Here is a 72,089-nt window from a genome sequence, read left to right as displayed (position 1 = left end):
AGCGAAAAATTTAATTTTTTTTTTATTTTTGCATATTCGGATCTCTATAATAAGAAAAGGTCGAATCGTAGTAGCCATGCGTGCGGGACGCAAAAAAAGTGGCTGCCGTCAAATTTTTGTGATTAAGTTTTTCGTCGAATTCCGTCTTGGAACGTGACATTGTATCAATAAAGTATGGAAAATGAAGTGTAGTGCATCAAGCCCAGCTACTCTGGCACACTTTCGGAGACGTGGCGAAAATCGGGCAATAAGAATTGGCGAGCAAGGAGTTCCCGGTGGCTCGGAAAGGCTTACACAGAATTTCTTTCAAAGCATTTCGGATACCAACATCAAGATGGATACATAAATTGGTTCAAATTCCACTGTCCTCGAGTGCAGTGCAAAATGAGTTGCTTTTTCGGTCTACGACAGTCAACGGTACCAGTGGAATACCCTTTGGTGAGATTAACCCAATTTATCTTGTTCTTATATGTACTTATTTTGTTTTGAAAGCAACATGCCACGAAAGATACTCACAGGTGGGTCCATAGTGGCCCACACTCTCCATCATAGACGGCTCCCGAGGTCCCGGTTATCATTTTCTTGTAGCTTTCTTTCTTTATTTCAGAGAGCGAATAAAGGCGCTATAACCTAGGCTCATAAGCCAGGACAGGTTTAAATACCGCTGTCCTATCCCAGGAACCAAAGGAGTGACATTAACCCTCTTAGCAAAGTCACCCCCAACGATTTATCAAACCCCCACCAAATTGAAACGGTTGTGCACGTTTCTTCCTTATTCAAGGTTCAAAATAATCCGTTGATTAAATTATTCATTAAATGAATAATTTGATTGCCGTATAATTTTGAATCATCTTTATTTTGTACGCTGCACAGTTGGCCTGGCCGCTTTAATGCTTGTGTCATATTCAATATGTGCCACAAACATTAATAACGACAAGAAAAATTGTAGGCGAACGTCTGCAATTTTCCAGGATCCCTACATGTATTGGCTGTGTATGTGTAGACTAGACTAGACTAGACTAGATTCTGATCTCTTTAATAAGAAGAATATGCCCAAGAAAGAATTTACTCGAATTCAACTTGGTTTGTCTGCTAGAGCCCATCAAACTATCAACTATCAATTTTCATATGAGGCAAACAAAATCGGGTCTAAAAGCTGATAAAATCGGGGGTAGACAAAATCGGGGGCTGGTAAAATCGGGTCTTCACTGTAGGGTAAGGTGGGGCTAATCCGACCTAGTAAATGGTTTTTGCTGAAAAATGCTCATTTTACATCCGATCAAGTCGTTTTATATACCAAATTAAAGGTTAGGCTTCTATTTTCAAATATTGTCTTATCTTTCATTTAATGAGTTAATCTAATTTGATTTGTATATTTTATTAATTTGGTTTATATTAATCATTCTACTCGTGTTATGAATTTGAAAACATTTTGTTTTTCATTTTTTGCTTTTTATTTAGTTTGTTTGTTTAATTGATTTTCTATAATTTATTCAGTTTATTTGAGGTTTTATTCGTGTAGAACTAGACATTGCAATCTAATGAAAGAGTTCTGCAAACTTATGAATGTTCCAACAGTGATATGTGTTACAAATATCTCATCTCACTGCTGGGTGAATAAAGTTTGTTTTTGTATTTAGTTTCTATCTATTTCAAATATAAGGTTCTTAGAATGTCGCGTTGTTTTGTCTCTTCTATTCCGGATGAGTAAGGGATTGTCGTTGTAAACCGTCAGGTAACAATTTAGCACTGGGTTGAAATATATCTATTTTTGGCTATAAACTCCATAGAGTGTATTTGTTTAAGTAAATTATGCTCACCGCTGTTTTGTACTGTTTGATTATAAATTTTTGTTCATTTTCGCGTTTGTGAACGGTTTATTTTGTGCAGATAAGTGTAGTAATTTTTGTTGAACATTTGTATATAAGTGAATGTTCAACGACTGTGGGTATATACTTATTATGCGAGTTTCGGTATAGCAGTCAATAAAACAGCAAAAACGATTTGTTGTTTCAATGTCGGTCAGTTTCGGTGAATGTATTTCACCTTTTTCAAGGATTCTGTAATTATTAATATTTCCGTTACAAATATGTCTGTTTGTCCGTGAATGAATACGTACAGAAACTATACGTTTTGTTGTTGTGTATGTTTGTTTGTCTAGCATTGGTTGTCTATAGTGTGTAATTTGTAATGGCGTCCGATAGTGGCTATTTTTAGGATTAACTATTTTTTAAAAATATTGGCTATACATCTGTTTGCTTACTTACATCATGTGTAACAATATTTATGCGACTCACTGTTAACAGAATGAAAAGGCTTGCTCGCTATAATTTTTCGAAGCTTGATTTTCTGTGCACTAGTTAGAGCAAATATGCTTTGGTTTGTGACTCTCCTTTTCCGCCTACTATTTTTGACATGTTCATTTATGTATGTGTGTGTGGTGTCATAGTCATATTTTGACAGTTATTTTTTTATATATGGTACGTTTGTTTTGGTTTTTGAGAGAATGTATAATTCTAGCATAGATTGTGTTTAAGCCTTCAGTGTCTGTACGTCTGTTGATACTATTTTCATTGGTGATGATGTGGCAAACTTCGATGAACGGTAGTGCATGTTGTTTGTTGTGTTTGTCTATAATTTTTCTGTTTTTGAGGTCGAATCTATGATCCTGAGCGATGCTGTGTTCTCACAAGGCAGTTTTTTCCTTAAGTGCTACGATTTCTGGGTCGGTGGCGGTGAGTCCTAGTTGTTTGTATTTATCCAGTGAATTGTAGTGTGTTTGATGTCCGTAGATCCTGGTTTTTAATTTGTTAGTCGTCATACCTATGTAACATGCTTGACAGGATTGGCATGGAATGCTGTATATTATGTTGTTTTGTTGATCGTCAGGTACTGGATCCTTTAGCTTTATGAATGAGTGTCTAACTGTTCTCGTGTTGTGATGTGCTAGTCGTATGTTTTTGTAATCCTTTTTCAGGTGCTTGTCGCTTTTGTTCGACAGGTGAGGTATGTATGCTATAGATCGGTAAGTATATTGCCGGGTTTCTTCCTTTGCTGGTGGGATGAGTATGTTGTTGCTGTTCCGGTCGTGCATTAGGCTGATAAGTCGGTTTCGTAGGTTTCTTGGATGAGCCGGAAAAGGAGAGACACAAACAAAATTTGTATATAATAAACGTAGGGTTTAGATAGGTAACCGATCTCCTTTCGCTGCAAAAGTGATTGCTGGCTATGGTGAACCATAGCAATGACAGCCTTGCGGCGGTGCGTTTTTCGTGGTTGTTTTGGTCGAGCGAAAAAGGCGACCATCGTGAAAAAGACAGAAAGTGACGGACCACAGCCACGAACAGACGTTCGAAAGCTATTTCTTCTTTTCGGGACAGTTTGCCGCCACCGTAACAATAGGTCAGTGCGCGCGTGTGACGGCAAGTGAAATCCGTCAGTGTATCGGTGTGTGGTCCGGGCATACGAAAAAGACCTGGTGTAAGGTCGCCGAAACGGTAAGCTAACCGCCAAGGAGCCACTCACTTTCCCGGCCAAATAATGGGTCCTTTACCCAAGTGACACCAGTGCCGGTCTCACTGTGGAGGATCAGTCAAACGAATCTAGCTCTCCTCCACAGTTAATCGCAAAGGAGAACGAAGCAGGGTGGACAAAGGTTCCCCCTGGGAAGTGCACGATCCAGCGATAATTTGCCAACGTCGCTAGGAGCCAAGCTCACCTCCCTAACAAAACGACAAGGACCACTGCTGGAGCAGCCAACGTAAATCGCGAGAACGCAGACGTTGTTGTCCCGGCCGGTCAAAAGGTTCTTCCCTTTTTGTTTTGTTTACATACGAAAATCCGAAATTCCAGTAGAAGCACCTAGGCCGCCCTGACAAAAAGGGTCCGCCGGGCAACCAAGAACCCGAGTAGTGGCAAAACCTCTGCTTACAAATTGGAAAATCGTCAGAGCTAACCTCCTACGTCCCGAAATCAAGTTGTTTGCATGGGGAAGCCAGACGACACACAGACAACTTTTTTTTCATAATACCACTGCCGGCCAGTGGAATTTGGAAGGTCTGAAGTGCACTGCAATTCGCAAAACTTCTGTCGAGTTTGAAGAATTCTCCTGATAATTTGAGAACGTTCCTAAATTCCGTTTAACTTCTTTGAACTAACTATTGTTTACAAAATTTCGGAAAAAAGTCTCTGAAGTTGTTTGAAGTTTGTAGATCCCCTCTAATCTGTACAAAACTTTCTTTAGCAAAATATGTTTGATAATGTCAAAACTCTACCAAATTTCGTCGATTTTTTCTGTTATTTCTAAGATCTCACATTTTCCTGCATACTCTTTTTATGTTTAGAAACTTCATTGTTATATATTTGACAGAATTATTGGTTTTGTCTTTGTATAATTTTTTTATTCATTAAATTATTGATTTGTCTTTTCTTATCCGAACACGTATTTCACCCATAACTAGGCTATCAGGACAATCAGCATTCGAACTAATATTAAAATTCCTTTTTTTTTTATAGAACTTTGGTGTGCTTTGTGAGGCTTCTCGAATAAACGTTAACAATAGTATTTATCCTATATTCTATAGTTTTTCCAGTACATTTGCATTAACGGTTCATGAAACTTTTAGTTTTCTTGTCCATCAAAAATTAAAACGGTAAATATACAGGAAATGTTATTGGTTCTGAGTAAAGTATGGATATCAATTATCGATTTTTGTTATCTTGTGGTACAAAAATTTGAGTTGAAATTTGGCATAGAAACGGAAAACTTTGATTTTTAAAATTTACCTTAACAAAAGGAAAACTTTTTACTACGACCCAAATACCTATTCGATTACCAGAGCTCCAGAGTAGTTTTGTTGCACTAGATTTTATTTAATCCCAAGAAATCTCTGTAGAATCTTTATTTCTGTCTATCTATAGGTGTATGCTAACAGAAGTTCACAAATGGTCGAGTCATAGAAAGCTTGGAATTGAAACAGTTATAAAAGTTGTTTCAGAGAGTCTTGTTAATCCATGCTTTTTTAACTTATACAGTACGTCCCCAAAAACTTCTCTAAATACAATTTTTATCGGACATTATCTATGCAGCGATCATTTTCTTTAGTTTAGGAGCTTTAGGAGACATTTAGAAATTCATCTTAAAATGCTAATGTAAACTTAATAGTCTGATTAAAAAAGAAATCTCGATAAACCATTCCTTGCACTAAAATAGAGCTTTCCGATGGCACAAAACGAATTTATTTACCTTTTATTGAGTATTCAATACTTTTGTTGGTGCTAAAGCGGCAATAAATATAGGTTGATTTTCAATGTTAACCATTTATATTATTCCATCTCGAAAACTTCTCTTCTTACTTCTTTCTGCCGAATTTCAACTTTTTTAGTACCTTTTGCCGAAATCTCAACAGCTGAGATCTTAGTAAACCATTTTTTGGCTGAGATCTCAGTGACGTTTCATAGCTGATACTCGGACAATATTTCACCGAAAATCAGAAAACAAATCTCACTTTACTGAGATATCAGTTTCTAAATTTGCTGACTACACGGTTGTTGGGAAATTTTCCAAGCCGAATTGAGTGTGTAGAAATTGAAGTTCGGCTAATTTTATATTTATTTGTTTACTAGTAGAATCAAGTTACTTCTTGTTTTGCCGCTACGTAGCGTCGCTTTTTTTTAGTACAATGCCGCTTTTGCCGCAAATGCACTCAAAGTGGGTTGCCTAACGTAATCCCATATATCAGTGATTTGCGCTTGCCGCTGTCATTGTGTTCGGACCAAAATGTTGATTTGATAGGTTGCACTATATTTTAGCACAAATGGCTTAAAGTTTGTATGTGATTTAACATGAATAAACGATCCACATTATTTAATATTTCATAGACACGCTCCTATGTACTCTAAAAATATTTGCTATGCTAATTTCGGTAGATACGAGTACCGTGTACAACTTCCCCCAAGAGTGTAACAGGCTGCGATTTCTGGTTAAAAAGTTATTCTTTATACAATACGTAAGTGTCTACATCGTTGGTGAAAATTGAATTTATCTGGATACTCTGGCTGATACCTCAATCGAGTTAACCGTGATATGTTAGTCATAAACCGAATTAGGCAGCTATCAACATAGGCGGTTTTATAGTTCAGATGCGAGCGTCATAGACAATCTGAAGGACATCAGTTCGGTTCTAATTTTTTTTATTTATTTTTTTTGCTGCATGTAAAGCGGGAACGTTATTATGTAGAATTGTTAGTTTCAAATGAAGTAATAAGGGAGATCAAAACCGTTACTTCTGACGTGTTATTTTATTTCAGCAAAGTTATGTCTAGCGTTATATTTACGATGCTACTCCAAACTTAATCCGTGGATGATTCGATCAAAAGTTTTGGTTACAATCAAATCGTGCTTCATGGTCGGAGACACTCTTGCTGGCGTATAGTGACAGATATTGCCCGGCTTACTCAATTAACCTACCTTCAGTTTACGGGGCACTCTATAGCAGTTCCAGTTCCAGCTCCACATGTGGTGAACATCAGTTGAGCTTCAAAACAACGGGAATCTTTCCCGCTTCAGTTCGTTTCAATTTTAATTTGCTTAACGTATATTATTGCACACAAAAAAATACATAAAAATAATTCTGTTACAATTCGATCCCATGTCCTTTAGATCACATGTTTCAGATGATACCATCTGGACTATATTTCCGCTTTGCACCAACGGCATAACTGGTGATCACAACAAATACGTCAAGGTTCACTTGATTGATGGTTCAACTCGCCGTGTAGCCAGAGACAGCACTATTTTCATAACTATCAGAGCAACGAAAGTTTAATTTTGCAATAACTCATGAACCAGTTGTCATAGCTATGAACCGTATTTAGAAGAAGTTGTTCTACGTGACTGAATCTATAGAATGTAGCATACAATATATTTTTCAGGGGCACCAGGCGGCATATTTATGAATTTAATGAAAATGTATTATTTTCTCATAGTAAACTCCATACATACTTAGAAACATTCGTGCTAAAACATGCTCCAACAGATTTGATTCAGATTTAGCATAGGAGTTCGTTGAAGGATTACGAATTTTTCTAACTTGGTTCTGCGGTATTCAATTTTTTCATACATCCTCGTGCCACCCTAATATGGCACCCCTATACCGTTTGTATTGAACTGACGTAAGTCAACATCTCTGCGGGCACACAAATTATGGGCCCCACTGACAACGCACTATGTAGAAACGATACGGCGTGACGCGATCATTAGATGTTTGTAATCGAGCTAAAATATTGGACAATAAATTGAAGAAAAGTGTTGTTTTCGACATGTTGATGACTGATTTCGAACATCGCAAAGTCATGTCGTATGGAATTGATTTTGTCGATTGTGGATCGACCTTAAAACGACGTTTTAGATCTTGGTTTAAAAAACATGGCGGCGTAGCAGATACCTGGTTCGGACCTTACCCCTTACACACAATAAAAGTGCCATTACTAAGTAATGTCATTACTGGAATCGTATGGGAGTTCCGTCATTACTCGCCTTACACGATCATTAAAATTGATATTACTACTCAGTAATGACATTACTAGCGCCTCGTGTTGTTGAATTTTAACAAATCACCGTATACTTTTTCCTATTTGTGTCTTGATGCCATGAAATCAAACGTAATGGCCAATCTAAGGTAAGCAGGCCTTGGTTGTTGTGACAAACAATCAAGCTTCATTTTTTAGAAGAAAATAGATGCGAGCAGACACAACAGCTCTGTTCACGACAGATATATCATAACACATTTATTTTTGGCACATGTCAAACATTTGATTGATGTTGAGCATAGCAATACTTGCCCCACCTACCCCAGGAAAGCATCATCGAGCAATCAAAACCAGATTGAAAATCATAGTTCTTTTGCCACAGCACGTCACGATGGAGCCTCCTGGTGATTTACTGCGCCATTCAATTTACCCACACACACCAGCAACAGTCGCCGAAAGGCAATAGAACCAAGCTACACTTCAGTCGTAACGAAAACCGAACAGTGGAGCAAAACAAACAACTAGTGATGATGAAGAGTTTCCCTCTCCTCATCTCGTTGGACGAGACTCCTGGAGGGGGAATGGCAAACTAAACAAAAAAAATCAATGACCTCATGCAATGGTAATTATATGATGGGAGTGCTCGGTCGGCCGGAAAGGACAACTTGGGGGCACGATCCCTGTTCACAGCACGAGGAGTCAAACAGCATTCATTGCATGCCCGCAGTCACGCACTTGTGCTTCATTTCCAGTGCTTCAGTTAACTAGTTCGTTATACAGTTCCAACAGTTGCTATGTACTTACCACACTTCATGCTCGGTTAATTGAAAAATTCACTATCCGTGCACGGATTCTTTTTTTTCTTGCTTCGCAAGTAAAAGTGTGCAAAACGCCAATGTTATGGTATGGAAATTTCCCAAATGATTTTACTGGTCGGTCGGCGCGCCTCAGTCGCCTGAATAATTGCCACCAGGCGCCACCGGGATTCAGTAAACCATATAGTCCCCGACCAGTGGAAGGCGGTGGTAGAACAGGCCGGGCGGGCCGGGTCAAAAATTGTACACACTCCAGTTGAGATGATGATGTTGATGTTGTTATTGGTGGCGGTGCCCCATTGTTAGTCGGATGATTTCACCTCTCGTTTTATGTTGCGACACAACATCGAAAATATTGATCTGTTTTGTTTCCGACCACAGTTAATGTCGTTACTCACTGAAAATGTCTTCATTTCACTCACTCGATTCAACTTTCATTGTTATCCAAACACTTTTCACTTTGGTGAATTATATCGAATATCTAAATTTCAATTGATTTTTGACACTGTTACGGCATTCAAACTGAATACGTTCTTTTCCGATCGAACATCTTTCCACTATCACCGGAGCGAAAATTTTGACATTTCGGGGAAGCACCACAGTAGCCAATTTCTTTTCTCCTTCTCACAGAAACACCACCACCATCGACTGCAACTAGTGACAGTAATTTTTGCCTTCATTTATTTATACCTGTCCGCCGTCGTATCGTAACACTGCTGGTTTCTGCTGGGAAAACTGATGCTTTTCGCACCTTCAAAAGTTTCTTCACTGCTCAAATTAACACAATCACCGATCAGCTGCCCGACACGCGTCGCTGCGCTACATCGTACTCCACTCGTAGCCAACCCAGACTAGAGTTTTATTGTAGCGCACGAGAAGCCCTTTTTTCGCAGCACCACGATTCGACGGAAGTGAAAAACTTTCCAAGTCGCGACACACCACCTAGAAAGGACACTTACTGCCGCCGCTCGATGGGTAAACGAAAGGATTTTCACACGTTTGGACAACGAGAACGGGGCCAGTAATGCAATATGCATACAAATGAAAGAATATGTTTTGGAGTACAAACTGATTCATAAGCGCGCACACACACATACGCACCCATAGACACTCGCGTTTGATAGTGGTTGGAGTGTTAGAGGGGGGACTTCTCGTGGAGCACGAAAGAAGCAGAAGATCTCTTGTCCGGCGTGGCTCCCCGAACTCGACTAGCAGCGCTCGAATGTGAAGATGGGCTTCTGGGGTGTTCGAATGCAAAGTGCTGCTAAATGGTTCTCACCCGCTCGCGTAGGGCGAGCAGAGTGGGTTGTGCAAATTTGCTCACTTTTTTTCTCTCTCTTGATTTCTCTTCAAACAGACACCTCGGAAGTTATAGAATTATTAAAGCTCTCCTGTTGTACATGTAGAAGCTCTCGCCGGATTAAGCGCGGGAGAATAACAATTGGTGAGTTTAAGAATGCTGGTAAAGCTTTTGTACTTTAGGGGAAGATAGGGTAAAATGCATCCCTTGTTTTTCTCAAAAGAGGCTGGGTATAAATTATACCAAGCGCAAGTTCTCCATAGTGAACTTTACGCTAAAAGATTGACAACCCGATGCCAGTGGTAGTCCAAAATATACCATGCTTCTAATTTTGGCAACAAACTACAAAATTTAGGAGAGTAATAATCGGCCTGAGTTTTTGTATGCTTGCATTTATATGAATTGTATATAAGCGTAGTTCTTTTGAGTTTTGATCATTCCTCATTACGTAGTTTGGGTATTTCGATTAGTTATGTCCTGTTGCTATTATCACTCAATCCATTCGAAGCTGTTGATTAGAGAAGCGTTGGTCATCCTTGTTCAACGCGTTTTCTCAAATGGTAGTAGTTCAATAATTGGTGGTATTCGATTGTTATGCCTACACTAGACTGGTTCAATTTTTGACTTTTAGCTCCACCAGGCTTTACTGATTCCTTTTATGGCACTTAGTAATTGTGCAAATTTTGGTACCGATCGGTTGTGTCTACGGACCTTCCAAAAATTTCAAAGTTTATATGGAAGTTTGTATGGAAAATCGGTTAACATTGAAAATAAATTCTTAAAAAATCACCTCATCAATCAATTAATCAGAATACTATATATTTCTAAAGGTATTCTTCTACTGAACACATTCGGGGAACATTGCAAGTTTATGATAATTCGCTTAGAAAAGTTATTAACTAAAGAAGCAGCATGACTTCAAAACAAGTGGATTTTATTATTAATCATAGCAACCCTGTTTGAATAGCTGTATCTGCCATACGCGAGAGCTGGGTGGCAAGTCTAGTTTACACTTGTATAACGATGTAGGTATTCAAACAGGGTTGCTATGGTTACTAATAAAATCCACTTGTTTTGAAGTCATACTGCTTCTTTAGTTAATAACTTTTCTTAAGGCTCAAGTTACCTCAAGGCTTGGTAGTATGCGTAAGAAAAATTGTGTTCAGCTTTGCCACCAGATTGTCCATTTAAACCTTTTCAAAACTCTAAAAGAAGAATATCAGTCGATTTATTAGATCATCACGATTCAATTTATGCAAAATACCTGCTGGAAAAACCATCGGCTTAGCTAAATGGTGCTTTTGAAAAAGTGGCTGTGATTTTTTATCACACTACCACACCGAGCTGGGGTACGCAACACAACTGCGCAATGAAAAAACCACAGCCACTTTTTCAAAAGCACCATTTAGCTAAGCCGATGGTTTTTCCAGCAGGTATTTTGCATGAATTGAATCGTGATGATCTAATAAATCGACTGAAATTCTTCTTTTAGAGTTTTAAAAAGGTTTAAATGGATAATCCGGTGGCAAAGCTGAGCACAAATTTTCCTACGCACACTACCAAGCGTTCAATTCTAACACATGCTTAAAAAAGGTAACTTGAACCTTAACGAATTTTCATAAACTTGCAATGTTCCCTGAATGTGTTCAGTAGAAGAATACCTTTAGAAATATATAGTATTCTGATTAATTAATTGATGAGGTGATTTTTTAAGAATTCATTTTCCATGGTTATCGATTTTTCATACAATTTTCCATATAAACTTTGATATTTTTGGAGGGTCCGTAGACACAACCAATCGGTACCAAAATTTGCACAATTACTAAGGACCATAAAAGGAATCAGTAGAGCCTGGTGGAGCTAAAAGTCAAAAATTGAACCAGTCTAGCCTACACATAGCTCTACACCTACCGAGAAAACCGCAGAACTGTTAATTTTCATGCAAAATTTCATTATGCTATTTAGGAATATTGTGGTGTATACACCAAAAAATAATGAAAATTAAACGACATGTAAATCAATACGAATGTAAATATACAAAGCTTGAAGCAAATTTTTGATTGAAAATAAAGTAGAATTCGATGCACTCAATGAGAGCATCAGAAAGCATTTACACTTTCGTTCGTGTAATTTTACATATTATTTATTTTACAGCAATATAGGATTAAAATACATTCAAGAGCATTGGTTTGCCCTTTAATGAAACTGCAATTTCCAATCAACGTGTAAAATTACAATAAATATAGTTGAAAAAAGCACGACAAGTTGTGTGTATTTGTGCTGGAACTTAATTTTACATTCATATTCATGCTCCAAATATGTGCATGAACATAAATTCAAAATTACAAAACATTTTTTTTGTGTACTTTAATCGTAAAATTTAGAAAACAAGATATACCGGGTGTTTGGTTCATGGTAAAGATTCTCTTGAAGGGGCGATAGAGGATGATATTTGGGGAATAAATCGTTCTACAGCTACCATCAAATCTCAACCGTTACAGAGTTATTGTGCTTTTTTGTAATTGATCTGTTTGCCTTTAAACCTTAAGGAATGCACTTTGTATTTTAAATATTTTAGTTTAATTAGAAACGTGAGAACATTTTCTACTGAACAAAAGCCTTATATCTTTCATTTAATGGATTTAATTATGTTTTTGGTGGGTAAGTGTTAAAAATTTCTGTTTTGAAGAGGTTTTTGTTCGTTTCCTCAAAATAATCAATAATGAACATAACAGTAGGGGGAAGTGGGCTAATTTGGACCCCTAGCTGTTTCTCAGCTATGGTAATAATTATTGATTTATTCATTGATTTATTTTTCATCTGACCTAGATGGTCTATATGAAATGGGAAATGAGGAAAAGCCCATTTGGAGAAAGTCCATCGAACACTCTCCAAATGCGCGTAAAAACCTCATTATCTTTTCACATATACATATAAAACAATATTACACATTACATTACATTACATTACATTACTAATCGATCTAAATCACATCGAATGCACTAAGTTAGCCGTTTAGGCCTATTTTTAGAAGCATCACTTGATACAGAGAAGTCAAAACATTCATACACATTATTAAAGACACTACACATCGCCCTTATGGGTTCGTTCTGTCTATAATCAGTCCTTTGATAGCCAAGTCTTAAAAAATACCACGATCTTCAACTTCTGGGGGCACATTTACATTAATCTGAGAAAGTATATTTGGGGCATCTATTTCACCAGTTAGAACTTTTTCTACAAGCACGGCTCTGAGTATATTTCGCCTTTTTGCAAGAGTTTCCATGTCAAGCAGACGACAGCGTTCAAAGTAATGTGGCAGGCAGTTCTATCGGGTTGCGCCATGGCAGGGCTTTAAGAGCATATCGGAGAAACCTAGCTTGTATAGATTCAATTCTGGTAATCCAAACATTGGTGTACGGGCACCAAATGACAGCTGAAACTTCCAGGATGGAAGTACAAGAGAGAAGTACAGTGCTCTAAGGCAGTATGGGTCAGTAAACTCTTTGGTTATTCTAATGATAAAACCAAGGTTCCGGTTGGCTTTCGCAATGATGTGGCAATAGTGATCTCTAAACGTCAATTTAGAATCCAGCTGTACACCAAGGTCCCTGACAACTGACACTCTATCCAGTAGTTTCCCTGAGATAGTATAACACCGCAAAATTGGATTTTTCTCTGCGCATGAAAGAAATTACTGAGCATTTGGATACACTGATAGTCAACCGATTTTGAGTACACCAGTTACAAAATTCATCTAGTTCTCGCTGTAGTTCAATGAAGTCCAATTCGAATAGCACAATAAGAAACAGTTTAAGGTTATCTGCATAGATAAGTTTGCATCCTGGTGGAAGGACATTACAAACGTCATTGAGAACAAGGAGAACAGCAAGGGTCCAAGATTACTACCCTGGGGCACACCTGATAAATTTATGAAGTTATGTGACTCAACATTTCCTAGTTTGACAGATAAGGTACGGCCTACAAGGTATGATTTAAGCCACCTGGTGAAGTTGAGTGAGGCACCCAATCTTTCTATCTTCGCCAGTAGGAGCGAATGATCAACACGATCGAACGCTGATTTGAGATCTGTATAAATAGTGTCCAATTGTGCTCCGTATTCAATACTTCTAATACAATGTTAAGTGAATTGTGCTAAATTCGTGGATGTGGATCTACCTGGGAAGAGCCCGTATTGATCTGTCGATATATATATATATATATATTTTGGCTTCCCGGAACAATACATTGCTTACTAGAATTTCAAATAACTTGGACCCCGCACAGAGAGAGAGGTTTTACCCCGATAATTTGCCATGTCCTGCTTAACGCCTTTTTTAAAGACATGAAGCAACAGATTTTTTCCAACACAGAGGAAACGTCCCTTGCAACAACGATAGATTAAAAATCAGCTTTAGGGGAGCGGAAAGGGCACTCGCACATCTTTTTAAAATAATGGCAGCAATCCCATCAGGACCAGCCGAAGTCGAAGATTTCAATTTATCAATAGCAGCAACAATGTCTTCCTTCGTAAAATGGATGTTACCTAGGACCATCACACCCCTGGGAACATCTCGTAGTCCGATTTCAACCTGTTCTTGAGTAGTTGGAACTGTTTCAAATACACTCGAAAAATGTTTTGCAAACAGGTTACAGATACCGCGAGTCATGCTAGAAGTTTCATTTGCCAAAGTCATACTAGAAGGATGTCCACTCTCTTTATGTTTCTCATTTCGTCGCTGTTGTGCTATCTTATGACAAACGCCATTTTGGGGTAAACTGAGTCAGATATGCACATTACTCTTCTAACGAATCTCTACAAGATGGCGTTTCCAAAATTTTGAAATTTTGCTTGGTTACTGAAATATAGCGAGAAAAGTGATAAGAAATTGTGAGTTTTTGGCTTCAAATCATAATATCTTACGATTGGCTCAAGTTATAATAAAGTTTTAGTTCATCAGTCTCTACGCATCGCTCGATCGAGATAGAAGTGTTTTGTATTCGGTCTGTTGGAAAAAGAACAGTGCAGTAATCCGCGTTCAAGGTTATTTTGCCATTCTCTGCCTCTTCGAGGTTTGGACTTTTTTTTCTTTTGTGCGTGTGATAATCGTTAGGCCACATTCCTCAACCTTTTGTTCGTAAAGCGAGGATTGAACAATAACCAGCTATTTAAGCTGGACTGGTGCGTCGTGGGAAACGAGTATACAGATAAGTGAAATCTACCTTTTTGATACATTTACGGCTTTTTCCCGTCTGCGCGGGTGCTGACCCCGTGCGTTGACGGTGTCGATGGCTTCCTCCCCGGATGGCCAAATGGAGATCGAGTCGACTCCTAAGGCTCTCCCCCGACCCAAACAATATCCAGAGCTCTCGACTGGTCCCTTTGTGGTCTTCTTTCGGCCCAAAACAAAATCGCTGAATCTATTACAGATTTCAAAAGACCTAACGGAACGGTTCTCGGCTGTGATCGAAATAAAAAAGGTCCGCTCAGACAGGCTGAGGGTCGTGCTGACTAACTCAAAGCAGGCAAACGATATTGCTTGCTGCGAGCACTTTACGAAGGACTATCACGTGTATATTCCAGCTGTGAAAGTACAGTCTGAAGGCGTTGTCACCGATGACAGTTTGACATGCGAGGATCTGCTGCAGTACGGGGTTGGCCGTTTCAGAGACCGCTTACTTCAGCCAGTGAAAATACTCGAGTGCAAGCGTTTGCACTCAGTAGTAGTTGCGGGGGATGGTTCAAAAACGTACCCCCAATCAAACTCTTATCGGTTGACCTTCGCTGGTACCGCTTTGCCAAATTACGTCCTCTTGCACAAGGTTCGTCTGCCTGTGCGTCTGTTTGTGCCGCGGGTCATGAATTGCACAAAGTGTAAACAATTGGGTCACACAGCCACCCATTGTAGCAATAAGGCCCGCTGTGGAAAATGCGGGGAGAATCATCTAGATGATTCGTGCAGTAAGAATGCTGAGAAGTGTGCTTACTGTGCAGAGAATCTGCATGATATCTCGGCATGTCCCGCGTACAAACTACGCGGGGATAAACTAAAACGTTCCCTTGCGGGACGATCCGAACGTTCTTTCGCAGAAATGCTAAAGAAAGCTACACCACCAACCTCAACAAACATCTATGCTCACTTGCCTCCTAACGAGGGTGAGACTGATGACCCACAAGAGGGAACATCTACTAGGGCGCCTAGAAGTTATAGGAAGAGGAGGAACATTTCCTCTCCTAAAGTTCGTTGTAAAGGCCAGAAGGTATCCCTTGACGGGACTCCGAAAGTCACATCTATTGGAAGTGTTGCAACCAAACCGAAGCAATTAGCTCCTGGTCTCGGAGGATTAAACTCAGAGAAGGAGTTCCCAGCACTTCCCGGAACATCAAAAATCCCAAGTGTTCCTCTGTTTCAGTTCGAGAATAATCGCGGCACTGGAATTATCAAACTCTCGGACATTGTGGACTGGATAATAAAAACTTTCAATATAACTGATCCAATTAAAAGTCTTATGTTAGCTTTTCTCCCTACAGTAAGAACATTTTTGAAGCAGTTGACTGCTAAATGGCCCCTCCTTTCAGCGTTTGTATCCTTCGATGGCTAACTCATCGAACGAGGTCACGGATTTGATCACTGTTCTACAGTGGAATTGCAGAAGTATCATCCCGAAAATCGATTCCTTCAAAATTTTAATAAATAATTTGAGTTGCGATGCATTTGCATTATGTGAAACTTGGTTAACTTCCGACATAGATCTCAACTTCCACGACTTTAATATTATTCGCCTGGATCGAGACACCCCCTATGGAGGAGTGCTTTTGGGGATCAAAAAGCGCTATTCCTTCTACAGAATTAACCTTCCCTCGATAACAGGTATTGAAGTTGTCGCTTGTCAAGTAACAACCAAAGGCAAAGATCTTTGCATAGCTTCCATGTATATTCCCCCCAACACCGCGATTGGGCATCGCCGGCTACATGACATCATAGAATCCCTGCCTGCACCGCGATTAGTTTTAGGCGACTTTAACTCTCACGGTACGGAATGGGGTTGCCTTTATGATGATAACCGTTCCTCTTTAATTCACAATATTTGCGACAACTTCAACATGACAATTCTAAACACGGGTGAAATGACACGGATTCCTCCCCCACCAGCACGCCCAAGCGCATTAGATTTATCCCTTTGCTCGACTTCGCTAAAGTTAGAATGCGCGTGGAAGGTAATCCCTGATCCCCACGGTAGCGACCATCTGCCGATCGTAGTCTCTATCAATAACGGCTCAAGGCCATTGAAAACAATCAATATTTCGTATGACCTCACACGAAATATCGATTGGAAGAGCTATGCTGCCGCGATATCCGACAACATCGAATCTACTCAAGAACTTCCTCCGGAGGAAGAGTACAGCTTTTTGGCTGGCTTGATTCTCGACAGCGCGAATCAAGCTCAGACTAAGCCAGTACCCGGCGCGAACATACAAAAACCTTCTCCCAATCCCTGGTGGGATAAAGAGTGCTCAGACGTGTACGCAGAGAAGGCCGCCGCGTTTAAGACCTTCCGGAACGACGGGTTACCCGCTAGTTTTCGACAGTACGCGACGTTAGACAAGCGAATTAAGAGTTTGATGAAAGCCAAAAAAACGCGGTTATTGGGGCCGGTTCGTCGACGGATTAACGAGAGAAACATCGATGAGCACTCTTTGGGGAACAGCCCGACGTATGCGAAATCGAAACAGTACTAATGAGAGCGTGGAATATTCAAACCGTTGGATATTCGATTTCGCCAAGAAGGTTTGTCCGGATTCCGCCCCGGCACAGAAGATCTACCGCGCCGCGTCCCGTCACGATAACGCGAACGAAACACCTTTTTCGATGGTGGAGTTCTCACTTGCTCTCTTGTCGTGTAACAATAAAGCTCCAGGGCCAGACAGAATCAAATTCAACTTGTTGAAGAATCTGCCAGACTCTGCCAAGAGACGCTTGTTGAACTTATTTAATAAGTTTCTTGAGGCTAACATTGTCCCACACGATTGGAGGCAAGTGAAGGTCATCGCCATCCAAAAACCAGGAAAACCATCCTCCGACCACAATTCGTATCGACCGATCGCAATGCTATCTTGCATCCGGAAGTTGTTCGAGAAAATGATCCTATCCCGCCTCGACAATTGGGTCGAAGCAAATGGCTTACTGTCAGATACACAATTTGGCTTTCGCAAAGGCAAAGGGACGAACGATTGTCTTGCGTTGCTCTCAACCGAAATTCAAATGGCCTATGCTAGTAAAGAGCAGATGGCATCAGTGTTCCTAGATATAAAGGGGGCTTTTGATTCAGTTTCTATCAACGTTCTTTCAGAGAAGCTGCACCAGCATGGTCTTTCAGCGACTTTAAACAACTTTTTACTAAACTTGTTGTCGGAAAAGCACATGCATTTTTCGCATGGTGACTTATCGACATCACGATTTAGCTACATGGGCCTTCCCCAGGGCTCATGTCTAAGCCCCCTGTTATACAATTTCTACGTCAACGACATTGATGAATGTCTTGACAATTCCTGCACGTTAAGACAACTTGCAGACGATGGCGTGGTGTCTGTTACGGGACCCAAAGCTGTCGATCTACAAGGACCATTACAGAATACCTTGGACAATTTGTCTGCATGGGCTATTAAGCTGGGTATCGAATTCTCCACGGAGAAAACTGAGCTAGTTGTATTTTCTAGGAAGCGTGAACCAGCACAACTACAGCTTCTATTAATGGGTCAAACTATCGCTCAGGTCTTCACAGTAAAATATCTAGGGGTCTGGTTCGACTCGAAAGGTACTTGGGGATGCCATATTCGGTATCTGAAACAGAAATGCCAACAAAGGATCAACTTTCTACGTACAATAACCGGAACATGGTGGGGTGCCCACCCAGGAGACCTAATTAGGTTGTATCAAACAACGATACTGTCGGTAATGGAATACGGATGCTTCTGCTTTCGCTCCGCCGCGAACATACATTTCATCAAACTCGAAAGAATTCAGTATCGTTGTTTGCGTATCGCCTTAGGGTGCATGCAGTCGACCCATACGATGAGTCTCGAAGTCCTGTCGGGCGTTCTCCCGCTGAAAAAACCGATTTTGGGAACTCTCATATCGATTGCTCATTCGATGCGATATCTTGAACCCGTTTGTGATTGAAAATTTCGAAAGGCTTGTTGAGCTCAATTCTCAGACCCATTTTATGTCCCTGTACTTTGACTACATGGCGCAGAATATTAACCCTTCTTCTTACAATCCCAACCGTGTGCATTTCATAAATACTTCTGAATCTACTGTTTTCTTCGACACATCCATGAAAGATGAGATTATTGGAATTCCGGACCACATACGCCCACAAGTGGTTCCAAATATTTTTTATAATAAATTCCGAGAAGTCGACTGTTCTAAGATGTTTTATACTGACGGATCAAACCTCGAAGGGTCCACTGGCTTCGGTATTTTCAATCAAAAGTTCACCGCCTCCTACAAACTCAGTGACCCTGCTTCAGTTTACGCCGCAGAACTAGCTGCTATTCAGTATACCCTTGGAGTCATTGACACATTACCCGCAGACCATTACTTCATCGTCTCGGATAGTCTGAGTTCTATTGACGCTATTCGCTCGATGAAACATGGAAAGCATTCCTCGTATTTTTTGGGGAAAATACGGGAGCTACTGAGTGCTTTATCTGACAAATCTTTCCAGATTACCTTGGTGTGGGTCCCTTCTCATTGCTCCATTCCGGGCGATGAGAAGGCGGACTCCTTAGCTAAGGTGGATGCCATTGAAGGTGACGTTTTTGAAAGACCAATTTGCTTCCACGAATTTTTCAGTATTACTCATCAGAGAACCCTCGAAAGTTGGCAAACCTCGTGGAGCAATGGGGAGCTAGGAAGGTGGCTACATTCGATAGTCCCTAAGGTATCGACGAAACCTTGGTTCAAGGGGATGGATGTGGGTCGTGACTTCATTCGTGTGATGTCCCGACTCATGGCGAACCATTACACGCTGGATGCACATCTCCGACGTATTGGGCTCGTGGAGAGTGGTATCTGCGCTTGTGGCGACGGTTATCACGATATAGAGCACATAGTCTGGACGTGCACCGAGTACAGTTCCGCCAGGTCTCGGCTTATGGACAACCTCCGGGCCCGAGGAAGACCACCCAACGTCCCGGTTCGAGATGTGTTGGCAAGCCGCGATGTCCTCTATATGTCCCTTATATACACCTTCATAAAAACCATCAATATCCAACTTTAACTGCCCCTTTTTCCTTATCATTCTCAGAAACGCTCTCTTCCACCTGTACCATACACCCATGATGGCTTGATGCGACTCCAAGGCGACACAAAACATCCCTGTCGAATGAGTCAACAAACACGGGACCTAAAGCACGAACATCACATGCACAACTCGAAATGTAGCCGATCAACATCTGAGCCGCACTACGAAATCGTCTGGAGAAACCCCTGCCATCTTGAGAACGACCACCCGGCGTCCCAGTACATGATTCTTCCTGATGAAGGCCACCCTGATTCTGTAATCCATCCGTTGATCTCCCGAAGTCTGAAACTGAAATAATGTTCTCCCCCTGCCATGTTTGTCCACCCTACTTCCCCTGACTCTTATATACAGAAGTAACACCCCTTCCCCCCAAATACCTTCATGAAGCATTTAGCTCTTCTTGCCTTTTCTAGTTTTAACTATTACATTAGGGACCATGCATAAATGACGTAGCATTTTGGGGGGTAGGGAGGGTATACCAAATTTGTGACGAAGTGTGACGAGGGGGAGGGTAGGGTCAGAAGTTGTGCGACGTAGCATTAAGTTTAAAACCCATTGTTTTGAGAAAACAATTTAATGATCCTCCATTTCCAAGAGAAATGAGTTTAAATTCAAACAAGTTACTTTTGATGTGGTTATTCATGAGGTAAATTTTACGATTCGCGAAATTACAAGTTCGCAAAAATACGAAAAGATTTTGTATTCGGATTTAACTTGCTACATTAGTTGGCTAATGTTGCTAACTAGTAGAATTAGTTTCGAAGCTGAATTAAATTTTCACTTCGGATTCAACCAAGCAAAATTTAGTAATTTAGATCAACGTACGGTTCTTAGAATCATTGCCAGCTGCACGATTGTGAACTGACAGAACTTGTCTTCATGCTCCCCTTAACATATAAAATTCAAAACAAAACTATCAACACTATATTTGTTATGAAATGGGCTTATTTTGCACGCAATTTGCTGTTATAATGAAAATGTTGATAAAAGTCGTCAAACATTTTGAAAGGACATGTATTTAAAATAACTGAAAAACATATGTAATTTTTTTTTAATCGCCCGGGCGCGTTGCATGGGACGAGGGGGAGGGGGTTGGTAAATGCTACGTTATTTACGAGGGGGATGTTAGAATTTTGTGACCAAATGCTACGAGGGGGGAGGGAGGGATCAAAAATCGCCGAAAAAAGCTACGTCATTTGTGTACGGCCCCTTATATGATCTCGTTGAAAATGCCCAACTCTACTACCACATAAAATAACTCTAATTAATGTCTCCGAATCTTTACAAAATTTAATCACGCTCTCTAATTATTTCTACTTTTAAGATAGTCGTAAAAATTTTCCCCCTTAGTTAAACATTATTTGCTCCAATAATCTCATTGCTAAAAATGTCAAACCATATTGCCATAAAAACTAAATGACCCCCTAATCTTACGAAAATTATATTACCCCCTTGTGTATATGTATAGCTATAAATGTGCCTTAGTTTAATTTCAAAAATCAATATATAATCCCCTAGTTTTAAGTAATTTAAAATGTAAAACAAAACAAAATTGGCACCTTTAAGCTAACGCAAACCTGCCTTATCAAATAAACGAATTGAAAAAAAAAATAAAGTTTTAGTTGCTTTAATGTGTAAAAATGTCCTAGGAACACAATGGCATAATAATTTTCTTAAGAAAAATGCATGTATTGGGAGAAAAACGCAGTTTTAGCTTTAAACTGGAAATATTGCCTATTTGGCAACACTGTAACTAAAAATAAGAAAATTTTTCATGCACGATTATGACACGTCATACAAATTTTTTCATCAATACACACCTATGACACGTGTGAGTGCGACTTTTTTACATTTTTAGTGAAAACTCGCAACATAGTCAACCGATCTTCGTAATATTTGAGAGATTAGTACAGAATAGGTAGAAGCATCAATTGTCTTCTCTGAATTGTTTCTATTATTTATAAGTTTTATGATATTCAATCTTAAAGTTTAAAAATCGTTTTTCTCGAAATGTGCAAAATGGCGCTTGTCATAACAGCGACGATTTACAAAAGACCAGAAACGTTTGGGATTTCGCTCAAGGTCAGATTGTGTTTGTAACACATGCCGAGAGTAGAGGGAGCGATTATAAGCTTTGTAATTGTTGTTAGCATATATGAATTCCCGCTTTGTATTGGGGTTTTGTCGGTTGGTGTAGTGCCGAAGCGCGGCTGCCCTCAGTCATTTAAGTTCTCGGAGACACCGAATGGACCAAAGTGGTTTTGGTTTAGGACGCGGTGCTGGGACATATATTGCAAACAGTTAGGTCAGGATCGATGAGAACTTTTCTACTGCGCCATTTACATCGGTTGCGCTATTGAGCAACGTCACTCAGTCAATCACTTGCAGTGAGTTGTTGAGTCCAGGAAAATCGGTTTTTGAAAAGTTATACCTCAAATCGCCAAGAATCTCGTCAAAAATAACCTGTCCAGGGCAGGTTTGTTCAACTAAGCGGGGAGGATGATGTGAATCTATTTCAACGAGTGGCTCATCTGTACGATACACATGGCAGTTATTGTATGCATTTTCATTTACAAACAGAAGATCCAACGTGCGATTTAGTCTGTTCGTGATCGTACACATTTGCAGCATGTTGAGTAATGACATCCCGTCTAGTAAAGCAATACTCGAAAGGGATGAGTCGGAATGGTCGGCGTAAGCATAACCGAAAGAAGTAGTTTTCCATACAAGACCAGGCTGGTTGTAATCTCCAAATAACAAATGAGAATCTTGGGGTTCTAGCGAATTAGCTATGTCAAGTGCGGATTGAATATGGTTCTGAATAACGTTTATGTTATCTGCAGAGTCCGGACCAGCAACGACTGGGTGCAGAGAATTGATTTCGTCGTTCAACCATGTTTGTCAGGGTAATGGCATCATGCTCTGCGTCGGATACTGCTACGAACAGCTCATCGATCTTTGTGCGTAGTCCTCTCACGTTCTGGTAGTAGATTTTGAGCTGGGAACAGGAATTCATTTCAAGGGAGGAACAGTCGTGGTGTCTTCATAATTTGAGTCAGGGATCTGTGCTTTCATTGCGCAAAGACGAAAACTTTCTTGGAACAAATTTACGCGGATCGATGAAAAGCACAAATATATGATTAAGACCGCTGCATTCGCTACATTTGTATACGTACTTTAGGAAAGTTAAAATGATGACACAATAAAACTAGCAAGCTTGGTCTATGCATGAAATGTGATTATATTGTCTAAAATTTGATTTTTCTTCACCGGTCTTGGGTTTTTTACCAAACACAATCGAAAAGTTTGTACAATTTTTAAAAGCTGATCTTGTGCTATAAAGATTTAGTTCCAGATATTAGTTCGATCACTGTTTTCTGTCTTCTTTCTTCAGATCTTCTCAAATAAGTTTAATTGGATTTGATCGCCTACTACAAATGAAATAATTTGATAACCAAGAAGGTTTGGTTCAATATGTAACATTCGATGTTGATTGGCTGTGCTAAAACTATTCGTAAGAAATATATTTGATTTATTATTACTCTAAATATACTAAAAAAATAAATATTTTACATTAAGTAGTCTAGTCCTACGTCTACAGTTCGTGCAACCCCATAGGGCTGCCCCTTGTAGTTTTTGATGCGCGGATCGATAAACCCGTTTAACACAATACAGTAGCCACTTTTACTCTCCAAAAATGCACATATAAAATTTTAAAAATTTTGAATAAGAACCTCCCCTTAAGACATGGCGTTATATGATTTTAAACTAAAAAGAACAGTTGCTCAAGTTGATGAGACTAAGTTCTAGTTTCAAAAGTTTCAGTTTTATTTTATAGAACAGTCAAAATTATGAATTTAAAACTGAACCACACCAGAACGTGTCCTTAGGTCGTTACCTAGCTCGAACATATCTTTTCCAATCTATCGAGCCTGTTCTAAACCTGGGGTGGCATTCCGCATCTCGATTCGAGTGACTCGATTCGAAATGTTTTGAAGTCGTTTCGACTAAATTGCGGCATTACGTATCGCATTCGACTAAGCGTTCGAACTTATTAGATTGCGGTACTAGATTTCGACTGCCTGTTCGAGCGGAAACTGTCAAATATGAGTATACACTGAGAAAAAATATTTTTAATTCTGCTACGAATAAGTTTCATAAAACCAACTATGGTAAAATATAGGAATTGTTTTAATTTATTTAGTTTTTAGTTTCTTGTTATCGAAATGTATATGGATAAGTTTCGCAAATATAACATTTTTTTCTAGCACACAATAGGGGCGAGCACTTTGAAATAAAATCGATGTTGTCAAACATCGATCCAAAAAGATCCGATGTAATATGGAAATACGATTTTTTTCCTTTTATGTACGAAAAATAAATTTACCCTTTCCAAAAATATTTATACTATATAAAACAATTGATGAAAGAACGAATCATTTTGTTTCATTCACGAAAAATAGTTTAGACATCGATGATAACTCTTATGCACCGTACGGGCCAATCAACCTCAGATTTAGAAATAAAATTTTAGTTCATTCCAACTTTTTTTCTTGCATTCTTTGGCTAAAAATGTTTGACAGGTATTTTTGTTATGGCTGAAATAAATATTTACTTCAGGGTATGAGCTTTCCACTTTTGAAGTAAGAAAAATTGAACATTTTTCGATCGCTGTTAGCTCGGAAATTATTTGATGCATGGAAAAAATATTAAATATAAAAAGTTGCATTTTTGCTTGAGCTTGCCGGAAAAATTGAGAATTTTTTTGAAAGTTGGATTAATTTTTTTGCTTATTTTTTCATCAAATAATATAAATTATGTTAAAAACATTGTTGAAAAATTTTGCAGTGAATCTCAAAATGTTTTGCCGAGATATTACAATTATAACATTAAAATAGGCAATTTTACATTAAACGCCATGTTATGGGCCAGCTTTAATTGAAATATCTCGAAAAGTAATAAGGTTCCCAATATAATTATAAATGTATTCATAGAATAAAAAACCTATTAGTCCAAGCTTTTTTTTCAATATGTTTCATAACATAATTAACAAAAAAACTATATCAAATTTTTATTGATGAGCTCATACGAAAATTCCCTTTTTATTAATAATAAATTTTTCCTACGAGTTTCCGAGTTATCAGTGGTTGAAAAATGGTCCAATTCATAAAATTCAAAAGCTCATAACTTGAAACAAAATCTATTGTATTCAGCCAAAACAAATAATAGATGTTAATTATTTTGTGCTAAGAATGCAAGAAGATTTTTTGGTAGGAATTAAAATTGTGGTTGTAAATTTGACGTGGAATAATCCGTATATTAAATACACTCTTAGAAAAAATTAAAATTACATTTGACGTAAACAACGACGCGACGTATTTTTCTGTCTGATACTAGGATTTTACATGTTTTGATATGTAAAATTAAATTTTGTGACTTTTTTTATATGAAATTCAGGCTGAATGACCTAGGAAAAGCAGAACAACTCACATTTTTACATGTAATTACATGTAAATTTATGTGAATTGGGATGCTCCTTTTATGTGTATCTGGCAAGATGTAAAGTTACAAGATTTTTTTTGGCTGTGTATGTAAAACTACTAAACTTTTCGTTCATGAAGATGCCATTTTTTCAGTTCGTGAATTAGACGAAACGAACTATTTACAATGAAGAAAATGCTTCGTTGCAGAAAACAAGTAATGATTTTGTTCATCGTATGATAATTTTAATTCCACCTAAATTTTTTTCAGTGTAAACAAAATTGCAGATTGTGTGTTACTATGTTTTAATTGCCGCAAGGTTCTACTGTATCGATTTTGTTGGCTATTTTCGGCCATGACCATGCGGTAGACTTGGGTGAAACGCCCAACTCCTACTCTGCAGAAGGCAAAGAATTCTTCACATTTCCTTTCGATCATGCCCATATGAGCCTGCCTAGTTCCTAGTTTTCCGTTCTAAGTTTATAACTGATTCGCTCTAGAATACCTATCCGTCTTTCATTTTCATTGCTTTCGTTTCTCTTAGTCTCAAATTTGCCGAAAATAGCCAACAAAATCGATACAGCAAAATTGCAGATTGTTTTTTTTCCGATGAGCGTCAAATTCACAGAATAAAAATAGTGATAGTGGTAATTAAATTTACCCAAACATGTTCCTCATTTGTTCACGTCACTCACCCTCACCACCTTTTTCCAATACTTGGGCATTATTTTAGTTTGATATAACTGTATTTTTGAACTTTTTACCACAAAATTTTAATATATCTCGCTGTTTAAGCCGAAACATCGAAATGCCTAGCTGGTAGTGTCTCTTATTTGGACCGCAGTCGCATGATGGAATGTTTTATCTGCAGAATGAGTTATTCACAATTATTCTTAGATTAAATAACATATTTAATCTATAAATAATTGTTTAAAATAACATAACTTAGAAACTGCTTTTATCAAATCTTTTGGAAAATAATCATAGCGAGCAAACTGCCCTTTTCAATAGAAATGGCTAAGTTTGCATTAAAATTTTTGTTTTCAGGGGTTTTTTCAGGAAACTGATAGCTTCCAAAAGCAACATTTTTTTCAGTAATTTAAGACGCAAAAATTTAAAAACTAATTCGGTAAAATAGCCATTTTAGTTCGAATAGTCAAGACAAAAATTCGTTTTCATGTTCGCGAGGTTTTCCGTGTACTTGTTAGTTAATTATTTTGTTATAGCACACAACTTGAGATAGGGAGAACACAATCGAAATGAAAAGTTTCCAGAAATTGTAGATGGCATAATTTTTAATCGGTTGATGCATTCAAATTTGTTAATAATTCAATTTGATTCAAACTTCTTTGCTATATAAGATAATATTCTGTCTTTTCATACTTTTACATAATACAAATGACGATATAACACCTAATTCTGTTGGTGAAACAAACGTACATTATGGCATTGAATTCAAGGCTATATTGTGATATTGAAAACAATTGAGGTATAATAGTCGGGAACAAACACATAAATTAGAATATAAAATTGTTTAAATCGCCACTTTGAAATCAAGAATGATTGTGATTCTATACATCTATCAAATAGCGATTAGACAAGTCAAGGTGTCTACACTTTGCTCCATCGATTTGTTTTAACATTTATTAATTATTACTTGGTGTAGGATAATTTATTATCAATATTAAGTATTACTTTTACCAAAAAAAGTATGTTCCTGATGGTGAAAATAGATATAACATAAAGTAGCTCAAAGTACGTGGGAGCTTTTTACACCTTTTGGCAATTTTATATCCTCTACGTATTCCGATTGTTAATTCAAAGAATGACATGACATAAAAACACAAATCATAATCTCGAACGACAGTCGACAGCAATAAAACTATCGAGCAAATACGTTCGACTCGAGTCGTGTTCGAGTTCGATTGTTATGGTTTCATAATGCCAACACTTCAAGATAATCTAGTACTTCTTCGAGCGAACTCGAACGAAAATTTACTTTCGAGCTCGGTTCGAAATACATAATGCGAAACAAGGTCGAGTCGATAGAATTTTGATCGAACCGAGATGCGTGATGCCACCCCTGTTTCGAATGAAGCAACAAAGAGAACAGCAGCATACAGTAGTTCTGGAACAAAGCTGTTCGTTATAACAAAACAAAGCCCTTTGCAGGGGATGTGACTGCTTATGTTCCAATTCCCCTTCTAAACCCTTATATTATTAACATAATTTAATTTAAACAATCAGCTGCTGAATACACCCTAAGGAACCCAGTTGATATAAAATACCAAAGCTTGCAAATCTGCGATAATAATACAAATCAATCAGTGGTTTATCTTGGTCAGATGGTATTACCCTTGAGTTGGCTACCAAAAATCGCTACAGACTTTCTTCGCATCTTTTTGAAACAAACTGAAACTCCTCTAATATAGCTCAATTCTCTCGCCAACCAAAATCTACTTCCCGAAACATGTTGTCAAATACCTCAGTGATAAAAAAATAACAATAAACAAAAATTAATTTGCAATCATAATGTAAAGGATGCTGCTCATTTAATATTCGAGCGACGAATGATAAAAACGGACACGCGGCTCTTCTATTTGTAAACTATCCCTATTTGATTGAGTCAAACAGGGGTGTGTATGAGTGTGTGCATATTCCAACGTTGCCGAAAATTCATAGCATCTACCGCTTGTTGTACCGTCTGAACAATACAGTGAACATGTTGCTCGTTTGACAAGTGAGAATCGACTGATACAAAACTAGCACGCGTGGCCTGTAAAAATAACTTTCCCGCATGTGATGAAGCTCTTCGATGCTCCATTTTTACGGTTCTGCGTGAAAAACGCTTGCAACTATCGCATTTTCTCCGTTGTTTTTGATTTATTTATACAGTAGAACGAAAATTATTCGCATTTAAAAACTGGAGAAATTTCTCAACGCTACACGCCAGTTCCGTCTCAGTCTCATTTCCCCTACCAAAACACAAATTACATATGTCACAAAGTTTCAGGAAAGTTTCATCAATCAGAAATGTTCACTTCTTAGGACGCGGTAGTCCTACTGAGAGAATGTCAAGAATGTTGCGAAATATACAAACCGTTCATTAATCCTGTATCTTGACGAGAACACATGACACTTTTTAGATTTCGATTGAAGAAATAAAAACAATTCTCAGAATGGGAATTTCTTCCCTAAACGATATAATCACGATTTACAAATACACTCACACTACTTGTACAAGCTAACCACTGAAGTTGCTATACAATTAACGGGTCAACTTGTCTCAAGACGGTTTTCAGTTAATTACGAGTTAATTGCCCTTCACTTTTTTACACAGTACAACCGTCACCACCGAACGGAACTAATTAACATATTATCTGTCAACTACCGATCAGTATAGGTACTCTCACTCAATCCCGGCTAGGTGAAGCGCTTGGGCCATTTATTTTAACCAGTCCAACTTTGAACGTGATTCCTCTCGTTCGACGAAGCTTCTTGCCGGGGAGAAAGACCCACACTGAGATGGAAATGGTAATGAAAGCCTTTTTCATTAGGCAATCGTCTGTTGTGACAGATGAGTAAGCCGCCAAAGTTGCCGGGTAAATTGATTCAGATTTTAGAATACAAGCTGCGGCGTTAGGAGCAAGATTATTTGAGGTCTTCGGTGAGGTTTTTTTTTTCTTTTTTTTTTATTTCGATTATAGAGGTTTTAACTAAGGTTAGCCTCTTCGGGTTAGAAAAGTCTCTTATGAAAAATTTCTAACCCTATGTGCGGGGTCGGGACTCGAACCCAGGTGCGCTGCGTACAAGGCAATCGATTTACCAACTACGCTACGCCCACCCCATCTTCGGTGAGGTGATATGTTTCCAAACTGTAAATATTTCAAAATTTGAAGAAGCAAATCTTTTTTGATTTTGGAGTATACACCAAGAGCTTCATTAGGATTTTCGGTAAACGAACGGAATAACAGTTCGTAATATGAATAAGTCAAATATGAGGACATTCATTATCATACTGCGTACCTAAAAGTTTCAAGTTCGAATCCTCCCTCTAGGGTACTTTTTACGTAATTTTTCATTCATATTTCGATTCGATATTCCATTGGAGATTACCAACGGTATTAAAGTTAGCTAGTTTAATTAAGTTCTTCTAAGTTAATCTTCAACAGTTGTTTTGATCGTATCCGAGTCGATCTCGTAGTATTTGGCAACCTTGAAAGCAGCACGTTTTCCCCAGGAAGAGAGTAAAAGTTTCCGGAGAGAGGCTTTTTTCCCTGCTATCTAGTTTGAGAGAATTCATGCGCATGCTGAAGTGCTTTGGCGAATTTCCACGCGACAGTTTGACCAACACAGGGAGGCGAGTTTTCCGTGGGAACTTTTCTGTGAAATAAAACAACACAGATTGCACGGAAAGTTGTCGCGAGCGGTAGAAAGCAAAAATTGTTGATGGAAACGAATAGGATTTCTTCGTCGGATAAATAAAAGCAACCAGGCAATTAATCTAATGCTAAGAAACAAACACAAAAAATCATGTATATTTGCCAGTATTTTACACACATTTTCACAATTAAATATTCATTAAACAATTATAGACATTTGTGAGTAGATAATAGAGTATTATGCAGTACAAAATCAAGACAATTATAAACTTAACTCGTTACATTATGAATAGTTTTGGTTGGGTCTCTTCTGCTTCCTTCCAGCGCCGCTGCCCCCGTTCGCCGTGATGGTATGCGCTTGTTGATGATGATGCTGCTGCTGCTGGTGTGATTGCGGCGACGGCTGCTGTTTGTTCTTCTGCTGGTAGTTGCTCTTGACCTCACTCATCGACGTCTGGTTTCCTTTGGGGGCTTCGACAGCTAAACGGTTCCGGTTATTAAGCTGCCATTTTTTAAAGAATTGTTTTATCTTACCAACCGCGTTTGGTGACTTCGCATACATCACGGAATTGTTGTTGTTTCTCGAGTCCTGTTTCTCGCTGGCATCCGAGGAACCGTTCTCGGCGATCGTTTCCACCATCGCAAACGGTTTGGGTTTTTCTATTGATTTGTTGACCTTTGCGATGGCGGGTGTTTCGGCTGCTTTGTTGTTGTTGTTGACATTCAAAGAAGATTTTTCCTGTAGTTTCTCCGGTGCGTTGGGAACTGCTGGCGTTGGCTGTGTGCTGGCCACGATTGGTTTTTCCGCAGGGTCTGCGTGACCGTTTATATTATCTCCAGTGGTGGTGGCGGTGGCGATGGTGGATGGTTCAGGGTGACCGTTTGGAGCCTCCTCTTCGCTGATGGAATTTTCCCTTTCTGAGATGGAAGAGTCTGAAGATTCGCTGGAGGCTTCCTCGGCCTGTGGGTGAAATCGGATTGAAATGTTAACGAGAATTATAAATATATTGCAACTGTGAATGTTCGTACAGCTTAAATTGTTTACAAATATGTATGTAATGAGAAAATTTGAATGCTATCGCATTATAGTGAACGACTGAAAAATCACGATGGCATGAAGGTGAACATTCTGATGAGAGGAACGCGAAACGCCTCCAATAACTAATTTAGTTATAGGTTTCGTGTCCTTTACGCGCAAAGTGGTTTAAACCAATTTTCTCCTTAGTGGCGAAAAAATAGTTTTATACACAAAACTTTTTCTCCACCTAGGAGAAATATAGCATAGTGCTTTGTAAGAAGAAGTTATTGCACTTTTAACGAAGTGATGTCAGAGTCAGTTTTGTAGCGCATGGTTGCATATCTGTACACGGCTCCTAGAACTATAAATTTACATGTTATACATGTTCAGAAGGAGTACTGAAAAATGTCTGTTCTACAACTTTGTAGAAGATACCTAATTTCAATCTCTCTTCGTTGAAAAGTTAGTGTTGCCGCCCTCTATGCGGTAACACGAGAAATTAAAATTTACTAACTAAATCATGACTCTTATTGTGAACTAAAATTCTTCTAAACATACTATTAAGCTAAACCTAACCATTATTTCACTAAAATGTATACTTCGTGAGAATCGAGAGCTGATACATAATCATGCGCTGCTAGGCCCCATTCAAAAACTTTGGTTACTGGAGTAAGGGGTCCTGGAAACAGCCAACTCCGCATTACACAAGATCCACGCATGACAAACTCGAATCTGTTACTACGCTATCGATCTCGACTTTGTGAGCGGGCATGTATACTTTGTAGTCCTTAATAAAAGGCTTGTCGCCAATAAAATCTTTTGCTTGCATTATATAGAATATCACAATTCTCACTCATCATTCGTTTATGAGCGGTCTATCGAGAAGCAAGTGTTTTTCCAGTCCGTCAGTGTTAGATAAAGAATCGACTAATCCCCGTTCAAGGTTATCTTGCGCATTCTCTACCTCTCGAGTTTTTGGACTTTTTTCTCCTTTTGTGCGTGTGTTAACCGTTAGGCCGTCCTCAGCCTTTTGTTCGCGTAGTGAGGATTGAACAATAGCCAGCTATAAGCTGGGCTGGTGCGTCGTGGGAAACAAATTTACAGATAAGTAAAATCTACCTCTTTTGACACATTTACGGCTTATTCCCGTCTGCGCGGTTGCTTACCCCGTGCGTCGACGGTGTCGATGGCTCCCTCCCCGGGCGGCCAAATGGAGGTCGAATCGACTCTCAAGGCTCTCCCCCGACCCAAACAATATCCAGAGCTCTCGACCGGTCCCTTTGTGGTCTTCTTTCGGCCCAAAACAAAATCGCTGAATCTATAACAGATTTCAATAGACCTGACGGAACGGTTCTCGGCTGTGACCGAAATAAGAAAGGTCCGCTCAGACAGGGTCAGGGTCGTGTTGGCTAATTCAAAGCAGGCAAACGATATTGCATGCTGCGAGCACTTTACGAAGGACTACTATGTGTATATTCCAGCTGTAAAAGTACAGTCTGAAGGCGTTGTCACCGATGAGAGTTTGACATGCGAGGATCTGCTGGAGTACGGGGTTGGCCGTTTAAGAGACCGCTTACTTCAGCCAGTGAAAATACTAGAGTGCAAGCGTTTGCACTCATTAGTAGTTGCGGGGGATGGTTCAAAAACGTACCCCCAATCAAACTCTTATCGGGTGGCCTTCGCTGGTACCGCTTTGCCAAATTACTTCCTCTTGCACAGAGTTCGTTTGCCTGTGCGTCTGTTTGTACCGCGGGTCATGAATTGCACAAAGTTTAAACAATTGGGTCACACAGCCACGAATTTTAGCAATAAGGCCCGCTGTGGAAAATGCGGTGAGAATTATGTGGATGATTCGTGCAGTAAGAATGCTGAGAAGTGTCCTTACTGTGCAGAGATTCTGCATGATATCTCGGCATGTTCCGCGTACAAACTACGCGGGGATAAACTAAAACGTTCCCTTGCGGGACGATTCGAACGTTCTTTCGCAGAAATGCTGAAGAAAGCGAGACTGATGACCCACAAGAGGGAACATCTACTAGGGTGCCTAGAAGTTATAGGAAGAGGAGGAACAGATCTCATATATTTGGGTCGGAATATGAGGTTTTTCGCTGCGACCGCAACCCGTGGAACAGTCAAAAACTATCCGGCGGAGGCGTCGCTGTCGCTGTGGACAAACAACTGAAAGCTAGAGTTGTTGAGGACGATGCATGGAAATGTGTTGAACAAATCTGGGTTGCTATTGAGCTTGGTGATCGAACCATTTTCCTGTGTGCAGTTTATTTCCCTCCGATACGCATTCGGGACAATACGTTGATCGATGCTCACATCCAGTCGATTTCGCATGTAATGGCAAATATGACTCCAGTAGACGAGATCGTTATATTAGGCGACTTCAACCTACCTGGACTGTCGTGGTAGCCATCTCACAGTGGGTTCCTGTACCCCGACCCTGATAACTCCGTGTTTCACGCAAGCTGCATCAACCTCATCGACAGCTACAGCGCAGCCACACTTATTCAAATCAACCACGTGGTTAACGAAAACGGCCGCAGTTTGGATCTTTGTTTTGTTAGTGTGCAGGACGCTGCTCCAACTATCTCTATCGTATCAGCTCCATTGGTGAAAACTGTACATCATCACAAACCTCTTGTTGTCTCGCTGAACCAAGAAATGCCTCGTGTAGTCGAAAATGTCCCTGATCCGGTTTTCTACGACTATCGTAATGCAGACCACCACAGCATCGCTGTTTTTCTATCTGAGCTTGACTGGGATCATTTACTCGATAGTAATGATGTTGATCAAGCAGCACAGACCTTCACTCATATCATGGCGTATGCCATCGATAGATTCGTCCTGAAGAAAGTAAACCGGAATGAGAGAAAATTCCCATGGCAATCCGTCGAGTTAAGGCAACTTAAAACAGCAAAGCGAGCCGCCTTGAGAAAATTCACGAAATACCGAACTCTGTCACTCCGGAACCACTATGTGATGCTCAATTTCGAGTATAAAAAGGTGAGCAAACGTTGTCACTCACGTCACAAGCACAATATTCAACGCAAACTCAAATCGCACCCGAAATCCTTTTGGAGGTGTATCAACGAGCAACGCAAAGAGTCTGGCCTTCCATCGTCGATGACTCTAAATGGTGAAATGGCTACCGATAGCAATGAAAAATGTCGCCTCTTTTCCATTAAGTTTGCCAGTGTTTTTAAAGCATAAGTATTAACTCCCGAGCATGTTTTCGCCGCCGCCAGAAACGTACCTTTGCTAACACAGACTTTTGGTCAAATGGACGTGGATGATACAATGATTACGAGAGCAGCCCGCCAATTGAAGTCAACTCACAAACCAGGTCCAGATGGAATACCGTCCGTTCTTTTGAAGCATCATATCGACTACTTACTGTCTCCACTCCGTCACCTTTTCCAACTGTCCTTATACAAGGGAGTTTTCCCTTCTATTCTATTCTATTCTATTCTAACTCTTACACAGCCAGTATTGAAAAGCATCCTGGAAAACACTGCAGTTATTCTGAAGTGTTTTTCTTAATTTCTTAATATTTGAAGCATATTTTCATATATCGCAAATATTAAAACGGCCAGGCCTACTGCGCAGAGTTGGGTATGAAGATGTTTCAAAATTAGACGGCAATTAAATTATTCATTAATTGAATAATTTAATTAACGACTTGCTTTGAATCTTAAAGGTGGAAGAAACGAGGACAACCGTACCGACCGTTTCAGTTTAAATTAAATAATAAATCGTTGGGAGTGACTTGGCTAAGAAGTTTAATGTCACTCCTTTGGTCCTTTGTGATGGGACAGAGGTATTTGCACCTTGCCCTGGCTAATAAGCCTAGGTTATAGCGCCTCTACTCGCTTAAAACCTAATCTGATTCTCGTATATATTTGATTAGGCAGATTATTTGTATAATATACATTCAAGAGCATGTAACTACTTATACTTATCTGACATTCTGCTGGACGAGATACGATGGTGAGAACTGCGGGGTCTATTTCACTATATGTTTGACACCTTCGATGAATCCTATCGTTAGTTTCAATAGTTTTCATACTTCGCGCATCCTTTAGCACGTATTCATTTAATCTCATACTCTGCGAGAAGTCGATCAACTAGTTATTACTAAACAACAATAAACTTCTCTCAATGGGTTCGATTTATCAACACAAGGAGTAGAACAGCTGAAATAGGACTCCGAGCTTCGTGGAAAATGAAGCAATAGTTTTCCACACGCATCATGGAACGCACATGATAAATGGTTTTTCGCACTCACCACATTTTCGAGCGCCCAGCACATTTTCAACGAATTTGATTCAAACAGTTCAAAGTTTCTCCTTTGAAATTCGCTACGAAAATTTTTGACATCTAAGGATCTGTTAGCTTTGAACAAACAATTAACTAAGCGGAAAACGGAGCGTTTCACTATGTCAAAATCAATTCGAACGATGCGAATTCCGGATGAAACACAAAACATGTATACCCAGTAGAGTGGGACATGGTTATATGAAAAAAAAAATAAAATTTGGCTCCGAGTAACTGTTTGGGTTCCAATTAGCTCCCAGAACAACTCTGCAAATTTTTAGCTCGATCGGTGAAACTATATTTTTGCGCCTGCGGTTTAAAGTTTACATGGGATGTCGTATGGGGAAATTGTCTTTTGCAAATTAATTCTTCCAAGAGTCGCCCGTTACCTCCTAAAAATAAATAGATGTCTGATTTTTATAGGAAATTTGTCAAGGAAACAAAGTCCAGAAGACTGCAAAACGATCTGATGCTTGTGGAAAAAGTTAATAACCAAAAACCGATTGATGCCCTGAAGATTGATGAAAATTTCACTTTTCATAGCATCACTGCTTCTGACGGTCCAATCATATACAAATTTTTTTAACTTTCTCTTATGATGTACAAAAGAAGCCTCAATTTATCCTTTAAAACCTTGCTAAGTGGCCAAATAGTGTAGATAAACGATTTAGACACATTAAGAGAGGATTGAAACAAAATTGCGTATAATTGGACAACCAACAGCAGTGGTGCTAGAAAAAATGAATATTTTTTCAATCGTCAGAGCATTAATCGGTTTCTGTTTAATAACTTTTTTCTCAAGCGTCAGATCGTTTCATGGTTTTCGATACTTTGTGTCTTTGTTAAATTTCCTTTAAAAATCACATAACGATTTATTTTTAGGAAGTAATTTGTAAAAGTTAATTTTCCCATGCAAAATCCCATGTAAACTTAAAACAGTGGGCGCAAAAATATAGTTTCAGGGATCGAGCTAAGAATTTGCATAGATGTTATAGGACTCAAATGGAACCTAAAAAGTTGCTCGGAGCTGGAATCTAATTTTTGTCCCACCCTAATACCCAGTTCAACATCCTGCGCCCAAAAGACACTTTCGATATCACTTTTGGGGTATGGGCCAAAGCTTCGTGGCTTAAGCGTTGTTTATCATCAAGGGCAAACCAGTGGATTTTCTTCCTTACTTCACAACAGGTTCCAACGTGCACTTTCTGTTTAATTTTGCACTACCAGAATGCGAAATACTATTAGAAATATTATAAATATTCCAAAATCACTAATGAAGCGCAAGAAAATTATGTGTGTCTTATACAAGGGGGTTTTCCCTTCGTGCTGGAAATATGCGCATATGTTTCCTGTATATAAACACCTGTTTTAATCCACCTATAGGTGCAATTGTGCCTTTCTCATTTCTCTAAACTATGATTTAATAACTGGTTCGTACAATATAACATTATGGAAATGTCTTTCATTCTTATTACACTTGGTAAGTATATATAAGAGCACCTTTTTGCATTCATCGAGGTATCGGTTTGAATCGGAGTTTTCTATGTGATCGCATTCCACAACCCGTAACTCCGGAGCTGGAAGTCGGATGGAGATGGAATTTAATATCAGTTTCCGGGGACGCAACACCTTTCATTTGAGACCAAGTTGATCAAATCGTTCTAGCCATTTTCGAAAAACCAATATAACCGTTATTCTGAATTTGGATGCTTCCGGATCCGTCGATGGTGGCCAGTGTGGCCAAAGAGACTTTGAATGACTGTTGGTCACCTAGATCTACAAATTCAACAGTTGTGTTTATATTTTGGAAAAAAATCACCTCACCAATTCATCGCAGGATTCGTTAGAATCGGGATTTGCTGCGTGATCGTACGTATCACCCTGTAATTCAGGAACCAGAACTCGGATCCACACAAAATTCAACAGCAGCTGATGGACCTTTCATTTAAAGTCAAGTTTGTCAAAATCGGTTCAGAAAATTCCGAGAAACCGATGTGGACAAATCAACAAATGTTGTTTTGTAACCATACTCTTCAACTCGTAATCCGAAACAAGATGTCGGTTGAAAATGAAATTCAATAGCAACCTATGGGAATATTATACCTTTCATTTAAATCTTAGTTTGTAAAAATCGGTTCAGCCATCTCCGAGAAACCGATGTGTACATTTTGTTAACAAATCCGCACATACACACACATACATACATACATACATACATACATACATACATACATACATACATACATACATACATACATACATACATACATACATACATACACACATACATACACATATACATACACACAGATATTTTGCGATCTCGGCGAACTGAGTCGAATGTTATATGAGACTCGGCCCTCCGGGCCTCGGTTAGAAAATCGGTTTTTGAAGCAATTGCATAACCATTCTATATGAGAAAGGCAAAAGAATCATATTTAATTAGCTTAATAAGCATGAGTTCAATGTTATCTTCATGTGATTATAATTTGGAAAGGTTGGTGGAATGGGTTTGAGCGTGTAGGGAATGGGGGGTTAGTAGAGTGGGAGTGGAGGATGCGTCAGAAATCCTTCATCTTATTTCGGTATACGGGATGGATGAAGGAAATGCGGGCGTGAGGGTGGTCCAAGGGGAGGGGAGTGATGAAGGAGGGAGGTGTAAGGGCAAGGGGGGGGGGCGGCGACGCTATACTCAACTGCATATTTTGCCTTCCATTTGAGACTTGGTTTGAGAAAATCGGTTCAGTCATCACCGAAGAACCGATTTGACTTTAATTGTGGAATATGCCCGGAATTCCGGACTTCCTGAATCGTCGATAGTGGACAATATATTCAAAGAATGTTTGATTGGCAATCTGTGATCTAGATCTGCGATTAGAAGTTATTTGGTGACCATTTCAATAGTTTTTAGCCTCTGAGGTATTACGATTGTACCGATTTATATGGGAAATTCCAGTGCATCCTTACTAACACCCCTGTAACTCCGGAAGCAAGAGTAAGAACCGAATGAAATTCAGCAGCAGTCAATGGCATTACTGTATCTTTCATTTGAAATCAAGTTTGTAAAAATCGGTAGAGAATTCGTTGGGGAATGGGTGTGATATTAGCTTAGGAACTTGGCGGGTTCCCCGGGGGCGTCATGAACCGTCATAGGTGGCCAATGTGGTCAAAGCTACTTTGATTGATCATTAGTGATCCAGACCCGCAAACTAGAGTAATGTTACATCAATTTTAATATGTTTTACATCATTTTAACATCATGGTGGTACCAGTTTATATGGGAATTTGCTGTGTGACCACACTCTTCAACCCGTAACTCCGGAACCGGAAGTCGGATCAACTAAAAATTCACTAGCAGCTTATGGGAGCGTTATACCTTTCAGATGAAACTAAGTGCGAAAATCGGTTCAGCCATCTCTGAGAAAATTGTGTGAGTTTAAATGACACACACACACACATACACACACACACATACACACACACATACATACACACACAGACATTTGCCGATCTCGACGAACTGAATCGAATGGTGTATGACACTCGGCCCTCCGGGCCTCGGTTAAAAAGTCGATTTTTACAGTGATTGCATAGCCTTTCTTTATATGAGAAAGGCAAAAAGGCAAAAGAAATGACATCGGAAACTACTGCAGCGTCACATCACTATGCGCTGTTTCAAAACTGTTTGAACTTGTTGTCATGGAGCCTCTTTTCACTCACTGCAAGCAATACCTCAGCGATGACCAACACGGTTTCATGCCCGGACGGTCGACCACTACGAATTTGCTATGTCTTACATCATACATCACTGCGAGCATGGCGGAACGGAATCAAACGGACATTATTTACACTGATCTATCGGCAGCATTCGATAAAATTAATCACGATATAACTGTAGCAAAGCTGCAGAGACTAGGACTACACAGCTCACTCCTTAGGTGGTTCAACAGCTATTTTACCGACCGGTCGATGAGTGTCACCATAGGCGATTTTCAATCAGATAGTTTCAATGCAACCTCCGGTATCCCACAGGGGAGTCACCTTGGTCCGATAATTTTTTTAATGTTCAACGATGTGAATTATGTTTTGAAAGGACCTCGTCTGTCATTTGCGGACGATCTGAAAATGTGTATGCAGTGTTCACGCCGAAGTGAACATCGCACCAGAAAAATGATTTTGACCGCCAAAATCGGCACTTGCAGATAGTGTGCGAAATCAAATATTTTCTCCCCCGACGCACAGATGAAATTATTCTCCAGCCTCAATCACCTAAGGCAATTCCTGCGCTACGATCATCGTTGCCCAGCTGACTGCTGATGTTAGCCACTGGAGAAGACAACAATAAGTTTTCACTGTACGGCGATTTCTACGCAAATTCGTCGCCGTAGCAGCACCGAGAGCAGATGATCGCACACGGCTGGGTCATCTTCCCCTTCAGCCGTCTCATGTCCTGTGGGAGCAGCAGGGCAGTACGGCAGTACAAAGTTTATCGCCGAACAACACAGTCCAGCAGAACTGACTGTGCGTCGCGCTCGCCGTGCATACGTCGCACGACCGCTTCCCCACAGACCGGGAATTAGAAATAGTTTCGAAGCAGTGAAATTTGAATATCACAATGTTGTAAATAGTGTAAATAAATGTCATGATATACAGTAGGACTTTCTGGTGTTGTGTGGACTGGAAAGGTCCGAAGAAGGCGGAAAAGAACGCCCTTTTGCTGGCCTGTGCGGGGCCAGCCAAGCTTGTTTCTTTCCGGGTGCTGTTCGTCCGCCCTGTGTTTCACTGCTTTTCTCGGGCTTGAGTATCGGCCAGATCCCGGCGTAAACATGATCCCGAAGAATTGCAGCGAAAGCGGGACGTGTTGTGGCCACGAATCGGTCCTGCTTGGACCTACTGTTACAGCGCGGTGTTTCTTCGTCAACGGCAAGAAAAAAGACTACCAGACGCACCGATTTATTCACACACTTGAATGGAACTGCACTCACCCACTTCCGTCGATGATGCGATGGAAAACGCGTCCCACAGCTGGCAGATTTGTTGCATAGCTCTCCAGCTGGCCGCCGACTCTCCAAATCAGCAGCGAAGGGGATCTCGATCCGCGTGTTCGCAGTATTGGAAAATGGGTGCAGTCTCCATTGCATTTTCTCCCACAGACCGGGTAGATCGCGATGGCGCTCGCGAAAACAAAAGCGCGATCGTTGCGCGCGTTTTGCAGCGGACCGCTTGGCTTGCGGTAAATGGAGCGCCATCCTGCGGACTTGAGAGTCTATCCGGCTCGAAGGACCATGTTTACGCCGGGATCTGGCCGATACTCAAGCCCGAGAAAAGCAGTGAAACACAGGGCGGACGAACAGCACCCGGAAAGAAACAAGCTTGGCTGGCCCCGCACAGGCCAGCAAAAGGGCGTTCTTTTCCGCCTTCTTCGGACCTTTCCAGTCCACACAACACCAGAAAGTCCTACTGTATATCATGACATTTATTTACACTATTTACAACATTGTGATATTCAAATTTCACTGCTTCGAAACTATTTCTAATTCCCGGTCTGTGGGGAAGCGGTCGTGCGACGTATGCACGGCGAGCGCGACGCACAGTCAGTTCTGCTGGACTGTGTTGTTCGGCGATAAACTTTGTACTGCCGTACTGCCCTGCTGCTCCCACAGGACATGAGACGGCTGAAGGGGAAGATGACCCAGCCGTGTGCGATCATCTGCTCTCGGTGCTGCTACGGCGACGAATTTGCGTAGAAATCGCCGTACAGTGAAAACTTATTGTTGTCTTCTCCAGTGGCCAACATCAGCAGTCAGCTGGGCAACGATGATCGTAGCGCAGGAATTGCCTTAGGTGATTGAGGCTGGAGAATAATTTCATCTGTGCGTCGGGGGAGAAAATATTTGATTTCGCACACTATCTGCAAGTGCCGATTTTGGCGGTCAAAATCATTTTTCTGGTGCGATGTTCACTTCGGCGTGAACATGCAGATTCGTTCGATTGCTGATGCCCATTTCCTGCAAAATCAACTCGACAGTTTCGCAGCTTGGTGCGATTTAAATCGAATGATCGTCAACCCGAGTAAATGCTCGGTGATTTCCTTCACAAGGAAAAAGCAACCGATTCGTTTCAAATATACCTTGGGGAGTGTTGAAATCAATCGTGTCACTCACGTTAAAGATCTTGGAGTCATACTGGATAACCAACTCACTTTCAAGCAACACGTCTCGTTCAACGTCGGTAAAGCATCACAAACGCTGGGCCTCATCAAGCGTATAGCTAGAGACTTCACCGACGTATATTGCCTAAAGTCGCTGTACTGCGCACTTGTACGCCCAATCATCGAGTTCAGCTCTACAGTGTGGGGTCTTATCTACATGAACGGTGCGGAAAGAATCGAATCCATTCAACGGCGGTTTATTCGATTTGCATTGCGCAGGTTACCGTGGCTTGATCCGTATCAGCTACCTGACTACGAAAGCCGATGTTTACTCATCGATCTGGAAACCCTGCAAACCCGACGAGATCTCCTGAAAGCGCTCTTCGTGGCAGACGTTCTACAGAATAAAATCGACTGCTCCGCCGTTTTGCAGTAAATTTCAATTAATGTGCTCCCCAGAGCACTGAGAAACAGGAATTTGTTGCGGTTACAGTTTCGTCGGACAAACTACGGGATGAACACAGGCATCAATGGTATCCAAAGGACATTCAATAGAGTTGCTTAAGTTTTTGACTATCATCTCCCACGCAAAACGCTCCGTCGTTTGTTCGCAAGTGTGCTGCCAGCATCGTGACTCTGAAGAGAAATGTCGTCTATATTGTCTATTATCTTGACCTTGTTATTTGTATGTATTTTAATGTTAATTTAATTACTTTGATATGTTAATGCTACGTTTTTTATTCTAATCATTGAAACATCATTGGGGCTTCACAACAGCCTGTTGATGTAAACAAACAATAAACAATGAACATTTCCTCTCCTAAAGTTCCTTGTAAAGGCCGGGGCTCCGAAAGTGACATCTCTTGGAAGTGTTGCAACCAAGCCGAAGCAAGTAGCTCCTGGTATCGGAGGATTAAACTCAGAGAAGGAATTCCCAGCACTTCCCGGTACATCAAAAATCCCAAGTCTTACTCTGTTTCAGTTCGAGAATAATCGGGGCACTGGAATTATCAAACTCTCGGACATTGTGGACTGGATAATAAAAACTTTCAATATAACTGATCCTATTAAAAGTCTTATGTTAACTTTTCTCCCTACAGTAAGAACATTTTTGAAGCAGTTGACTGCTAAATGGCCCCTCCTTTCAGCAATTGTATCCTTCGATGGCTAACTCATCGAACGAGGTCACGGATTTCATCACTGTTTTACAGTGGAATTTCAGAAGTATCATCCCGAAAATCGATTCCTTCAAGATTTTAATAAATAGTTTGAGTTGCGATGCATTTGCATTATGTGAAACTTGGTTAACTTCAGGTATAGATCTCAACTTCCACGATTTTAATATTATTCGCCTGGATCGAGACACCCCCTATGGAGGAGTGCCTTTGGGGATCAAAAAGCGCTATTCCTTCTACAGAATTAACCTTCCATCGATAACAGGTATTGAAGTTGTCGTTTGTCAAGTGACAACCAAAGGCAAAGATCTTTGCATAGCTTCCATATATATATATATATATATATATATATATATATATATATATATATATATATATATATATATATATATATATATATATATATATATATATATATATATATATATATATATATATATATATATATATATATATATATATATATATATATATATATATATATATATATATATATATATATATATATATATATATATATATATATATATATATATATATATATATATATATATATATATATATATATATATATATATATATTCCCCCCAACACCGCGATTGGGCACCGCCGGCTACATGACATCATAGAATCCCTGCCTGCACCGCGACTTGTTTTAGGAGACTTTAACTCTCACGGTACGGAATGGCTTATGATGATAACCGTTCTTCTTTAATTCACAATATTTGCGACAACTTCAATATGACAGTTCTAAACACGGGTGAAATGACACGGATCCCTCCCCCACCATCGATTTTGGGAACTCTCATATCGATTGCTCATTCGATGCGATATCTTGAACCCGGTGGTGATTGAAAATTTCGAAGGCTTGTTGAGCTCAATTCTCAGACCCGTTTTATGTCCCTGTACTTTGACTACATGACGCAAAATATTAATCCTTCTTCTTACAATCCCAACCATGTGCATTTCATAAATACTTCTGAATCTACTGTTTTCTTCGACACATCCATGAAAGACGAGATTAGTGGAATTCCGGACCACATACGCCCACAAGTGGTTCCAAACATTATTTATAATAAATTCCGAGAAGTCTACTGTTCTTAGATGTTTTATACTGACGGATCAAACCTCGAAGGGTCCACTGGCTTCGGTATTTTCAATCAAAAGTTCACCGCCTCCTACAAACTCAGTGACCCCGCTTCAGTTTACGCCGCAGAACTAGCTGCTATTCAGTATACCCTTGGAGTCATTGACACATTACCCGCAGACCATTACTTCATCGTCTCGGATAGTCTGAGTTCTATTGACGCTATTGGCTCGATGAAACATGGAAAGCACTCCTTGTATTTTTTGGGCAAAATACGGGAGCTACTGAGTGCTTTATCTGACAAATCTTTCCAGATTACCTTGGTGTGGGTCCCTTCTCATTGATCCATTTCGGGCAATGAGAAGGCGGACTCCTTAGCTAAGGTGGGTGCCCTAGAAGGTGACGTTTTTGAAAGACCAATTTGCTTCCAGGAATTTTTCAGTTTTACTCATCAGAGAACCCTCGAAAGTTGGCAAACCTCGTGGAGCAATGGGGAGCTAGGAAGGTGGCTACATTCGATAGTCAGTAAATGAATTTCTTTCTCTTTTTCTCATTCTTAGAAGTCCCTTCTACTGCTTTTGTGGTGCCAACTCGCACCAGAGCGCTACTACGTGATCGTCTTCACTCATCAATCTGCTTGCATAAACGAAAATGGAACCGAAAATGACCCGAAGTTCTGACCCATCTGGATTCTCTATGGGTCCGACGAGAACCACCTAACGTCCCGCAGCGTGCTGATTTGGCGATCCAAGGCTGTCATTACCGTTGGACATTTGCCACAAACTGCAAGCTTGATGTTCCTCTCTTCTCTGTCACCGTTGTCCTCTCCTTCTGTATCTGATATTGCTGTTACACCGATGCTGAAATCAACCCTTCCCCATGAAAATATCTTTCTGAAGAAAGCCTTTGTCATGAAAAACTGAATTTTTCAAAGCAAAAGCCAAAGTGTACATACAGTATTGTTATTCAAGTGCCCACCCCCTAGTCTAAATAATTGATCCCCGTGTACTTTGAACTGTATTCCTAGTCGAAAAATATCTCAATTATACAAAAGCTATACAGCTATCATCCCGGAAACATCTGATTACTTTAGCTTGCTCCATATCACATCTTTTCATCAAAAATAGTCCTTATAGTTTATTGAACAGAACAGCAGGTAACTTCCAACATCAAGTGACGAACAAACGATTATTATTTGCAATACCACAAACATTAGCTCATCGCCGTAATTTGAGGTAATGTGCTGTATAGAACACAAAATAACAATGATATCACATGCACCAAGCCAATTCAATAACCTGCAACCCGCGCGCATCGCAATGATTGCAGAGAATAATCGAGACGCTTGATAGTCTTCTTCCCATAGCCCAAGTGCTGTTATCAAACAGCACTCAGCTTCGGCAGGACGGTATCAACCAAAACAAAAAAAAGGAAAAAAAAAACATTCGCTCATACTCACATTGTAGCTCGAATCTCCGGCGGCATTAGCATATTTTTCCAGTAGTTCCATGCAGTGAGCATTGAACGAATCATCACTGTCTCCATCGTCCCGCTGCTCGGCATTCCGTTTTTGAGCCACGTGCTTCTGATGTTGGCGATAATCCTACAAGTCAAACAGATTGCCATCAATATAATTGATTAAAGTCAAAACAAACTCGTCTTCTATTTACCGCAGCCGGCTTGGACGATGGTTTGGCGGTCCTCGCGGAAACTACCGATCGGAGAGGTAATGTGACCCTGTTGAGCCACGTGCTTCGTGATTCGCCCGAGCAACTCGATTCGGCACGGGAGATTCTGTTCAACCGTTGGCCTCGATATTTAAGCGCCCGTAGCTTCCTACGTTTGTTCTGGAGAAAGCACACCACCGTTGCGGGGGAAACCGGAGGTTTCCCAACCATTAGTGCCAGAAAGGAGAGCGCGATGCGTGCCAATCTCAATCCGATCAGTGCTGGTAGGAAGAGTATCCACGGAAGCGGTCGAATCAGGGGCGGTGCCGAAATTTTGCCCGGATCATCCTCGGCACTGGGTGCGATCTGTTGTGGTAAACTCCAGCGGGCCGTTTTCTCCGCGGTCGAAAGAAGACCGTCCACCCGGCGGTACACAAACTGGCCCAGCCGGGTTGTCACCGCTCGGGCCGAACAGTCGTACAGTAGATCGAACAGGGAATTCTGTGCCTCGACAGTCTCCTGCGGAAGAGAACAAGAACTGTAGTCTGCATCCATCGCGTACGGCAATCAAAACATGTCTAGGATCACACTCTTACCAGCTCATCGCTCGTTTGAGCCTGGGGATTGTTCATATTGCTATCACGTCCGCCTGGAATGAGCAGAAGAGAAAGAGAGAGTGAGTGAGAGGGTGAATGAATGAAGGGTAGCCAGTGGATGGCGCAGTGAAATCAATCATTTGCCGGCTCCGTGCAATCATTTGCTTAGCTCGTGACTAATTCAACCTGGTCGGGCGGAAGATAGCTGCCGGTTGTACTTTGAGTTCTAATCTATACACAGGAATACTTTTATGTACGGGGGAAGCTTGCGAGTGAGTTCAAAATAATAATAGTAAAAAACAGTTGCCCTAATCTATGTATAGGTATAGTACAGTTCAAATTTCAATTGCTTCTGTTATCTGTAATTCAATAGTCCACATGATTTGTTCGATTTATGTTGCTGATGTCAGAGTTTAAGCGATGCAAGCTTCATAAATTGAGCATAACGACAGTTTGTTTTGTAATCTGACGGTTCGAGACCAAACTGACCTTCTCCATACATACAAACAAACATACATACATCTACATAAACAAATACAGACATTTTCCGATCTCTAGGAACTGAGTCGAATGGTATAAGAGATTTGACTCTGCGGGCCTCGGTTAAAAAGTCGAAATTCCGACCGATTGCATAACCTTTCTATATGAAAAAGTAAAAAATAACAAAAAATAAAAAGAATACAGGCTTACACGGAAAAATAAAACAACCCCCATAATAAGTTCTTTTAACTTTAATTTAGGTGGTTTTAAGTTTTACGTCGCTTTCGCACTTATTAGTGTTGTCAAAAACAAAGAGAGAGAGAGAGAGAGAGAGAGAGAGAGAGAGAGAGAGATTCGACTTAGTCCAGGTTAAAGTTACTTTTGAGTTGTTTGAAGTTTACTCAAAATTAGGTAGTTTCAACTTAAATTTAAGTATATTTAACTCAAGGTTAAGTATAAAAAACCTCTCAATGAGTTGTGATTTTTGCCGTAGTTAAAGGGAAACTACTTTCAACACGGTTTACCTAATTTTACCTTATTCCACGATACCCCGAGATTGAGTCAAAAGAGTTCAACTTTTGGTAGTTTTTCGTATCCGTGTATAATAAGATCAATTTATTCAAAGAAATTCATAGACTGGTTCATTCAAGTGGATCACTAAAATAACGATTATTTCGAGGAATCCGGAAACTCAAGCTCTGTGCCCCATGCAAAAAGGTACGAGCCCGTTCTGGAACACCGATCGCATTTACTCAAATGGAACGATGCAACGATGCAGATGATGCGGCGAAACGATGGAGCCGTGCTGGTTCCTCTTGATTACAGTATGAATGTACACACATACTTGACTCTGGGTGCGAGGTAGAATGTATGTACATACATCATTCCGTGAGCGGGAAAAGGATGCGCCCAGTACAAAGTGTATAATAAACACAAACCTGTTGCTTGACAGGAGATGCCGGAGCTGGCAACGGATTAACGCATCGGTTCATACTGAGAGACTACCGGATTCCGTTCGATTCGACCTATTGACTTAATCGCTGATAACTGATTGGCAAACTCTTTTGTTTTGCTTATTGATAGTGGTTTTGTTTGCCACATTTTCGACCTGTTTTGGGAAGGTGAAATAGAGAATAGCTTCTTTAATCAGTTGTAGACAGGGGTGCTTATAGTTTTTTTCTATTCAAATAAACCGGTAAAAGCTGGATTTCCTAACATGAATGCAAAATTATTCTTCTGTTGAAAAATGTGTGCAGTGTCGGGAAAAATTATTCATGATTACTGTTTTAGTCATTACTTTTCTGCATTTATTTGAAACATTACATTTTTGAGCTATGTGGGTACATTACTATGTATTGAATATTTACATCAATGTCTCTAGATTATTCTATCGATTTTTACATACACCTTCAATTGCTTTGGGAAATTGTTAACAACGTGGAACTGAACCCAGGTCTGTCTTACGACTACGTTGGCCCCATGGGCACTATTGAGCTAAGGGCCAAAATAATCGAACAGCTGTAGAGCAGCATGATCAAAAAATGATTACCAGCATTACGGAATTATTTCTACTCCATGCCACCCAGAGACTCTTTACCAACATTGTGCCAAATCAGTCATCCGTGTTGAAATTATTTTGAACAATAAAGTGGGATTCAAAATATATTAAGAACAAAAAGGATTTCAGATTTCCACTACCAGGTGTTGATGTTGATGTCCAAAGGGCCTAACACACTACAGGGTGATTCAATATGAGGGTTTTCTTAACATGGCATTTTATAGTGATTTACAGGTTGTATCGAAAAACCCAACTAATCGACCTAGCACTGAGATAAGACATTTCTTACACATATCACTGTTGGACTATTCATTAGTTTGCAGAACTCATGCGAAGTAGGCATCTACACACTGTAGCAAACCCGCTACCACTGCAAGAGCAATTGCGATAGTCTAATAAAAATCTATCCCGGTATTCGTAAAACAAACAAAGATGAACAACAGCATTTCATTGATGCTAATCGTCGACAGGTTTTCAGTGGTGATCTTACAATGTTTCTCTTTTGTCGGTTCTCACGGTAAAGAGGGATAAGTCTGTCTCTCCCAGGAGGCATGTTGGTAGACTTGAGTGATACGTAGTTATGCTGCCTAAGCTAGAACCCTACCAACAGAAGACAAAAGATTAGCCTGTAGAATTTTAAGCCTGTTTCTAATGACCCTACCACTTCTAGTTCTGCGATCTGTATACTTCACATCTAAAGCAAACGAAAAGCCCATATTACCACCATGGTAATGGTCCAATTTAACCATTGTGTTTTGATAGTGCTTTAAATGGGATCCACCCATCCCAAACTATCACACACTATTTTTTTTGTATTTTTAACGTTGTTGAGACCATCTTATGGTGTTTTCATGGTTATGGAACTTGGCATGGACGATAATCATGGTCTTTTAAGGGGGTTTTTTATACCTGAACCCATGAGAATTTGCTTAGGATCCTTGCTCTCGCTTGAGTACTATGGCTCTAAATTTTCATAACTTTGCCTACCCAGTAATCTCTAACTGATTAAATGTCGTTGAAAAGTAAAAAATAATTATTATTATAGCAAACATATGATAAAACTTAGAAAATTCATAAAATGAGCATTTTAATGCAATAAATCAAATTAGTTCATATCATTGTTATAGACCATATAAAAAGTTAAAAAATTTATAGAATAAATTAAATTGATTTAAAGCATCCAACCAATTAAATGAATAAAAGGAATGGTTGAAGAGAATTAAAATTAAAATTAATTGAACGAAAAAACTAATTAAAATGAATAGAATGAATAAAATTAACAGAGTAAAACAATAAATGATATGAATAAAGTAAATAAAACATAAAATTAATAATAATGATAATATTCATTATATAATATAATATGTATAAATTAAACAATTGGTAAAATGAATAAAAAATAAGCAAAATAAAATGAATTCTTCGATTCAAATGAAAATTATGCTACAAAAAAGAATAAATTGATTTACATAAAGTTAATAATTTGGATGAAATTAACAAAATGAATATCTGACAAATATTAGTAAGATTATTTGAATGAAAAAACTGAATAATAAGTACCGTAAACCGGGGTGACTTTGATCGTCGGGGTGACTTTGATAACTCGAAACTTTTTTCGTAGATTACATATTTAGCTAGAATAGTCTACCTAATCATTCAAATTTGTAATGAGTTTTACTCTAAACTTATGAAGTAGTGATTTGTTATACTTTTTGAGCACATTATTCGATTTTTTAGAACAAAATATGCAAAAATCTTAACTTTTACTTTATCTTATTTTGACGAAGCTTCTAAAAGTGTCTATTTTTGCCTTTCTCAATAGAAAGGTATTGCAATTGCTCTGAAAACCGACTTTTTAACGGAGGCCCTGAGGGCCGAGTGACATATACCATTCGATTCAGTTCGTCGAGTTCGGCAAATGTCTGTGTGTGTATGTATGTATGGATGTATGTGTGTGTGTATGTGCGTCTGTGTGTGTATGTGACCAAAAATGTCACTCATTTTTCTCAGAGATGGCTGAACCGATTTTGACAAACTTAGTCTCAAATGAAAGGTGCAACGTTCCCATAGGCTGCTATTGAATTTCTAATGGATCCGACTTCCGGTTCCGGAATTACAGGGTGACGATAACGAACACGCAGAAAATGTCGATTTTAATAAATTCTGCAATGAATGTATAATGGTGAAAATTTTTCCAAAATGTGACCACAACTGCTTCGATTTGTAGTACTAGGTCACTAACAGCCATTCAAAGTCTTTTTGGTCACATTGGCCACCATCATCGGTTCCGGAAGCCACGGCGGAAGTATCCAAATTCAGAATAACAGTCACATCGGTTTTTCGGAGATGGCTAGACCGAATCAACCAAACTTAGTCTCAAATGAAAGATGTTGCGTCCCCGTAAATGGCTATTAAATTTTATCCCGAACCGACTTCCGGTTCCGGAGTTACGGGTTGTGGCGTGCGATCACATAGCAAATTGTGATTCAAACCGATACTCCGATGAAAGCAAAAAAGGTAAAAATTTCGCTAAAATGTCTCTCAAACAACTTAAATTTGCAGTTCTAGGTCACCGACGGCCAAACAAACTTTCGTTGACTACATTGACCACCATAGACGGTTCCGGAAGTGACCGGGAAAAGCGGCCATCTTTCAAAATTTACGAACTCATATCAGTTTCCCGAAAATGGTTGGGCCGATTTTCACAAACTTAGTCCCAAATGATAGCTATATTATCCCCACAGATGTCTATAAAATTTCGCACGGATTGCTTATATGGTTCCCGAAATATAGACTAAACCGTCCGGTCACATATGAAATTCCCATATAAGCCGGAACTCAAAATTTTTTTCAAGTGGGGGACCCCATGAAATTTTAGAAATCGAATTCGTATTTTTGATGCCAAACATCTTTAAAATGCATGAAACGTCGAGATTTTATGCTACCACGAAAAATTTTTTTTATAAAGATCGACATTTTGGGATTTTGCCGATTTCGCACCTTTTTGTCTTTCTCATATAAAGAAAGGCTATGCAATCACTGTAAAAATCGACTTTTTAACCGAGGCCCGGAGGGTCGAGTGTCATACACCATTCGATTCAGTTCGTCGAGATCGGCAAATGTCTGTGTGTATGTATGTGTGTGTATGTGTGTGTGTCATTTAAACTCACACAATTTTCTCAGAGATGGCTGAACTGATTTTCGCAAACTTAGTTTCATCTGAAAGGTATAACGCTCCCATAAGCTGCTATTGAATTTTTAGTTGATCCGACTTCCGGTTCCGGAGTTACGGGTTAAAGAGTGCGGTCACACAGCAAATTCTCATATAAACTGGTACCACCATGATGTTAAAATGATGTAAAACATATTAAAATTGATGTAACATTACTCTAGTTTGCGGGTCTGGATCACTAATGATCAGTCAAAGCAGCTTTGACCACATTGGCCACCTATGACGGTTCATGACGCCCCCGGGGAACCCGCCAAGTTCCTAAGATAATATCACACCCATTCCCCAACGAATTCTCTACCGATTTTTACACACTTGATTTCAAATGAAAGATACAGTAATACCACTGACTGCTGCTGAATTTCATTCGGTTCTGACTCTTGCTTCCGGAGTTACAGGGGTGTTAGTAAGGATACACTGGAATTTCCCATATAAATCGGTACAATCGTAATACCTCAGAGGCTAAAAACTATTGAAATGGTCACCAAATTACTTCTAATCGCAGATCTAGATCACTGATTGCCAATCAAACATTCTTTGAATATATTGTCCACTATCGACGATTCCGGAAGTCCAGAATTCCGGGCATATTCCACAATTAAAGTCACATCGGTTCTTCGGTGATGACTGAATCGATTTTCTCAAACAAAGTCTCAAATGGATGGCAAAATATGCAGTTGAGTATTGCGTCGCCGCCCCTCCCACCCACGTGTCTTGCCCTTACACCTCCCTCCTTCATCACTCCCCTCCCCTTGGACCACCCTCACGCCCGCATTTCCTTCATCCACCCCGTATACCGAAATAAGATTAAGGTTTTCTGACGCATCCTCCACCCCCACTTTACTAACCCCCCATTCCCTCCACTTTCAAACCCATTCCACCAACTTTTCAAAATATAATCACATGAAGATAACATTGGACTCATGCTGATTAAGCTAATTAAATATCATTCTTTTGCCTTTCTCATATAGAAAGGTTACGCAATTGCTCCAAAAACCGACTTTCTAACCGAGGCCCGGAGGGCCGAGTCTTATATCACATTCGACTCAGTTCGCCGAGATCGCAAAATATCTGTGTGTATTAGGGTGGCACGAGGAAAAAAATAAAAATAAAAATAAAGCACATATCCACTAGGGTGGCACAAGGATGTATGAAAAAAATGGAATACCGCAGAACCAAGTTAGAAAAATTCGTATTTCATCAATGAACTCCTACGCCAAATCTGAATCATATCTGTTGCAGCATCTTTTAGCACAAATGATTCTAAGTTTGTATGGAGTTTACTATGAGAAAATAATACATTTTCATTGAATTCATAAATATGCGGCGTGGTGCCCCTGAAAAATATATTGTATGCTACATTCTATAGATTCAGTCACGTAGAACAACTTCTTCTAAATACGGTTCATAGCTATGACAACTGGTTCATGAGTTATTGCAAAATTAAACTTTCGTTGCCCTGAAAGTTATGAAAAAAAGTGCTGAAGCTTCAATCAAGTGAACCTTGACGTATTTGTTGTGGTCACCAGTTATACCGTTGGCGATAAGCGGAAATATAGTCCAGATGGTATCATCCGACACATGTGATCTAAAGGGCTTGGGATCGAATTGTAACAGAATTATTTTTATGTATTTTTTTTGTGTACAATAATATACGTCGAGCAAATTAAAATTGAGACGAGACTGAAGCGGGAAAGATTCCCGTTATTTTGAAGCTCAACTGATGTTCATCACATCCCTGTGGAGCTGGAACTGCTATAGAGTGCCCCGTGAACTAAAGGCGGGTTAATTGAGTAAGTGGCCAATTTCTGTCATTATATGCCAGCAAGAGTGTCTCCGGCCATGAAGCACGATTTGATTTTGACCAAAACTTTTGAATAAATCTGCCAGGGATTAAGATTGGAGTAGCATCTTGAATGTAACGTTAGAACATAACTTTGCCAAACGTGTTATTTACGTCAGAAATAACACGTTAGGCAAAGTTCTGACGTAAATAACACGTGTGACGTGTTATTTACGTCAGAAATAACGGTTATGATCTCCCTTATTACTTTATTTGAAACTAACAATTCGAGATGATAACGTTCCCGCTTTACAGGCAGAAAAAAAAATTAAAATATCAAAAAAATTAAGAACCGAACCCATTGTCCTTCAGATTGTCTACTTATGACGCTCGCATCTGAACTATAAAACCGCCTATGTTGATAGCTGCCTAATTCAGTTTATGACTAGCATATCACGGTTAACTTGATTGAGGTAACAGCCAGAGTATCCAGATAAATTCAATTTCCACCAACGACGTAGACACTTAAGCATTGCATAAAGAATAACTTTTGAACCATAAGTTGTAGCCTACTACACTCTTCGGGGAAGTTGTACACGGTACCCATATCTACCGAAATTAGCATAGCATATATTTTTAGAATTTATAGGAACGTGTCTACGAAATATTGAATAATGTGGATCGTTTATCCATGTTAAATCACATACCAACATTACCCATTTGTGCTAAAATATAGTGCAACCTATCAAATCAACATTTTGCATGGTGGAATGAGGTCGTTTAGCGAGTAGTTTTAGATCGGTTCCACTGAATTCTAAAATTTGTACCACCCTAGTGTGCATGTATGTGTGTATGTATGTATGTATGTATGTATGTATGTATGTATGTATGTATGTATGTATGTATGTATGTATGTATGTATGTATGTATGTATGTATGTATGTATGTATGTATGTATGTATGTATGTGTGTATGTGCGGATTTGTTAACAAAATGTCCACATCGGTTTCTCGGAGACGGCTGAACCGATTTTTAGAAACTAAGATTCAAATGAAAGGTATAATATTCCCATAGGTTGCTATTGAATTTCATTTTCAACCGACATCTTGTTCCGGATTACGAGTTGAAGAGTATGGTTACAAAACAAAATTTGTTGATTTGTCCACATCGGTTTCTTGGAATTTTCTGAACCGATTTTAACAAACTTGATTTTAAATGAAAGGTCCATCAGCTGCTGTTGAATTTTGTGTGGATCCGAGTTCTGGTTCCTGAATTACAGGGTGATACGTACGATCACGCAGAAAATCCCGATTCTAACGAATTCTGCGATGAATGTAAAAAGGTGAAATTTTTTCCAAAATGTAAACACAACTGTTGAATTTGTAGATCTAGGTCACCAACAGTCATTCAAAGTCTCTTTAGCCACACTGGCCACCATCGACGGATCCGGAAGCATCCAAATTCAGAATAACGGTTATATTGGTTTCTCGAAAATGGCTAGACCGATTTGATCAACTTAGTCTCAAATGAAAGGTGTTGCGTCCCCGGAAACTGATATTAAATTCCATCTCCATCCGACTTCCGGCTCCGGAGTTATGGGTTGTGGAGTGTGATCACATAGAAAACTCCGATTCAAACCGATACCGCGATGAATGCAAAAAGGTGCTCTTTTATATACTTACCAAGTGTAATAAGAATGAAAGACATTTCCATAATGTTATATTGTACGAATCAGCTATTAAATCATAGTTTGGAGAAATGCGAAAGGCACAATTGCACCTCTAGGTGGATTAAAACAGGTTTTTCAATTCAATATTACCGTGACTGTTTTTTTCTTTTACAAAACTTTAGAACTCGAATATTGATTTCTTTTCTTGTATATTTGTCATGTCATGAATAATAATAAAATGTAATATATGCATTTGAAAGCTTTTAATTAATATAAACAACGCAAACATTCACGTGTTCATGATTGAGAAAGGCACAATTGCACCGCTAGGTGGATTAACACAGGTTTTGAAATAACTAACTTTATTCTGGCCAATAACTAGCATAGTGTTCAGTTTTCTATAAAACTTTTTCTGCGCTTTTCTTGTATAGTTTATTTATTGTGTTCGGTTCAATGCTTTAGTTAAACGGGGTATTTAGTTTTTTATATATTCCCCACAAAAAGTAATATGAGTTTTGGTGGGTGTTCGGTTGGTGTTCGTGCGAGCTACTACCCATTGCGGGCTGAGCCCTGTTGATGAGACGAGGAACTATTTTTTTCAGTAACTGCGTCTTGGGAGTCGTTCATTCCTATCATCATCGTGGATGCTACCTTCGTGCTCTATATCATCTGATCTCTTCCTTATTTCTAGGCCATAGGGATGAGCCTACTCAATGATGGTGCTGGCTGTTGATTTTAAGGTACTTGATGAAGCTTTTTCCGTTGTCAATATTACCTCAACAGCTGCCATTAACTTGGACATTGGGGACTGCGAATGTGCAAATAATTTTCTGTGTAATGGTACTATCACATTATGTTTTGTACTTCAAGGTCAGGTAAAAGGAAATAGATTGGTTCACTTAGACTGTTACCATAAAAGCACCGGATGAAATCCTTATGTGTCCTTCGTAATGGATTCCAATTATTCCAAATGTGACATGAATCTTTTGATAATCCACAGTGTATTTAAGTTGTGTCAGATCTTGTAACTGTTCATTCATTTTTTCATCGTCCACATAAATGATTAATGATCTTGATTATAGCGTTGTCACACACACACAACCACGAGTTTTAAGTTATCAGGCAAAATGAATGGTTTCGCATATGCCAATTTGTTGAATATTATCATGATTGAATGCCTGATATGGTAGAAGGACTTCCGTTAGCTTAACCTCAATTTTCAACCTTTATCAATTGTTTCATATCAGAATTGCTCGGTCTTATGCGAAAAATCCGGACTTCAATAGACACCGTCTGTGGCCGGAGCACCACTTTGGGCTTGTGAGACTCACTCAATTCGAGATATCACCACAGTAAGAATTAAAATTAAACAGTTTCTATTATTCAGATACGGCATACAATATAAAAGTGGCTGATTTGTACTTCGCACTAGCTCGAGCACAAATAGAAAGTACAAATAGAAAGCACAATCAGTATCAGAATATTTGATTATTCGAAATAGTAACCTTCTTCAACATTTTCTCATTTTTTTGTTCAAACCAAACGAGATACAAAATTTTGAAAGGTTTTTTAGGCCCCTAGCCCTACCTGCAATCCAGTATATTTATTTTGCCTCTGATCCGATTGCCTGTGGAGTGCGGAAAATCAAATTTTCTGTGATGATATAAGTGTTTTTGCTACGGAGAGAATCTTTCATGTCAGTTGCAGTCGATTGCAATTAAGTTGAGTGTTGCGAACGATTACTCGAAATAATGGGAAATTTTTCATATTATAACGTGGCAAAACACTATTCACAGTTTTTCAGCAAAAATTGAGCGCACCTCTTCCTCAACCAAAAAATAATCATAACAAAATTGAAGGAGTTGGGTGTAACCTTGTATGTTCAAGTTAAAAACTTTAGTTTGATTTCTTTTTGTCTTTCTCCTATAGAAAGGTTATGCAACCACATTGAACATCGTCAACATAATCCCGGCTTTTTTGACTAATATAGGTTTTCTGTATTTTGATATGCTGTGAAGGATTAGCCCCCAACACATCACATACCACCCTACCCTAAACCCCTCTTCCCCCATCAAGTCCCCTCCCATCAAGCCCCCCTAGTTTCCTAGTTCCTCTAGAATAAACTTGAATTTTGAAATGAACACATTACGTAATACAAAATAAGCGCATTTATTAAAAACCAGTGAAAAATTTGGTTTGAAATGATTTTGAGTTTGAAGCTATTCATAAAAAAACTAGTACCAGCTGTGGTGCTAGTTTAGATTTATTGTCTAACTAGCCCAAAGTCTGGTGCTGGTTACTGATGAGAAGAGTCCGAAACAAGGCACAATTGCACCACTAGGTGGATTAAAACCGGTTTTTGAGAGTTGTCCTACCGGAGCTCTCCGTTCACATATTCGCGTGTGTTCTTGGATGATCACGCGCACTGTGAATCTTATACTTAATTTTCAGTATACGGTTCAGATGCTAGAAGAGAGTGGGTACTCCCATATCACTAGAGATTCCGGTGATCTTATCATGGAACGTGTTGCCTAGTGAATATGAGGGTCATTTTCTGAGTGGTCCAACTGAAAGCATGAGGCTAGGCTTCTAGGACCGAGCGTAGAGTTTTCTGTACATGACCGATTCATGATCGCGCGATCGGTGGGTTAATGCTGGAGAACACGTTTGTGAATTTATAGATGCTAAAACGTTCACTTAACTCTCCGGAGGTCGCGTAAGTCGCTCACTAAACTAGCAGCCGCTGGCACTTAAAGACAATTTCGCTGGATTTTAAGAGCGACGTGAATTCAATGCACTAGCGCGAGTGCCGGAAGGTTTATTAGCGCGGTTTTAATGTTGGCCAGATCGCGGGTTTACGTATGTATGGATTATTGCAATTGAATGTTCGCGTTTGTCAAGACGTCTGTGTTATTGCGAAGGCCATGAGCGTTTGTACGTTTGGAATGAGAGAGATTGTGAGTGTATATGAATATGCAATTGATTGTGTTAGTAAGTGTTAATATGAATCCAATAAAAGGAAAGATTACATGCTGAATATAGAAAAAATACGCAAAAGGATTAACAAGAACCGTACAAATTGACCGATATTATTTTTGGTATACTTGAGTAGTGGAACATAAAACTACTAGAAGTGCAACAAAAATAGACTAATGAAGTAGAAGAAAAGAACGGATGTAACGTGCAATCAAACTACTTGAACTCGTCTTGGTGCCAGCAATTCATTCACCATGAACGACAAACGTATTCTGTAAGAATTTCAATTTTTAATTCACTTCGATCCGCCAGTCGGCCACGCCAGAGTGCACAGGCTAATCATTAGTTATGGCTGATACAGAGTATGAAAAGAACACCAAACATAAAAAAGGCCCATAATCCCTCTCGGTCTACTCGATGCACCACTATCGAGGCGTAATGCAATAACCATCTTAAAGCAATTGTCTGTCAGAGGTTCTTTAGCACTGATGGAAAAAGTAGGCTTCATGAAGTTTGTAATACCGTCAAACCTATTAAATCTAGGAGAGGGGTTAAAAATTAGACAAAAATCTTACTTCCAAATTTCACATTGCCAGAATTTCTAGTTGAATACAATAAATGTATAGAATGTTTATAACATATATGTATAGGATATTATTCTCTAAAACTAGTAATGCGAAACTTCGCCATAAGAACAGAATAGTAAAGTATTGACAGATATTGGTTACCAGGAAGAAAACACATCAAAGGATTCAGAAAAAATGTCTGTAAATAATTTTGAAGCCCCCTCTCTGGTTTACCACAAATAAATTGAACAGACTCGCAAACATAGGAACACAGTATATAGTACAGAACCAAATCATGTGAGATATATGAATGAAAAGTCATCACTTGTGACGGAACACCTAACATTTTGAGTTAGAAAAGGGAAGTAAACTAATCTAAAAAATAAGATGAAATAAAAAAAATAAAAATTTTGATTTGGAAACTGCACAGTAATTTTTGACCAAAACATTTTCAGATCGAAAGCGACTATTTATTTTGCCTGATTTTGAATTCGAAGTTCCAACTAAAAGATTTTTGGACCAATGGGCATTTGAGATCCATTTTTTAAATTTTCAGGCAACTTCTACACACTAATAGAAGTGTACGGAGTTTTACGAAGCATGCTGCACGTTTACTTTCAGCAGCAATTTTTTCAATATTATGATATTAAAATTCTATGCAAACTGGACCGTTCATCACCAAATCCATAAAATTAACTAAATATTACCATAAAATACATTACCTAAAGAGCACTAAACGGTAGGATCTCTTAAGAATCCCACATGTGTTCAGGTGACATGCGCTGTGGATGGCTACCCTTATGACTAATTTATGAGCCTGGGTTGTTGTTGACCGATGATCGAACATAGTTCCAGACCCACCCTAATACATTTGGTTACAAATACAAACACAGAATTCTAGGACCCGTTCGGGAATTCAGCTCAACCATAAAAAACCGTCCGAAAAAACGTGCGAACGCCAGATATTTTTATAGCAAACACTTTTTTCCCCCTGTTGTTTATCAGCCGGCATTGTTCTCGATCGGGTCGTTCTCCGTCGCTCGTTCGATACTGGGGCTGTGCTGTGACGTGCTTCTTGCTGCTACTCCGCAGTCCCATTATCAATAATGATGCATTAATCCAATCATCCATCCCTGCTGGCTATGTGTGCCTTCGGAATGAACGGTCAAGCTACGAAAAAAAATTCGGCTCCGCACGCGGATGATCGCAACTGGACAGTGTTATTATTTTTCTGCTCCGTATTTGCACTGGCGAAAAAATAACAAAAACGAACAACTCTGAAATGCACTTTTTTCCGTCAATCATCCCCGAGCTATCACAATGTGCAAAGTTCAAAGAGTATCGATTAAATGGGCGCTGGTGAAACTAACTACTGCCGCTATTAGTATCTTTCTTTCTACCACGAGCTATTAAAGCTAGGTGTTTGGTTGGCGGCCCGCCCTTACCTTCTATCTCAGCTTGATCGGTTGATCTCGAAATATGTGTAATCCTAATCGATTCGGTCAGTCAAAATCCAGAACAAAATTCACTTAACACAGAACACTTCCACCATTTATCGCACCGTCGCACCAACAATGTGCTTCATGTTCTATCGATCGCTCACTAGTTATGGCTGCTAAAGTCGAACAAATGTGAAACGAACAACGATCACTGATCGCTTCGGTTTGCGCCGATCTTTCACTTCACACAATAGAACTTCGCACTTGGCTAGCTGGAAAAGCCGTTAAACGACAGTGGTCTTTTCGGCAGCTCGTGCCTAAAATGCACACACGCACACGGTCAGGTCAAAGCGGTTCCCGAATGATAAGTTGTATCATTAACTAACTAATTAGTGAAATTACAGTTTTATTATTTCTGTTTTTTTTTCCTTTATTTTTTCGGAAGAAGCCACTCGGAACTGTGTGCAATTAGCACGACGGTGATCTTGACACTGAGGCGGCAGCGAGTGCATCTCACTGCAATAAACGCCATTTCGGTGCGGCGAAAGTGCAAACTGCTGATAGGAACCGAAGGCGGGATTCTTTCCTGAGTTGCTGAATTGATGGAGTGAAAAAGCTTTTTAGCATTTAATTGTGAAACATCCGCAATTTAAATTCTGTCTACAATTTGAATAATCTTGACTGGTTTCGAAAAATTTGTGTCGATTATCCTATGTTTGAGTAATGAAAAATTCAAATATCTTATGGAGAAACACCTCTCAAACGTTTGTATTCTGTAAACGCCTTGCGTGCTGGCTAACGCTATGCAACGGTCGACGAGAGCGAAGCTTTTACTCGAAAGCTCTGCCCACCAGAGAGTAGCGTGTGAGCGTCACAAAAGAATGGTTGGTGAAGCTTCCGTGCATGTTGATAGGCTAGGAAAATATGCGCCGAATATCAATTATTTAATCTTATAAACAACGTCTTCGGAGGAATATATAGACGTTGTTAGCTCTTTCCTATGGCGTTAAGAAATTGTGTAGGTTAGTTAAAACCTATATTGACGATGCCTTTTTACATTTCTTATAAAAGAAATGTATAGAATTCGCTCAAACTTTCAAGATTTTTTCCGAGGCCCGGAGGGCCGAGTCTTATATACCAATCGATTCAGCTCGACGATTTGGGACAATGTCTGTGTGTGTGTGTGTGTGTGTGTCTGTGTGTGTGTATGTAACGGACAAATTCTCATTCGTGTTTCTCAGCAATGGCTGAACCGATCTTATCCAAACCAATTTTAAATGAAAGAACTAAAAAACAGTATGAACGCTATTAATTTGTTTTTGATTCTGATGTTTAGTTTCCAAGATATGAATGCTTGAATGCGCAAAAATGGCGTTTTTTGCAGTTTTTTCAAATTATCTGCCGAAATTGACAACATAGATTGACAATTTATATGTTTTTAGACAGCTTTAACGAATACCTTTCGAACAAGCTATAGATTGTTGAAATCGGACTATTATCAAAAGAGATATTTAACATTAAATGCGGACGAACGATTTTTATCATTTCCCATTGCCAGAAATCTGACCAAAAACATGTAATCTATTATTAACGCCAAAACGGCTTATTTTAGGTCAATAGTATCTTCGGAGAATTTAATGGAGGCAATATGCCCTTTCTTTTGGTATTGTGCTTTTGCTGATTAATCCCCCTATGAGTGAGATATTTTCACAAATTTTCTTGGAAGTGATTATATCGAAATGATGCCTTCAGAAAATTTGTAGCTCTTACTTTTGCGAATAACTTTACTAAAGATTTTAAATATCTATTTTGAATACTTTAAAAGTTATGGCTTGTTGTTTGTTGATTACTCTTTGTCGCCTATTTATTGTTCAATATAGTAATAATCCATTGAAATAAGCTAAACATTATTTCAATAAAACAAATTTTGTATTTCATTTTACTATCTACAACCGCTTGTAATAATCACCGAACACTTCCAAGTTGTCTGGAAGGAACTTGATAACTTATCAGTACAAAAATGTTCATTTGTGCGAACCTTCTGACTGCAATTTTTCTAACTTATAACCATCGGATCGATCTGAAACATATCGGAAAATGCGAAATAAATAACTCCAAGCAATGGCGTAGCCAAGAGAAGGTTTTGGGGTTTAACACCATACGATTTCCATTCGATTCTAGCAGGTTCTTATCGATTTTGATGAGCATTTGATTTTTGTTGTATGACCAATTATATGTATAGGTCAAATGTTTAAAAACAGTAATTTAAGGTCAAGATAGCATCATTTTGAAACCGCCAATTTCGGAGGTTTAGTATCTTCGATGAGTTTTACAAACGTTAAACAGCGCATCATTTGATAAAATTATTTTGACGGTATATCGTCCAAGAAGTATTTATGGTGAATTTTCTCAGGTTAATATTCATGACTACAATAAAGTCTCAACAAATTCGCTAAAGACACGAACTCTGTTACTATTTTCTGAAAAATAATTCTGCATAATTTTAAAACTTCAAAAATTACGGTTTCGGAATTATACCGTTTGGACAGTATGATCGATTTTCACCAAACCCCCACCAAACCGAATTTCTGGCTACGCCGCTGACTTCAAGTAAGTAGAAACAAAGTCGTTCTACACTCGTTCACAAGAAACTTCTTCGAATGCTGAATATCTATTATAATATATTGAAACCCCGATTTTATCAGCCAAATATGAACATATGTTTGATGGGCTCTAGCAGACGAGCAAGTCTGAATTCGAGTAAATCTTTTCTTGCGCATGTTTTCCTTATCATGAAGATGGAAATATGCAAAAATAAAAAGTTCATCATAATCAGAAATAGTTATCAGACTACATCAAGGGACGGGAAGAATATTTTAACAGCTTCAGTTTATTATAAAGAAAAAAATTGCCCGATTTAGTCAATGTCCCCATTTTGTCAGCCTAAAATATACCATGAGATTGATAAAAATGGGTCTTTTAATGTATGTATTATTCACTGTGTTTCACATTAATAGTTACATTTCATTTTTGGGGGTTTTTTATTGCATCGAACTACAACAATTTTTAGGTAGCTTTCAAGGGGTTATTTTATAGACTTCTTCCAAAATTTGGCGAACCTATTCCAATTCGTATACCAATTAATTGGTATACTTAAGGGTTTATATGTTGCAGATAGAGAAAATACTGAAATTTTCAGCTTTTTTTCCTACATAATATTATGAAAGCTTATTAAACAATTTTTCCTAATAAGTTTGTGAAAATTGTAAACTATTTGAAATTTTTTAACAGTTAAATTTTTTATTTAACCGTGATTTTTTAATAAATAGTGACCATCGATTCACAACGTAGTCTATTTTTCATGGCTTGCGGTGAGCACGATCTCTCGAATTGCTGAACTGAAAATTATGGAATAGAAATTAATTTTTAGTATTCTTTACAGATTTAACTCGCCGCGCAGATAGCTCTGAATTAGACCCGCTGGTGCCCTAAGACGATTTCGCTAGATTTTCAGAGCACTGTGCACCCAGTGCATTAACGCAAGTGACGGAAGGTTATCGAAAAGTTTCGTGAAAATGAAAATTCCAGTAATGATGATGATTTTCCCAAACGGTTCGTTTTCGAGAGGTTTTTATTTGTTCTTTGGCATTAGGATTAGCGATAATACTTCAAATCAAGGATACTACTTGGTAGTCACCTTTAGAAAAAGTCGATGTCGAAGTAAAATTTGGAACTAAAAGGGCGATACTTACAAATGTAAACATAAGGCTTTTTTTCATACATGCGAATGAGGGCTTTGAAACGCAACAAATTAACGGGCGAAACTGTATTTTTGTTTGTTTATTTAAAGTTTCGCCCTCCACGCTCCATGCAAACAAACAGGGCGATACTTTTCTTGCTAGCAGTTTAGAGAAGGCGAAACTGTTTTTTTTTCGTATTTTTTTTTTAGGATTATTAAGCTGATACCAACTGTAAATAGTAACAATAATCGCTATTGAAAAAACCCGGACTAAATCGGTGGTGTAAAACGTTAGTTATTGTAAAAAACGTAAGGGCGATACTTCAATGCTGATAGGTGGGACCGAAAAAGTAAAGCAATCGCCAAAGGGGCGATACTATCATTTTGTCAATTTCAATAGCAAAAACAAATTTTAATTTAATAATTTCCAATACTTTATGAAGTTTTGGGTTTCGATCACTGAATCATGCAATCTAGGATGTAAAAACACAATAGTTCTTATATATGAAATAAAGCCAAGTCTGGAAATATTCACTGATGATTTTCTTTGAATGGTATCACTGCTAGTATCGCCCTTTTCAAGAAAAAGCGTAGATTTCTTAGTTCTCAATCGCGTTGGAAATTTGAGTAAAGTATAAACTTCAAATCGATTAAAAAATCGATTTTTTTTTGGCTCAGTACAATATATAACCCCTTTAGGAAAATTCAGTTTTCCCACCACAATGCATTGATTGAGGAATTTGGATGTTTTATTAACAGAGCATTAGCAATAATTCGTTTGTATGTCTATTTTATGGACCATTTCTTCGCTTTCCCATTGATTTGGTTTGAGATTTCTAGCACTGATGTTGTCCTATGCTGATTTGAGTGATTCTCTGAGTCCTGCCACTATCCCATGTAGTATGTGTTATCAAAAACATCGCGAAGCATCAAGCTCTAAATGTTCTCAAACGATATAATATCCGAAGAGAGTGATAAGAGTTATAAGAAATGTCTCATCACACTGTTAGGTGGATTAAAAGCGTTTTTACGGAATATTCTACTTGCGTAATTACGTATTGCGTATAAATTTGCGCTGGACAGTTTTAATCCTTTAACTCCATGATGATTGCATGATAAGGGGACCAGACGACGTTTTCCAATTCCAACTGCTGGCTGTTCGGTCATCTATGGAAGTTGTCCTTCAAGCTTCTTTCTCCGAACAGTCTACATAAGCCGTGTAGTGTCGGTAGTGGTTGTTTCAACCGGCTAAGAATTACACTACGGACTACCTGTTCCAGTGGTAAAAATCCACCAAACAGGGAACCCCAATTCCATAGTATCATGCGACCCGTGCTATGGGTAGAATTGTTGAGGGGGTTTAAAATATTCTCAATGGCGAACGGAGCCTGGGAAGAGTTGGGCGAACTCCCCAGTATGCTGCATTACGCAGCGGAACGTTCACTCTACACACCGAAGTTTTTTCACCGATGATCCACTTAATTTTGCCGATTGTTTGTTGGCTGGGGGTTTGCTGAGGCTCTCGGCTGATGGTAGTTCGGTGATGTTTTGTTGGGTTTCGATTATCAAATTTCGATGTGTACAGATGATCCTGCCCAGAGGCCGTGTGGCATCCGGTCAAGAATTGAGCAACTGGGGTCCTGCTCCCATGTCGTAGGAGGCGACTGAAAGTAGGAGACCCTAAGTCAAGGTGTAGTTCCGTGCCGAGGACTTGATGACTGGAGGGTCTAAAATATGCCAGTCGCGCACGGAGCATTTTGGGTTTTGCCCTTACTGTGTTATGCGAATCTCTGACACAGTGAACCACTATTTTCTTCGCAAATCGTGGGAATCAGATGATCGTGTCCCATTTAAACCTGATATGGCTCGCTATATGCGTTAACATCTCAACTCGCTTGGTGTCCTCTAGTTATTGCGCAATTTATGTTGGAAATGAAATGTACACTTCTCTAATCAACAATGGTTAAAATAGCACAAATCAATCTCCAACATAAACGCACAGCAACTATGAATTTATCTCGACTCATGCATGAAGGTAAATCTTCCATAGCATTGGTTCAAGAACCGTATTTCCATAAAGGAAACTTCTATTTTGGAAAGTTACTTAACACTGCCTTCATTGCTTACAACAAGACAGGCATGACTAACCCACGTGAAATGCCTCGTGCTTACATTCTTGCAAATAAGGCTATCGACGCGTGTCTCATATCGGAGCTCACACCTCGCGATATCTGTGTTGTCACAGTTACACTGACTGTCGGAAACGTAGACAAATATATATATATATATATATATATATATATATATATATATATATATATATATATATATATATATATATATATATATATATATATATATATATATATATATATATATATATATATATATATATATATATATATATATATATATATATATATATATATATATATATATATATATATATATATATATATATATATATTGTTCAGCATACCTACCGCATAACGAGTCATCTCCTTCTGATGATTTCAAAAGCGTTGTATCATATTGTAGCAGAAATGGGCTTCCGTTCATTATCGGCAGTAGTGCAAATGCTCATCACATCATTTGGGACAGCTCAGACATCAATCTGAGACGATCTGAACTGATGGAGTACATAAGTAGTACAAATCTTCATATTCTGATAGCGGTAAGCTTGAATCTAGTTGGTACCGCTACACGGTACTATCTTTGATTTTAGGCCTGAGTTTAGTCCGGCCTAAGACGTTAGTACCGTTCATTGCAGAAATGGCTGCATCCTGAAGCCAAATGAGAACAGTGTAAAAGGCCGCCATGTTCCTCTTGCATACATCTCAATAATTTGAATCAACTTTTCGAACTTTATGTACAATATTATGGCCCGTGTTGCACACAAACCATATGAGGGCAAGTAAGCAAGTTTTATCCCATACGAAAAACAGGTGTAATCGAATTTTAAATGCAATTTTTTATATATTCATTATCGTCTTAATAATGTTGTTTTCGTTCGTTAGTTTACCTATGGCTATCAAAATGAGTGAAGTTTAATTTGCTCACAATTTTTTAGTTATTTTTTCATGAGGAAAATAATATATAATCACAATTTGTTCCCTTTTCTAGTTGTATCTTCTCACAAAGAACACCATAAGCAAGTGGAAGTTTATTTATTTTTTTACTGCTTTTGAAAGAGTTCAAAACTAAGATTGAATAAAAAATTGTAAATGAAGCCATGCCATATAGCCTAAGTAACACTTTTAAATATGATGGCAAACAAATATTCTCATTTTGATCGTTATTTAAATGTTATCGAAGCTTGCTTGTATTGTTTCGTAATTTGTAATTTTCTAGCATATCTTGAACGATTTTCATTTCCGCTATAGTACAAATTTTCGTTTAATTCTTTATGATAGAACAGATATGCACCAAGTATGAAAGAGCTGTGAAAGCTGAGACAAGACAGATGACTTGGCAAAATGACGCAAAAAGTTGAATACGGGAAAATCTCTTAAATCGTGTCGGAACTTGAGGGGGGTTGTGTAAGGTATTATCGGCAAAAAATTGGATACCTTAATTTTTTTTTTCGATGCAAAGATTCTTTGTCTTTTCAGTTAGGCGCCACATCGAAATCTTGTTTTGCGGTATACACCATAACTCAAAATCTACTGGACAAACGTTGAGACATTTGCACAGTTGTTTTTCACAACATTTCACAAGTAATTAAGGGAGCTTTTATTTTTTGGTCGATTTTCGATTTTTTCGTAGTACTTTGAAACCAAAGTCCGATTATTGCTAAAACAACGATTAACATGTTATTATAAAATAATAATATTTAGCAGTTTGCAAAAAACTCTTGTAGTTGCCTGGGCAATGATGTGAAGAAGAAGAATTGTGCAAAATTCAGAACGATTGGTCCAAGAAATTTTGTCTGCATCCAGTATCAGGTTCAATTTGTAAATTTATAATTGTCAATTCATTATCAGACAGATGGCAGACTATAGGAAGTAACTAATTATAATTTTTATTAACTAAAATTACTGGACTTTTGGTATTTCAGGTATTATTGGATAATCGTGCTGATAATTTGAATTACTTCATTTTCAGCAAAGTAGGTCTGCCAAATTCTATATGCATGGTTTGTAGACTAGTTGGGTAGGATGGTATAATAAGCCCCACCAGGCTAAAATTTCAGATTTCCATTCCATGGACGACATAATTATCTGAAGCAAATAAATAATTTTTATGGCATTTTTCATGTGTTGCAGAACAGCAACTGATACAAACTTTTCAAAAGATGTAAGCTTCCACTCTTTTTCTATAAGCATTTGATTTAATTTGGAACAGTCAGATTTGGCTGAACTGACAAACTACTAAGTGTAATGTTAGAGAAGCTCTTCAAGCCCTTGGAGTGGCTAGCGCCTATCAATACAACTCTATAACGTTCTCGATAGTATGCACCATTATTAGCAAAATAACGTCTTAGTCAATTATGGATCTTAAATAATAAATTGTTTAAGCGGTTACTCCACTGTAGAATTTTAAAACAATCGATTTTTTATTTATTAGTCTAAAATGTGCTTTAGGATGTAAAAAATGATATCCCAAAACATGGAGAACGAAAACAATTCAAAATTATAATTTCCAATTTTGCCGCAACGCTTCTTATGTATAACCCATGTGTATTGCAAACTTTAACTGCGTTTTTCTCGAAACCACTGGCCGGAAATGTAACTAGAGGTGTGCGCCGCCGCGCCACGCCGCCGCCGCCGATGATTTTGACACGCCGCCGATTTTAGGAAAAAATGGTCAGCGCGCCGATTGCCTTTTTTGTGCTGCGCCGCCGATCATATTTAAACTCGCGCCGAGTCCATTGTAAACGACCCAATGGGTCACGCGCCTCATCGAGACGACCAGATCTAAAAAACCCATCAACTTAACGATCATGACACGAGACCCACCGTGTACTCGATCGCGCTGGTATGAAACGACAACCAGTAGAAGAAAGCCAATCCGCGTGTGCTGAAGATTATATTCTAAAAAGTTTACTCGATTTATAAATTATAAAGATTTATTTGAAATTGTATTTAAAACACAGTTATACGCTGCAATTTGCAAGTCGCGTTAGATGTATTAACTCGTAAAGCAGCTGTGATCATTATCGGTGATAGAAATTCACATTTAACAATCTGTAACTAATTCGAGGTTAGTTTCCCACTAAACTGCTTTTGTATAACTCCATAAAATTAGCAAATTTTCATATTGTAGTTAACGGAACCTAATTCACGCACTTCACAGTCACGATTGGGTCACTAGTGACGCTGCTGAAGGTAATATCATTGAAACTTAATACTAAAAATACTAGGATTAATGCAATATAATATTGCAGAATTGACACGAAGTCACAAATAAGTTGCGAACGCAAATATAGGAGGAATAGAAGAGGAATAAATACTAAACGTAAGTTATGCGCTCTGAATTGTATATAGCATATGCTTATAACATATCATTGTCATCCTAGGAAGTTTTTATTATTCATTGTGAATAAATAATTATTCGGAAATCATTTGATCCTCTCATTGCGAAGCAACAATTTGACCTGAATGTGTATTGAGTGAAAGAATTTTGGTTTACTTTACGATAATCTTATTGGTTGTAATAGTTTTGTGTGATTCTTACCATTACCAATCTTGAGGCAGCATATTGTAGTCCATATGGAAACAAAGCTGCTTTCGAACCGCACGGCAATTCAGCAAGAAATTAAACTGTCACCGTATCTGTGAGCGGTTTGCTTATGAACTGTGAATTTATATAGTGTTCCGCTGTTTAAAGACTGGACAAGCGAATATCAGCCGAATAGGTCGGTAAAAGGTATTAAGATATTCAGAAGTTAAGCAATATACTTGTTCTAAGCGTTTCTTGTTTTACTAATCAATCAATCGATATGATAATAAAATAGCCTGGACAATACTTTTGCTGACTTCCTACTCGCATAGTCATCCGGATCGCAGCAATCAACAGTCAGTCTGTGGAAACCATAATACTCCCTACTGTTGAATTCTCAGTAGTTAAAGACACAAGTTACTTAGTGCAAGAACATATTTGGCTCATGCGGAATTAGATAGCATATCGACCGAATGATGTCACTTTTTCATGGTTAGAAACAGTTAAAACTTAATGAACCGACATATAAGCCAGTACAATTGTTTCTACAAAATCTGTGTAAATATTTAAATAAAAATACGTTGCAAATTACCATCGCACGCGTGAATCACCATTCTACTCAAATTTGCACGCAAGCAAAGCTCGTATAGCGATTGCTGAACATCTACTGGCGATGTTGAAAGCAGGCCTCGAAAGTTAACTCACGTCACGTCATGCCTTCGATATAGTAATTCAAGCCGTACGACTTTTAACTATTAACCTTGGTCTGGTAGTTCAGAGGGTGTCGTATAAGCCACCCGTCGTATAAGCCAGCCCCCGCCAGGAAGGATTCTTAGTAGTCAGTAGCCTCGTAACACTAGCCATGCAGTAGCACTGCACATTCCTAAAACCTGGCTGCAAAGTCTGCCGAAATGAAACTTGGAACGAAAAACTAGTGAAACATACTTCTGTCAGCATAATGGAAGGTTTTCTGTACGTTTACAACTGGTTCTCTCTAGAAAAATCCGCATTTCAATTTTCTTATCCTTCGTTTCTCTTTTCCTTTAATTTACCGAAAAAGTCTACAAAATCGATACAGTAGAACTTTGCCGCAATCGAAACTACCATACCATATTGGCCTATTGTTCGAAAGTGATTCGATGTTTATCCTGTATTGGAAGCCGCACCATTTTGTAATTTTATCATGCTAAGGATTTTTTCCAACGATATACGTGGACAAAATATTGAGTGCGGTGTATCAAACGATCAGAGTGGCCCAGAAAACGTCCCGTTAATTTCTATTTCAATATTTCAGCAAAAAACATTATTGGTTATCCGCCGAATCTCGTGCTCGTGACTTTCTATTGAGAGTGGAGACCTTCTTTAGCGGTGGGGATACAGTTGACTGCTTGTCTGCTGTATCTTTGGGATTATTTGCTTCTCTCATGTCTGACGTCCAGATCTTCATAGTTAAAGCTGTATTGGTGCCGACGGTCGGATGTTGCATCTTGCTTCTTGCACTTGCGCGTGAGCAACGTCGCCTTTTTATCCTCACCGATAGTGCTAACAGTTGATTTTGGGGTGCTGGATGCTGTTTAGCAGTTGTCATTATGTCCTGAACAACTGTCACAAATTTGGGAACCGTTTGTAGGTATTTGTATAGAGATCACTGTTCAAATAGGTATATCGTCGATGAGTCGGCAATTCGCTGAGATGCATTCTCGTTTGTATATGTATCTTTGTATTGCGCAAGGATTGTTCACGATGTGGCGTCTGATGTTAATACATGCGCGTAGGAATTTGCATGTTATGGGGACAAAGCGTGGTTTATTTAATAGTTCCGTGATTTTTAGTTGAATAATCGATCCACATTCTCAGCATAAAGAAATTTCTCCAAGTATCAGGTTAATAAATTCTATTTCACTTCACTCGGTTGTATAGGTCTGGCTCAGGCAGAAGTAGAAATTAGACTGAAGACCAGGTATTGTTATTTTATCTCAGAGGAATATTTATTAAAATGAATGGCATAAAACTTTGCTTTCTGAAACTGTGTTAGCATCGATATTCGTAACGGTTGGCATTGCAAGCATTAGGAGCGGTTGTTTAAATTTATCTTTAGTAATCGCAATTTTGGATATTTACTTTTATTTTTTTTCCATTTTCTCAAATAAAATTAATTTCCGGTTAAAAAACAGTGTTATGCTTAAAGCTGATGACACCGCTACGTCATCAATATTTGGTTTAATTTTGACACACGCAGACACAATAGTCAACATAGCAAGATGATTGAGGAAATTACTACTTTCCATCCATATCAAAAAATATCCCACGCCGCTTTGCGCCGCCGCCGCCGCCGATGATTTTAGCAAACGGCGTCACGCCGATACGCCGCCGCCGCCGGCCCAAATCACACCTACGCCGCCGACAACGACATTTTTCATCGGCGCACACCTCTAAATGTAACTCGACAAAATGATTTTTAGTCGCTTTGAAATTTTCACAGTATATTCAAAATTGATATTTCTAGTCACGGAAGCAGGATTAAATTTTTATTGCTTACCTTTTTATTGATTAACGATTTTGTGTAGATTTTTATGACATTCTCTACGTTTAAAATCAAAATATCGAAAAAAATCCTACGTACATCGCTATTGACATAATGAATCAGAAAAACTTTAGTTTTTGGCGCTAGGTCAAAAATCACGGGAGATAGATTTACGACCGTGGACCCCTTCCAAAAAACGAGCATGAGGTGAAAATGCTGCAGAGCCGTCATCTTGTGATGAAAATGCTCGAAAAAAATATTTTATTTGATGCAATACTTATGTTATAAATTCCATTCAACAAGATGTCGATTCACCATTTTATTGAGCAATAAAAAAATTCTCGAAATCATCAGACTATTAAATGGCATAAACAGTGAATTTTAAATTAACTTTATTGTACAGTTTTTAAACATAGCCGTGTATTGCTGATCAGAACGCAGCAATGCAAATGGCAGCATCATGTTACCGGAAGAAGACAAAAATATGCAAAAATTTGTTATGCTTCTCTTGCATATATGTCGTTATTTTCAATCCTTTCTTCGGCTTTCTTCTGGATAAATATGGCTCTCTTTGCTCGCAATAAAGATGGCAATAAATAAGCCAGTTTATCAGGTAGGAAAGACAAGCACTG

At 38.9% G+C, this 72,089-nt stretch overlaps 1 protein-coding gene across 1 annotated transcript; it reads right to left on the bottom strand.

The window, feature by feature from the left end:
• Positions 1-29,933: 29,933 nt before the first annotated feature.
• On the bottom strand, positions 29,934-60,010 carry LOC131690015 (uncharacterized). The gene is made up of 6 exons (XM_058975455.1): positions 59,540-60,010; positions 45,834-45,886; positions 45,241-45,756; positions 45,030-45,173; positions 30,351-30,777; positions 29,934-30,296 (listed from the first exon to the last, which is right to left on the bottom strand). Exons 2-6 carry the CDS (start codon positions 45,867-45,869, stop codon positions 30,100-30,102), a joined length of 1,320 nt encoding a protein of 439 aa, XP_058831438.1. The 5' UTR covers positions 45,870-45,886; positions 59,540-60,010; the 3' UTR covers positions 29,934-30,099.
• Positions 60,011-72,089: the final 12,079 nt, after the last annotated feature.

The sequence above is a fragment of the Topomyia yanbarensis genome, chromosome 3 (genome assembly GCF_030247195.1).
Source record: "Topomyia yanbarensis strain Yona2022 chromosome 3, ASM3024719v1, whole genome shotgun sequence".
Classification (NCBI taxonomy): Eukaryota; Metazoa; Arthropoda; class Insecta; order Diptera; family Culicidae; genus Topomyia; species Topomyia yanbarensis.
Note: the sequence above shows the minus strand (reverse complement) of the source record. Positions and strands in the feature narration are given on the sequence as shown.

Bases quoted from the DNA above. Each gene is read 5' to 3' on its own strand.
- LOC131690015 (XM_058975455.1), bottom strand. From the start codon at position 45,869: ATGAACAATCCCCAGGCTCAAACGAGCGATGAGCTG. The intron at 45,174-45,240 runs GTAAATAGAAGA...TTTGACTTGTAG, and splicing joins CATCGTCCAAGCCGGCTGCG to GATTATCGCCAACATCAGAA. The intron at 30,297-30,350 runs GTAAGATAAAAC...GGAACCGTTTAG, and splicing joins GAAGTCACCAAACGCGGTTG to CTGTCGAAGCCCCCAAAGGA.